At 43.0% G+C, this 72,089-nt stretch overlaps 1 pseudogene across 1 annotated transcript; it reads right to left on the reverse strand.

Moving 5' to 3' along the window:
• Positions 1-7,665: 7,665 nt before the first annotated feature.
• Positions 7,666-54,422, reverse strand: LOC147706494 (epidermal differentiation-specific protein pseudogene; annotated as a pseudogene). Its single transcript, XR_015297648.1, has 2 exons — positions 54,318-54,422; positions 7,666-8,915 (listed from the first exon to the last, which is right to left on the reverse strand). The product of XR_015297648.1 is annotated as an epidermal differentiation-specific protein pseudogene (transcript).
• Positions 54,423-72,089: the final 17,667 nt, after the last annotated feature.

Raw genomic sequence — 72,089 nt, forward strand, 5'->3', positions numbered from 1 at the left:
GGTACCTTCCTTCATGTTCTGTGGGAATGCCCGATGATTGCGGCCTTTTGGTCTAGAGTGCATGATGTTATGGGTAATGTCACCGGGATCCCCCTCCTTCCCGAAGCACGACGTTGCCTGCTCAATGTGTGGGAACCTTCGGATTGCAATGCTGCCCAGACGCTTTGGGTTACTCTGGGCAACATGGTCGCAAAGAGAGATATAGCGCAGCTCTGGGGCTCCCCTAGATTACCATTGCTCAGTGCCTGGAAGGAGAACATGGACTGGTGCATGTTCCGAGAAAAAACTGTATATGAGGCGCGGGGGCGTCCCAAGAAATGGTCCAGGGTCTGGGCTCAGTGGAATTCGTACCGCGGAGATATTTGCTCCCCTCCACTTGACTATGAGGTTCCTCTCCCCTCTTCTCCATGATTGACGCTCCGTTTCCAATTTTCAGTATAGCCTTTGCTTTCTCCCTCGTGCTCGCCCCCCCCTCGCCATATGTGCCCCTTTATTTATTAGCGTTCTTTCCCCCCTTCCCCCCCCTCCTGCGACCCTTGCCAGTATGATACCATGTGTTTGTGTGTTGTTGTTCTTTTCGACAAAATCATAAAATTAAACCTTTTTTATCCTATTTGATATGGTGCTATGTTCCATGTGACAATGTAGACTCGAGAGATTGCTTTAACAACGTACTGTCTCCAAATTTCCTTTTCAACCATCCGTTTATGTCATAGCGGCCGGCCTCGCGGGGTTGTAGGCAGACGCTGTGTATTGTGCTTTTATAAATAAAGGTTTTAAAAAAAAAAAAAAAAAAAAAACAAGGTAATTTATCCAATTTAAATACTCCTACCACCTGGAACATGTCCTTGATGGCATTTGTCCGGCCTTGACTAGGAAATTATTTTTACAGTGGAGGTATGGCACCCTTCCTCTCAGAGTATTTACAAGTACCTGGTCCCACTCTTCCTCCACCAAGCAATGCCCTGCATGTTCATTCCAGTTGGAAAATGAAATACATGTTTTATTTTTTTGTAGCGCCTATCAAAAATCCAGAAAGTATTGGCTTGTTCCTCTTGTTAAAAACTTAGGTTTCAGGCACTGCATTTCAGCCTATACAACACTTAAGACGGATTTATCACCTCCAACTGTGTTTGCGAAGCTAAAGTTTTAACTGCGATGTGGCATAAGCGCACTCGTTACACTTTGAATTCTGATACGGATTTGGTACAGGCTTCATAATAATTCAACGCACAGATTAGCCTAAATTGGAATGGACTATAATCGTTTTTACTAATTATTACATATGTGACTTTTTATAGTATGTAGTAGTCTGATTCGTGTCTTGCATCAGTACTTTGAACCTGTACAATAAGATAAAATTGTAATGATTTTCTTTTGATTCTTGTTTTATGAATATATATTATTCACGAGTGGTTTTTAATCTATGATGTACATCTTTTATGATCCAAGCGATCGAAATAAAGACAGAAAAGAAAGAAAGATTCTGTAAGGTAGGGTTCGATAGATATAATTGAGAGTAATGTTGAATGTCTCGCTCTAATTCTGTTTGCATTGCAACATTATTTTTCTTGATAAGAGCAGCATCGTGCATTAGCTGCCCTCTAATAGTAACTTTAGCTGCTACCCAAACTGTTCTCTTGGAAGAGTCCTCATTAATAGTGAGATAGTCTTGGAGATGAGATTGTAAAAAAAGCTTACCCCCAGGTGTCTTATACTTCTGTAAACTCATTCTCCATGGCTTTCGTCCTGGCCTAGATAAACGTAAATCAAGAGATAGAAGAACAGGAGAATGGTCGAATATAGCAGCTTCCAAAATTTTAAAATCTGTGACCAATTGGACCGCTTTATGTGATAAAAGAAAATAATCCAAACGGGAAAATGTGCCATGTAAAGAAGAAAATGATGTATACTCTTTATCCTGTGGATGGCTGAGCCACCAATGGTCAACCAAACCATTATCAGAAAGTATATCTTGCAAGATGGGTCTATCTGCAGCATTAACGCTGTCAAATCGTCCTGTCTTGTCGAGGATAGGGTCTTGAAGCATATACCAGTCTCCTCCAATGAGATATTGAGAAGCATTGATGTCTGTAACAAGACGATTTAATTAGAGAAAAAAATGTTTACCAGTTGGAGCATAGATGAATCCAAGACAAATGGAAGAATTCGCAATTCGTAGTTTAGCGAAAACATAGCAACCATCCGGGTCAGATCATGTCTTGGAAATCGTGAAGGGAAGCAATATTCGGATAAGAATGGCCCCTCCACACTTACGTACAGGATTAGGGTTGGTGGGGTCATTTTTGCAAATGCTGCTATGGATAACTGCTGCTGTGGAGCAGTGTGGCTCAATGGTTAGAGTGGCAGATTTTGATGCAGAGGTCTGGCCCGGGACCAGGGTTTAATTCCCGCCTCAGCGGGTCTTGAGCTCAATTTCACGGACCTAATAACTCTCGCCTCTGTGCCTATTCTAATCATGGGTCCCACTCTGCAACTCTGGGCAATAGCTTGCTTAATCTCCACAATGGCCCCAGCAGCGCTGGGATGCCTGGCTTCACCTTGGGGGTGCCCAGGAGTGGGCATTTCACAGGGAAATGCCAGGAAGGGTTCCACAGCGGTATGCGTACAGGGCCAAGACACCTCAGGGTATAAGTGTGCTATACAAGTATAAATTCATTTCATTTCATAACCTTCCCAACCCAGTCTCTACTGAGTTTGTTAAATTTAAATTCATCTAAGTGTGTTTCCTGCAATAATATGTCCACATGCTTGGATTGCAAATATGAAAGAACTTTCTTTCTTTTAATGTAATGGGTGAGACCATGTACATTCCATGTAACAACAGAAAAAGGATGGGTATGAGTTATATTGGAAAATGTTCAAAGAAAGAATAGAGGAAAGGAAGAGGGGGAGGGGCACAGAGCAGGATAGAGGAGGGTGTTACTCTGGTTAGTAAGGGATAAAAGGAATGATATTACAAGAAACTGATGGAATAGAAATACAAAGGAAAAAAGGAAGCATAAAGAATAGAGATATGTGAGTAGTGTAGGAAGAACGAGGCAAGTGTTACGTATGTGAAAGAATAAATATAAATAGAAAAAAATATATAGGGTAGGGAAATTAGAAGAAGTGGATGGGTGAATAAGATAGGGAGAAAGTTAGGAAACCTAGACTGTGAACCGCGGGCCTGGGCGCAATAAAGCAGCGCCATGGGATAGGACTCCATCTAGGAGAGGAAAAAGTATGGATCTTAAGAGTAGATAACAGTGTAGAGTAGAGAGCCCAGAAAAATTAATTAACAAAGAGATACAGATACATTGGAGTATGATAGAGAAATAAGAAAAACAATGTAGGAATGTCATAAGTAACAAATAATCAGTCCAATATTATGATGACTATATTAAATCATACTCTGCAGCATTGTATTACAGCTTATCAATGAAATAGTAACTGACAGAACTTCAATGTGATAAAGCAATAATAAAATAGTAAGAGAGCAATGCAACAAGTGATGACAAAATAACTAGGGATTGAAAAAACAGCAGTACGTAACAAAGAGGAATGATCAAGAAAATGAACACCTATAAGTAAAAGAAGGCAAGAGGCATGGAACATATTAGTACTTGAAATTTAAGCTAAAACTAAAGACGTATATATTAAATAAAATACTACAATGAAATATGACATGTTGCAGAATAAAATAAGGGGGAGGGAGGGGGGGAACATGCATAATAATTGAATTTGGATATATAAAGAAAGGGAATAACAATACTAACCATAATCCATTGAACAACGTAAAGTGATAAAAAAATGCAGAAAAGGTGATGTAATGCTAATATCTCGTAAAGGGACTAATGATAAGGAGAAAACATGCAAATTACTATGAACTATGGCCAAGCATATAACAAACAATTTAATAATATGTAAATATACGTCTTAAAGTTTAAAAATAATACTGATTATAAATTATCTAATAACATAAAAGCATATATATTAATATAAGAAAAACTGATTAATACTAGGAAAATATTGCTGGAGAGAAAAATGAATTAAATAGAAGATATGTCAAAAGTACAACAAAACACAGAAGCAAACAATCGAATAATAAAAGATTATTCAGTCAGCATCTGAAGGAGTTTTAAGAGGCGATCTAGATTTGGCCCTCTGCGGTTCCTTTGTAAGAGTAGAGAAGAATGCAAAGCTGAGGCCTTATCTTCCTGAGAACGATTGAGCCTATTCAAGTCTCTACCTCTGTGCCTGGAGTTACTAGTAGCTTGTGAATTTTGCACCGAAATATATGAGGAGGAGTAAGAAGACGGTTGGGACTGCTCACGATGAGAAGACTGCGTTTCCATGCGTTGAGATTGGATGTCATCCAAGAATTTTTTTAGAAGTGCAGGGTCATAGAACTCCTTAGATTCTCCATTTCTGGTGATACGGAATTGTGCAGGTTCAAACAGTCCATATTTAATGTCTAATTGACGTAGTTGAGGCAGCATGGAGAGAAATGCCTACCATTGTTCATTCGTCTTTTTAGAAAAATCTGCTGCTACGTGAATATTATGACCCTGAGAAAAAAAAGAGCCTCGCGAGCGAGCCGCAGTCCAAATTTTTTGAGTTTGCTCATGCCTGAGAAAACAAGCAATAATTGGCCTCGGACACTCAGTAGGATCTGGGCGTGTAGAGCCAATTCTGTGAGCTCGTTGAATTTCAAGAGGTGGAACAAAGGAGATACTAGTCATTAGTAGAAGAGTTTCACAGAGGAACATTTTCATATTATGTCCTTCAATATTTTCCGGAAACCCAAAGAAGCGGACATTGTCTCTTCGACTGCGGTCTTCTAAGTCAATGATTTTGCTGTGGAGAAAGAGAAGATCTTGATCTGAGCTTTGAACTGAATCCAGACGACTCTCCACGGCCAGTATTTTAGAATCAAGACTATCAATTCTTGTATGAAAAGTTGTAAGGTCTGCTCTAATTGATTTAGTTTCTTTAGCCAAAGATGTGATTGTGATATCCATCCCTTCTAATCGACGATTTACCCCAGAGAGCTCCTGCAATATTCTTTGCATGGTGTCCCTTAGTGTCTGGTCACCGTGAGAGGGCAAAACTTGGGATATATTCGTTGAAGAGGACGCGTTCCCTTTTGTTGGCATGGCAGTAGATTGTTTCAGAACCTCAGTGAAGAGTGGTTGTTTAGGTATTTTACTACCATTCCTATTGGTAGACATTGGTACGTTGCGTTTCACAGACGCTCTACAGAAACAAATTGAAGTGGTAATGTGGTAGGAAGCCATGATGAGGACAAAGTCACAATGGTTAGCAATAAGTAAAGAGAGCAATACAACATATAGCGCAATGTCTCAAGCTGAACTTTGTATATGTCATATATGAAGGCAATAATGAGGTTCTTCACAAGAAATATATGTTGAGGAAGATAATGCACTACCAAAAAGGTTAACAACAGTTGCTGAACTCCTCAACAAACAAACTTATAGAGACTTCAGTTCAATGAAGAAAAGCCTATGGTAGTGGAAAATAGGTAGCCAACAGGATGCATACATGATGATGGAGATATGGGCTGAACAGCAACTAGGCTTATGCAAAATAAATTACAACATGTAAGAGATTTATTATCCATGCAAAGGTATTAAACGCAATGGCTGACTGAAAAGGCTGTTAAAAGCGCTCTAATAACATCACAGGAAGAGCTGGCCTTGTCAAGATTATAAGCATATTCCAGTAATGTAAGTCATTCTGGGCCATAAACACCATGAGGAGACTCTGCTGGATTTAAGGCATATGGAGATAACAGCATTTTCAGCAAAGATATTTTCCACAAGTGACCATGTAGTGTATCAACAAGTTGAACTCAATTGAGGCGAAAGACTGGCCTACTCAAGGATACAGGCACACTCCCAGCAATGTAACTTATTGCGCCATCAACACCATGAGGAGGCTCTCCTGAACAATAGTCGTGAGGGGAGAACAGTACATGCACTAAAGGTTTATTCCTCATATGACCATGCTGTGCAGCAACAAGCCAAATTCAATTGAGATGAAAACACATTACAGGAAGAACTGGCCCTGTCAAAGATATAGATAGGCACACTCCCAGTAATGTAATTCATTGCTCGACGTCAACACCATGAGGAGACTGCCCTTGACAAAATGTGTGAGAGAACAGCATATATAATAACGTTTTCCTTCTCAAAAGACCATATTGTGCAGTGACAATTCGAACTTAATTGCAGTGAAAGACACAGCGAAATATGCTAGTGAGGCAAGGAGTGAAGGAAAGCTGTGAGGCTCCGTTATAAATATAAAAGCGCTGTGTGGTAAAATGTCATGGAGCTTTGAAAAACATTGCCGGTGATTCAATAGATGAAATGCCTCCACAGCATCAGCAGGAGGCGCTGTGAAAGCTGGGGCGTGTGCAATGCCAGAGAATGCGGGGCCTCGTGAGGCGAGGAGGAGTGGCTTAAGGCAGCGCGCAGGCCCTGGAGCGTGTCGCAGAGCGGAGCCGAGCGGTCACCTCACCCGTAGTCAGAGCAGGAGAAACACCGCTGCTCCTCGACAAGAAAAACCACCGGGACCCTCCGCATGTCTTCCAACGACAGCGGGGCGCGAAGGAGAGACTCCGACAGCTCAGGTACGTGGGGAAATCCCATCAGGGGTCCATCCCACAGCGGAGCTCGTCCTTCAGACGGCCATCTTCCTGCGTGGCCAGACCACGCCCCTATACTGGTGAATCTTAATGCTACTATCTTGTGCCAAGTTCCAAGCAGGTTGTAAGTGTGTTTAAGTTTGTATCTATGAGTATAGACATTCGAAGGAATTCTTCTCGACAAGGAGGCAGGTTTATCTTCATCCTGATTGTCATGATATAAGAGTACAGTGTATGTTTGATAGGTATTCTTGGAGACAGGCATCCGATACCTTCCTTTAGGCCATGACTGTCTTTTTATTTTTACAATGAAAGCTAGCAAGAGATTGCCCTCCTCAAACCATCCTTGCTGACACATATCAGAGCTGTGGTGTTGACATTGACAGATTCCAAGGGGAATGAAATTAGGAGACAGGTGCAGGCTGGAACTGCTTATAACTGAAGTTTATTTAGCCATAAGGCCTAACAAAAATAATCATACAAGAAACCAAACCCCAATCATTCGCTTCTTTTGCATACGGAAAGGGAAGCACAGAGCCATAATTAATGCATAATTACTATATCAGTTAACCTTGTATCTTAATGGTAGGTTGATTCGGTGATTTCAGTTATTTGACCAGAATTCAAATGAGTTCATGGAAACTATACATGTATCAGGTTGAGCTGCAATGCAATGAAAGCAAATGTTTAAAAAGGGCACAAAGAAAAGGAAAATAAAATTCAGTTTTGGCTTTAGAGCTTCACATAAAAGATTACACATATACTGCCGCACATTCATGATGCTAACGAAGCCTGTCCCTTCAAGTCACTTATTGGAAAATTAAGGCACACACATGTGCATAGGAATTATTCAGTTAACTTGATTTAATTCGTATTTTTTACCCATCAAAAACATGTGAAACAAGTGAAAGTGTCAACGTTTGGCCATGCAGTGTCCCCTAACAAAATATTGGCAGGTCTAGTACCTTATCCCTTGCAATGTCACCAAGGTAGAAAGGTAGAAATCCTAATTGTTGGGTCACAGGATGACTGCCTGCTGCCTAAGGATGATTTTTTAAGTAAATTCTGGGGAAATGGCAGCTATAAAGGAAGGAGTTTTCTAAGATTTCTCAGATTTTAGCAAAACACCAAAGAATAGCGAATATATGTTAAGTTATGGCCACTGAAGAGAAGATGTTGTGACTGCCACTAGGATCAACATATGGGAAGGGACTTAACGTCAATGTATGTTTCTGTGCCAGACTCACATCGGTATGTTCCAGTTTCGATGTCGGTTCTACTGCCCCGGTTGATTTTCAGCTCCACCGGCACCGAGATTGTGACCTCTTTGCACATGAAATGGACGGTCACTTTTGAGTGTGGAGGAGCCTTCACCGGCATGCTCAACTCTGCCTTTTTCTTCATGGTGGATGACTCAGTCTGCCCTTTCGTCACTGTGAAGGTGTTGGACACCTCTGCCGAAATATTGACCACTCCTAGCAAAGTAAAGGAGGCACCTACGTTGATTGACGTTGAATTACTGAATTCAAAGCTATGGGAGACATATTTTTCAAACTCTTTGGTGGAAGTGGCGGTGAACTGCTGCTCAATGCCCGTGTCGTTGTTGTAAATATACTGATCTATCTGAACGTTTCTTTCACTTTCTACCTTTTTCTTGTCCCACAGAATCGTGGCTGTCACAAAACATGTTCCACCGCGCAGAGGATACACATGGGAGACTTGATCATTGAAATCAATATCACCGTAAGTTGCTAAATATTCACCAGCCCTGGCTACAATGCACCTCCCACCTCTGTTAAAATCCTCACACAGAACCCAAGCTCCACTCTGGACTCTGTGGGAGGATATCTTATCATGCATGCCTCCAAACTCGAGATTGGACTCCTCAGTCAGCACTAGCGCCCTACCCTCTCCATTGATATGCTCATAGACTGTGATCTGTGGATTGCTCAGGTCATCAGTGATCAGCTTAAGAGAGGATGCCCCATCATTCATGCTAATCTGTTCATGTTCTCCCTCCTCAAGGGGTACGCATTGTCCCTGATAGTTAATATTCTGGTAAAGGACCCAGGGCTGGCCGACGACCTTCACAGATGAGATGCACTTATCGAAGCTTTCATTTAATAAATTTGGAACATCTGAAGTAAATGTCTTATGGAGTCCTTTGAAGTAGCAATCTTCATAGACAGTGATTGTGTTCATTGTCCCCAACTTTGTAGGTTTCAATGTGGTCCCTTATTTGACCCTGTAAGACAAAACAAAAGCCACTCAGTGAAGCTATATAAAGCAGAGCTTTGTCCTAATTTACAACACTGTTGTTTACTTCTCAAGCAAAGCTTGTGTCACTAAGAAAAATGCATTTTGCTGATTGTTTTGGAAAATGGATTTTAAGAATAGATGCTTAAGTTCCCAATAATTGTTCGGCACCAAGGATAAAGCAATTTGCTACTGCATTGCTTCAGGGTGCATTACGTGTGAATTTCGGGAGTAGTAATAGAAGCGTGAGAAAGTGACTAGAGGTGTGAGAATGCTTTTGCTGTTCCACTATAACAAGATAGATGCTGCCACCTACTCACAGCAAAATTTCAGTATGTGTCAATAAAACCTTTTCTCTGCGGTAAATGTAATCCTACAATTACATAAAACAAAATTAGTGCAACTAATCATAATTATTTTCTGTTTTCTTCTCTCTGACTCAGCACCGGAGTAAATGTGAAGTGAGTTTGGAGAACCATTGTAGTCTATTGTGTGTTTCTTAATAAAAAAAAACAGCATGAGATGGAAGTAGAATAAATATTTCATTTTAAAGCACAGTAACTCAGTCTCTGTTTGGCAAAAAAGAATATGACAAGAATGGAAGGAAAACAGGCAGCAGATCAAAGATATTTTGAATATAATATAATAAAAGCAAGGATGTTAGTCAGATGTTTCCTGATGTTCAGTCTAACCAAAATGATGCTTTCTAAACTCCATAGATCCCAAACATCAGTGCCACATACATTTCCCTGAAGATGTGCAGGGTCAGATGTCACTGGTGGGGTACCAATGTGACATTCTTCTGACCACACATGTTTTCCTGCTCAGGACACCAGTGACCAGTGTTCGCTACAATGTGCAATCATTATATTTTAGTGTCTTGTTCCCAGCAAAATACTGAAATACATGAGAAAGTGTAGCTGACAGCAGCTGACTTCTTTCATGGTGTTCTTGCTTTTTCCCTGTAACCCTAGTGAGAAGGATGCGTATTGGCTCTGCTAGTAGATCTGTGAATTTTGTCATCATGCAAACTTATCTCAGAGTGTTAGACGTATGTGTCCAGTGTTGGTGTGTGAAAATTGATGGACTGGATGCCACATACCAGGATTCCCCATATCTAATCTTGGTACAATCAATCAACAGCATTTGTAAAGCACACACTGTCACCCCTAGGAGTATCTGGGCACTGGGTCTCCGTTGAAGAGCCAGGTCTTGAGTCTCTTTCTGAAGTCTGCCAGCAACGGGATACATGGAGATGGAAGGGAAGGTCATTTCAGGTTTTGGCCGCAATGTAGGAAAAGGAGCGGTCACCACTGTGGCTGAGGTGGACGCTGGGTGTGTGCGCAAGTGAGGTGGAGGGCAGATGTCTAGAGGGTTGGTTGAAGTTCAGTTGATGTTTGATGTAGACAGGCCCTAGGTTTTGTAGGGCTTTGTGGGTGTGTGTGAGGATCTTGAACTTGCATCTCTTCTGGTGGTTTGCTTTTGGGCCAGTTGGAGCCCATATATCCCTCATCACCTGCATCTACCCTGCATGTGTCTGAGTTGCTCACTCTTTTGCCATTTCCCCACACATCCCACTGTATCGTGTTGCACTTTGTCTGGTTTGAATCAACAAATGCTGAAATGAAGAAGTGAGAAACTTTTTGTTTACCCCATTAGTTTCACTAAGGTTCTGTAGGACAGCCTAATTCATGAAAGAAGCAATAATTGGACCAATGAAGATTCCAAGACCTCAGACACTTGGACTGGGGAAAAAAGATATGATCTGCATTCAGCCCCCCATCCTGTGGTAATTTCAGAAATGTATGCATGCCCCAGGCTGACAGGCTGACACATGTTTGGGATGAATTCACAAATCTTACTGTTGTATAAATGCCACTACAGGCCTCTAAGATGTATTTCCCCAATAGCACCATCATTGGTCTGCTTGCATTATGATTGAGGTTTCTGTCACTCTGCCTGGATCAGTGTAAAAAAACGTTTTGCTGCATCGCAAGCCCATCAACCTCCTAGTTCCAGGCTGCATCCTTATCTCCCCACCAGTTCGCATGACTAGTTTGCCCTTGGGCCTCTTTCCCCCAGCATGAACTTTTGCTGGAGTGAAGGAAAGAGAAAGACAGGGTATCCCTTGAATCGCATTCAGAGTACACAGCCCAGCCTGACCTTGAGAAGTACACAAACCTGAACCTATAACCCACATTCCCCTCATGTGCTATTGCCATTTTTTATCATGCTACCACACTTTGGTGGCAAACTGTGGCTACTAATGCAGCACAATGGTAAGATATTTACCTAAAATTATACTTTTCTATTGGCTGAAGTGGTTTGCAGCTAGCAACCTGCCTTTACAACACATGCTTTGAAGTTTGTTGGAGCTACATCCCTACTGGTGGACCCCATACATTTTTAATTTGTGTTTTGGGGATGATGCACCTTTCAATGCGTTACACCTATATACATCTGGGTGGACTTCACTGTCGCTTAATTACAAGCAGTTTGGTAGAGTTGTGACTTCTAGTGTGTTGTAGTTAAATGCCACTGAACAGACCCTACCTGCTCTTTTTGAGAAACTACTCCTTCTAGGGGGTTTGACCGTAATCATTTCTGGATCACAACATCAACTCTTACCACTGGTTTTGGGAGAATGTGCCTATCAAGTGGTAGTGCTGTCTCCCTTCACCTTTCTACCACAAGTATCCATAACTACAATATCACTCAGCAGGTAAGATTATCCATTATTTTCAAAACACTGCTGCATGCTAGATCAGTTTTCAGAGAGGTCATTTCTTGAGACACAAATTCATTTTTCGATGTCCCCTTCTGTTGTCTCTAGTACTACTCATCTCATGTCAATTTTTTCACTGTCTCTTTCCCACCCAATTTAAAAGTCCTCCTTCACCACCCTTCTTCTCATAATAATAACCCCATTGCTGCCTCGTGACTCTCCCTCCTTCCCTCCCTAATTCCCCTTTTCTCATCAGCCCAGCCTTTCTATCCACTTGACCAGCTCATGATCATCCTCTAATGCACTCCCTCTAGTTGGCTACCCCTCTTGAACCACCTCCTCCTCCCATACTCTCAGAGCATTGACTCACTTCTTTCAACTCCATCTTTAAATCTTTCAAACTATTCCTGCATCCCTCCTCCCTCATCTCCTCAGCCCTGACCCCACCAAACCCTTTGCCAAGAGAAGCAGATTATTCTCTCCTTCACATCCATTCTCTAGAACTGCCATTTCTTGAACCTCGCATATTTTTTTCCTCCCATTTCATCGATAACTAAAGCACAGACTTCCTCTTCATCACTTAAAAATGTATTGCCAATTACACATTCCTGATGGTCATGAGATTGACCCTCCAGGTTAATCAATCGTCATATAAAATGCACCTACTACAAAGCCTAGCATCAAAGTAACTGACATTCTTAAGAACTTCTCATCCATCTCATTAGAATATTTTACCAACAGAAGGCAAAGCTTTACTAATCAGCTATTCACCTTCTCCAAACTACACCTCTTGATTTCTATTAACATTTTAATTTAATAAGCTGGGCTGCAAACCGGTGAGCTATTCAAAGGTAGTTGGAGAGCTACAGTAGCTACAGTAGCTTACGAGTTACATTCATTCTGAACAATCCAGCCGTCATTGGGCCCATTACAGACATCACTATATTTTCAACTGGGTGATCAGAACTTTTGGTTTGAAAAAGCCTTCCAGTCTCACACCAGATTCTGTCTGTGAACCTAACTTGGATGTCAGCCATCTCATCTTATCGGTCCCACATATAAAGCTGTATACATCCATCTCGCAACCTTCACATCACCTGGACAAATCACCATTATAGCAAATCAGCCAGCCAACTGGATCAACAACCACTTCACTTTCAAACTCCCTCCCACTTCTATCACACCACTAACAATGGTTGACTGAGCCTTACCTCTCTTCTGTCATAGCCAATGAATTTGATGAACTCCATAGGTCTTTGGTGAGCCAGAGTCACTTGAAGATTATCCTTCTCTCTGCCTCTACTGCGTTCCCTACCAAAGTCATTGTTAGAAATGGGGGTCTCTAGTTGGCAGAGATAGGTACCTTTTGTCCAAAAAGGGGCACACTCGTCTAGTCAGGGTAAGGAGGATAGACTCCTAAAATACCTCCTGCTCACCCCCTTGGTAGCTTGACACGGGCAGACAGGCTTATCTCAAAGGTAGTGTGTAGAACATTTGGGAACACATACAGTAATACGGTGAAAATTACAAATGGACACCACACCAGTTTAGAAAAATAAGTAATCTTTATCTAAATAGGTCCAAACGACAAAAATCTACGATACAGTATTCAAAATATCCTTAAAAATAGGTTATTCACTTAAATCAAGCTTGTTGCAACAAATAATTCCACTTGGAGTTATAACAGCGTTGAGACTAGTGGAAATCCCAAAGTACTGGGCCAACCGCGAGGTGCAAGGCTTCGGGCCCGGAGACAAGCAGACTCCCAAAGAACAGTACCTGGGAATTTATGAAAATGAGATAGTCACGGCATCGGGGATGGTGCAGCTTCATAGGCGATGCGCGGCATCAGTTCCTTACGACCCCAGGGGAGGTGAAACCTCTATTCCTTACTGCAGCGCAGCGGAGGCGAGACGACTGTTCCTTACTGCGTCTGGGAGGTGACATCACGAAGACGCTGAAACCACTGTTCATTACGATGCAGCGATGTCGATGGATTTGGGGTCACCCACATCGAGGATCGGCTCCACGATAATGAAGTCTGCTTCGGAGTCGATGCGGCGCAGCAGGTGTCGGGCCCATGTCGCAAGTTGGAGCAGCGCTCACGGCTTCGGTGAAGATTACGGCGTTGAACGCCAGAATCGGTATTGCAATTTCCTTGTGTAGCAGCTAAATCAGCAGTTCTAGATGCAGGCTAACAGAAGGGGTGAAGTTTTTGTGTTCCTGAGACTTCAGAACAGGAAGCAAGCTCAGTTTCAAGCCCTTGGAGATCTTTTCTTCAAGCAGGTGACAAAGCAAAATAGCAAAGTCCTTTTTTTCTTTTTCTTGGCAGCAAGCAGCCACTGCAGGCCAACCCTAGACAGCAAACAGCACGGGCAGTATTCCTCCTCAGCTTCTCCGGCTCTTCTCCTTGGCAAAGGTTCCTCTTGATTGTCCAGAAGTGATATAAAAGTCTGGGGTCTGGCCCCCTCTTTTTATTCACATAAATCCTTTGTTCTCTGAAGGAAGAGAGTGCCTGGCCAAAACCAGTTCTGTCCTCACTGGTGCAGCATCCTGGCAGGAGGTGGAGACAGCATTGTTGAAAGCAGACCTGGCCCAGGCAGGTGAAAGATAATCTCCTCCCCCTACTCTAAATTCAATCCAGGTCCATTCTGCCCAGCCCTGACTCATCAGACCTCTGGAGTCACAGCACTCTCCAGCCCCCTGACATCCAAAAGTCAGACATGCAATACACAAACCTAGCAGAGGCACACTGGATGGATAGGCAAGAAAATACCCACTTTCTAAAAGTGGTATTTTCAAACACAGAATGTAAAAATCACCCTCACTAACAAATGCACTTTAACATTCTGAGTTCAGCCATACTAAACTTTATTTTCCTATCTTGTTCCTAGGGTCAGTTATGTTTATAAGATGTTATAACCAAACTGCCCATTCTGACCTATGTGAACAGATAGCCTTGCAATAGTAAACAACTAAATTGGCAGTATTTCACTATCAGGACATGGCACACACATCAGGGAAGGGCCTACCTTTTACATATAATGCACCCTGCCCATAGGGACCTTGGGCCTACCTTAGGGATGACTAGTATGTAGAAAAAGTAAGGTTTAGGGACTGGCAAGTGTGTGCACTTGCTAAATTGACATGGCAGTCCCAGACCGCACACAGGCTCTGCAATGGCAGGCCAGAGTTACATTTTGCAAGCTGTTTCTTTGGGTGGCACAATCAGTGCTGCAAGCCCATCAGCAGCATTTGATTTACAAGCCCTCGGCACACATGGTGCACAGTACTAGGGTCTGACAAGTAATTCAAATAGCTAATCATGAGAACACTTATCCATAACACAATTTACAAAAGAGAGCATATGCACTTTAATACTGATCAGCAGTGGTAAAGTGCCCAGAGTCATAAAACCCCCAACAACAGGCAGAAACAATACAAGAGGAAGACAAAAAGTTCAGGGATGACCCTGCCAAATGGGCCAAGGCCAACACACATCATTATGGAACCCTTCTGGCATGATCTCCAGTGATCATGATGCCTACTCGATTAAATTGCCCATAACAAAACTAAACCGTACCCTAGCAGGGCTGTCATTTTCTGAGCTTTCTCAAATGGATCTTTCTTTGGTATAGTTGTTGAAGTGTCCCCCTTCACCAAGATCTCTGTTGTCCCAATTGTACCAGTACCAATCTCTGTCTGACATAAAGCAACATAAATACGAATCGAGTCACACTGTTTCTGATTCTGGTCTTCTCTTCATTGAATCTGTAATCAAAATTGCCTTGTGCATCAAGTGAACTTCATGCTACAACTTCACTCACATGGCTCATGCCACCATAACCTTGGTCCTGCCACACTGAGGTTAGGCCAGCATACTGCACCCTGAGCCCAGCTCTATCTATTGCAAAATCCCTAGGGAATCTACAAAGTAGCCTCCAGGAAGCATCTTTATCCACATGTCTCCAGCTGTGTTAGCTACACATTGACTGCAAATGGCCAAAAATTGCTTTTTAATGGCTCAGTGTTTTACTGGACCCACATTTATCCTATTAGAATAATAGCAATATTCTCAAAGAAGGATGCTTCATTCCTTATAGTCAGTGCTGCTTACTTTTCTGACCAGAAAACTAAGCTGTGGAACACATTCCTGGCAAGAATAAAACTCATTAATGAGAACATTCCTTTCAAGACAGTGTCACCAGATCCCAGGACAGAGAAACACATCTGCAAATGGCTAAAAAGAAGATGGCACACCAGCAAAGATCCCAAAGACTGAGCCACCTGCAAATGTACCCTCAACAAATACCACCAATGTCTAAAAGATACGAAAAGAGACTCCCTAGCAGACTGCATCACAGCCAGCAACAACCACATTAAGGAACTCTTCAGCATAATCAGAGAGTTCTCTTGCCCATCAGCCACCAAGAATACCATCCTGCTTCCCAGGAACTCTGCGACACCCTGGCACACTATTTCCACAAGATATGCACCTTATACAGAAAACTTCTAACCCAATCCCACTGACCACCATAACCTTCACACTCCAGCTGACGCCTCCCAAAACCAACTGCCCACCACATGGGAACAGCTCACCACACAGAGCACCACAGCTATCATGAACTCCATCCACTTTAGTACATCCAAGGACCCCTACCCCACCTCTTCTTCAACATCTGGAGCAAGGAAATCAGCTGCAAACTTATCTTCATTCTCAATGCATCCATCACCACAGCCGCCTTTATCAATGGATAAAAACATGCAGAGGTCAGACCCCTCATCAAGAAACCCTCCACCAACTCACGCCAAACTCAAGAACTACCCCACCATCTCGCTGCTATCCTTCGCCGCCAAAGTCCTTGAGAAGGACGTAAACCACCAACTCACCAAACACCTGGAGAGAAACAACCGGCTGGACACCTCCCAATCCGGCTTCTACACCAACCACAGACCCGAGACTGCTTCGATCACTGCTACTTAAGACATCAGAGCTGTCCTTGACCAGGGAGAAATAGCGGTCCTGATCCTCCTCGAACTCTCAGCAGTGTTTGATATAGTATCCCATCACACTCTCATCAAGAGACTCCACCACATTGGGATCCAGGGAGATGCCCTCAAATGAATCGCACAACTCCTCACAGGACAAACCCAATGTATCAGCCTACCAACCTTCACTTCGGAACCCAAAAGCATTATCTGCGGTTTCCCGCAAAGTTCATCCTTCAGCCCCACCCTTTTCAACATGTATATGACGCCTCTGGCCAACATCGTCAGAACCCATGGCCTCAACATCATATCTTATGCCGACAACACCCAGTTCATCCTCTCACTCTCAGACGACCCATCCATTACAAGGTCAAACTGGGAAATATCCTTTACAACGTGGTGATTACACTGCGATGCATTTAGAACACTACCATTACAATGCAAGCATTACATCGACTTGCACTGGAGGGCGCTATAACCTAAGGAATAGCAAGATTTACTATTCCAACACCTTCCCTACTGTACGTAGACTGGTGTTGGAATAGTAAATCTTACTACTCTTAAGTCCAGCGCTCTCCAGCGCAAGTCTTTGTAACAAATTCCGTTGTAAAAACTGCAATGTAACATACCGCGATCATTATGATCGCGTTGTAACATCATATATTCGAACGAACTACCACAGCTGCATGAGGAGTGTTGCTAACTGGATGAAGACCAACTGCCTGAAACTCAACATGGACAAGACAGAAGTCCTGATTTTTGGGAACAACACCTCTCTGTGAAATGACACCTGGTGGCCCTCTAAACTCAGACCCACACCGACAGATCAAACCCTCTATCTTGACATCATCCAGAACAGGAAACCCACCATGAAATTCCCGATCAAAGCAGTCTCCTCTGCATGTTTACACACCTTCCACATGCTCTTAAAGATCTTCAGATGGCTCCCCGTCACCACCAGGAGACCCTTCATTCATGCCCTAGTCACCAGCCAGAAGGAATACATCAAAGAATCACCACCCAGTTCTGAAGAGACTCTAGATGATTCAGAACTCAGCTGCCAGACTCATCCTTGACCTCCCCTCGAGAACCCACATCACCCCACCTCAGGAACCTCTACATTACCCATACATAAAAGATAGCAATTCAAGATGCTGATATATACCTAAAAGGCCCTCCACGACCAGCTTACATCTACCACCACCTGAATTACAAACAACCCTCCAGTCACCTGGACTTCACCTTCCTCGCCCTTGTATACAATCCCCAAATCTGCTTAAGCTACAGTGGAGGACGCTCCTTTTCCGACCATGCCAATTACATGGAGTAGGCATATACTCTGAAAGCCAGCACAATAAAATTCTTGGCAAACAATGTGTTGTAGCTATGCTATCAATGTGTGCATTTTATCTACCTGCGTTAGGGCAGTATATCTGGTTTTGGTTTTAACTTGTACAACAGCACAGCAAAGTTCCTTGTTGTCTGTGAAAGCGTAGTTTGGAAAAATACGCTGTTATTCTACATCATAACTATATTTATTGTCTGCTATCAGGGCCAAAAACCATACTTATTCATTATATTTCATTTGATTATTTATAAACCACTTTATGCCACTGGATACTGTTCAAATAGCTGGATCAGAAGAAAACAGTGGGAGTCAAAACGCCTGGAAATTTCAGTTTCCCTGATTTTGTTTTGGTCGGAATGTGATATCAAATAGAGCAGGTAGAAAGTGGCCCTGTGGGCACAGTATGAAAGCCATTAAACTAAACTGCCCTTGGTCTTACCTGTGCCTTTAAATTTCAATTTGGGCAACAGTAGTAGAGATTTTATTCTCAGAGAACAAGTCAGTCTGTACTGGACACATTCTCTGTGAATGAAAATGGATGCTTTGCCACAGATGGACTTACAGAGAAGGAAAAGCAAGTTGGTCTGCACAGACATTGTCACTGAAGCCATATGTCATTGCTTAAAGAGGTATGCGGAATACTCCAACCTGTGAGTAGCCATTAAAAAGGCGAGCCACAGTATTTCGGACAGTGTAAACATTCCTTCTATTACTTAGGGAAGTTGAAGTTCCATAATCTAGTTCCAGATACAAGAAAGGCCTCATATTTTTTTTCTGGGGCCTTGGTTGTATGCAGCACTTCACAGGAATTTGGCAGACACAAAGAATTCCCTTTATGAGGACACTTTGGGCCTGATTCTGATGCGGGTTGGAAAGCTTCCCGATCAAATCGGGTTGAAAATGGTTTCCGACCCACTCGGACCGGGAGAGTCCGACCGACAGAGTACGTTGCATCCGGATGCTTCCAGATAAGATTTGGTTGGACTCCCACTGACTTCAATGGGAGCATATGTTCCTAACCACATCATAATTGGGCCCTGGGTCAGGAAGAGACGTTCCCGATCCAATTTGGAAGGAGCAAATGCCATTAGGAGGCCTTCTTAACAGCATCAGGATCAGGCTCTAGGTGGGAATGCTTTCCTAACCGGATCAGAATCAGGACCTTTATAGAAGCAGGCCTATGAGGGAATATACCCTTGACAATATAGGGATGCTAGGGCTCAGTCATTTAAGACCAGGCTAGTTCTGAGTTACTAAAAGGCATATTCCTCAATGACATCCTTGTAAAATGTAGTCTATAGGAGTAATGCATAAAGGATGGATAGGAGTCATTACAAACTTGAACAGCACATTCCTATGTAGATGGTAAATGGTTGGTCAAATTGTTTTGAAGAACTGTGGATGATCTCTCACCACCCTAGAACAGTGCAAGAGAGACAGTCAACAAATATCTTATTTGTTGACTGTCTCTCTTGCACTGTTCTAGGTTTTTAATTAGGAGATGTTGTTCGGCCATAGAATAAAGTTGTTAGTAGGAGGACACACCATCCTATTTAAAGGTAAAGGATACCTGTGGAGTGCGAGAACTGACCTTGCCTTATCGAGGACTGTGGATTGTTGCCCAAGGAGCCGCCAAGGAACTGCCTAGCGCCTCGCCGGACCCGCTTCGCGGGTCCCGCAGCGCTTGAAGGATACCCCCGGACTGCTGTGGAGTGCCGGTGACATCGCCGAGGGGAGCGCGGGGCAGGCAAGTGTTCAGCGGGGCTGCGAGCTTTCTGGCAGGGACTCCAGCGTCCAGGAGTCCCTGCGCGCCCAACTAGCAACACCTGGGCTGCTCTCCCCGCTGGACACGCCCCCCGCCAACGGAGGAAAAGCGGGCTCGGCCCATTGCACACGGGGATACCTGTGGAGTGCAAGAACTGACCTTGCCTTATCGAGGACTGTGGATTGTTGCCCAAGGAGCCGCCAAGGAACTGCCTAGCGCCTCGCCGGACCCGCTTCGCGGGTCCCGCAGCGCTTGAAGGATACCCCCGGACTGCTGTGGAGTGCCGGTGACATCGCTGAAGGGAGCGCGGGGCAGGCAAGTGTCTCAGCGGGGCTGCGAGCTTTCTGGCAGGGACTCCAGCGTCCAGGAGTCCCTGCGCGCCCAACTAGCAACACCTGGGCTGCTCTCCCCGCTGGACACGCCCCCCGCCTATCAGCCTACCACTGAATAGCATAGTGTATATAGGTTAACAGGGTAACCGCTACGCGGGAGAGCGCCGGGAGAAGCCCGGGACAAGGGCGGGACCGTCTAAGGCCGGTGCAGGCCGAAATAGGCCGGGCTGGGCCTACTCTCTTGGTCTGCTCAACCAAACTCTGGTTAAATCTACTGTCAGAGGCCCCTGCTGATTAATTCATCACTCACATTATGCCGTCCCCGGCAAGGGAGAGTACCCCACTGAAGCCGGGAGGAATTAAAAATAGGACTCTAGAGAACTATTTCTCCCGGGCAGTGGGGGAGGGGGACAAAGAGTGCAACCTGTCTCGGTTAAGGGCGGAACGGAGACGCTCAATAGATAACTTGAGAAACACCCCCCTGGGAGATCAACCCACCATGCCAAGGGAGGAGTTGTCTCTAATAGAGGATGTCCCACTCCTGTTGAGAGATTGTACAAACACCCCACCAGTTGCAGTCACGAGTATAGTCCCAGCTACCAGTCCAAGCCCTACTAGGGTGACCATTGACTTAGTCTCCCAACCCCCTCCAGCCCCTAAGGCCAGGAAAGCTAAATCCAAGCCAGCCACCACACAAGGAGTATTCGGGCCCCCCCCTAATAAACGTAGGAGGAAATCGAAGGTAGTACAGGGAAGGAGTAAACCCAAGATTTCTTATTCGGATTTTGGGAAATCTCCAAAACCCCCCGTATTAGCAGCGAAACCACTGGCTGAATCACACCCCAAACCTATTGCTCAGGTAGAATTAGCTCCCGCTCTGACAAAAGACATAGGAACTAGTATCGCCAACGTTCCCCTCTCGGTTGTCCCGCTTGGAAACTTGGAGTTCCTGTTAAGGTCTCTATTGCTTCCGATTAGCGAGAGCATAAAAAAGATTGAGATCAGACTGACCATTTTGGAGGCCACACTAGGCAGTCTGAAAACCCCGGCTGGTCATCAGGGAAGGCAACAAGAACACGCTCCCATTACAATAGCCCCTCAACTTTCTGCAAATAGTGCAGCAAACTCAGTCCCTCCACAAGCCGCTAATGCAGCGGTTTCGCAACATTTGCAAAGGCCTAAACCTGCACCAACTAAGTCTCTTAACCCCAATATGCCCATTCCTCCTTCAGGCCCCGCCCTACAGGCACAGCCAGTAGATAGAACCACACCATCTCCTCTAATGAACCTTCCCTCAAGACCACGAAGACCTAACCTACCCCCAGAGACTAATGATTTCACCGTAGTCATGGCGGGTGTCCCCCCACTCGAGAAAGGTGAAATTGAGGATTTTTGTGCCCTGAAAAGTAGGGTAATTAAGTGGCTGAACATAAATAGACCCCTCCCGACACACTTCAATAACGAAATTATAATGGTAAGAAGGGTGCCATGGGTGGGGAGAACACACAAATCCATTATAGGGGACTGCATACTGGTAAGTTTTAGGGACCCAGGTACGGTGGCTTACATATGCCAAGGGAAGAATAGATCCAGGGAATCCACCATCCAAACCCTCCGTGTGTCTTTCTTTTTTCCAATCACTCCAGTCCCATTGCAGCCGCCCCAAATTAATGATAACTGGGAGAGGGTTGGCAGGAGGGGGAGACGCCAGACCTTTAACCCTAGGCCATTACTTGGCCGCCCTGAACCACCCTTTTACACCTATAACCGGTTTAATTGCCTGAATGGCCTTGAGGGGGTGGATTGACAAACAGATAATGTCCCCCAGGGCTGCATGGAAAAGGGTGCCTGGGCAGAGGTGTTGGAGAACCAAAGCCATCAGGCTCAGCAAACCTTACCGAGTAGTGAGGGGAATCCCTTGGTAGTTGAGCCCGAGGCTATAACCATAGAATACACAGGAGGGGGGCATGGGCAGGCAGCGCAAGGGTCCACACAGCAGATACCAACAAGGCCCCCGGGGGGTTTAGAACAGAGGGGAGAGAGAGTGAGATTCATTTCCTGGAATGTAGCAGGCATAGCGGGCAAATTTAATAACAAGGAATGGGTTGATTTTGTCAAAAAATGTCATGTCATATGTCTACAGGAGACATGGGCCACGGTGAATAACTATCACCTACAAGGGTATAAGTGCTTTTTTGTTCCTGCCAGAAAATCCAGATCTGGAAGAGCAATGGGCGGTTTGTCCATCTACGTAGATTTGGACCTTCCAGGCACCTGGTCTTTCCCAGACTGGAACTCACACGGGATTCAGGTAGTTCGGTTTCTTGGAAAGGGGTTAAGATTTTCGGTCTTTAACATCTATAACACGGAGACAGTAAATAACCACATCCCGTTACTAGCTGAACTAGACCATAGACTGGGACAGGAAACAACATTCCAAAACAAGGGGCCATCTCACGGGCTGCTTCTAGTGGGAGACCTTAATTGCCACCTCTGCCCGACACTGGTTAAAGTAAACACAGACTGGTCACAATGCCCATTGGAGAAGGGGCCGCATTTCTCTCATACGCCTACTGGGTCGGCTCTTAGGTTGCTTCGGCTTAAGCACGACCTAGAGCATACCATTAACATGATTGACCCACAGTCGGATGGCACACTTCCACCAACTTTCAAAGGCAGGGGCTGCTCATCCATTATAGATTATATCCTGGCTCCAAGATCCTTGATAAACAAAATAATTAGTGTTGGGATAGATTGGAGTAGTTTTAGCGACCACAATCCTCTTATTTTGACGCTTTCATATAGGGGGGGTGTTGGAACCAGAGCCCAATGCACAACTGAGGAGAGGGTCACAGACCAAGGCAGGAGACCTAAATGGTCCAAAATAGATGGGGTAAAGTTTTATAAAACCTTGGGTGACAAGGGCCTTCCGGCCATTAATAACTGCTTAGACCTAGAAGTCCAGGGACCAAGGGTACTGGAGGCATTTGACCAGATCGCCAACCTGATCGATGGCCTACTTAGGACCAGTGCGCCAACACGCAATCTGGTAAATCCCCGGTGGTTCGACAAAGATTGTTCTAAGGCACTGAGGGAGTTGAAATGCTCCCTTAAGCATAAACCAAGGGACCCCCAAAAAATTAGGGGGTGCAGAGAAAAATACAAAAAAGAGACCAAAAGGAGGAAACTAGCTCTGCAGGCAGAAGCGTGGGCGGATCTAAGAGAGGCAGGGGAAAGAAAGGATCTAGCGGGTTTTTGGAGAATCATTAATAAACCGACCTTTCAAGAAAATGACTCTCCTGAGATAGGGGCTAACATCCTCCCGGAGCAGTGGGTCACACACTTTAGGGGTTTATACAACCATGAGCCCGGTATCCACGTAGAGCCTCCGGTAACTTCAGGTCAGGTCTCCCCGGTAGTATTCACTCTTAAGGAGATTACTGCAGGGATGGAGGGTCTGACCAAAAATAAAGCCCCGGGCCCGGATGGAATTCCCCCTGACCTGTTTCTTAGTAATATAGATTTATGGGCCCCTCTGATGACCAGGGTCATAAATACTGCTGCCACCTGTGGCCTGCCACCATCCTGGTCGAAAGCGATCATTGTGCCAATTTTCAAAAAGGGTAATAGGGACGACCCCAAATGCTATCAGCCTATTTCCCTGATTGACGTACCGGCTAAACTTTTGGGTAGGGCAATCCTTAACAGACTGTCCGAGTGGACCGAAGAGAATAACACCTTCTCGGACACTCAATATGGGTTTAGGACAAGGAGGTCCACCAGTGACCAATGCCTGAACCTTTACATGCTGACTGCCAAATACACACTGGCCAGTGACGAACCCATTTATATGGGATTCATGGACCTGGCAGCAGCTTTCGATCACGTCAATAGAGAAAAGCTGTGGGTTATGATGTCAAGCATGGGGATTGAGAGGGGTCTAATTACAATATTAAGGGAATTGCACAGTGACACCACGGCCAAGGTTCGATTTAATAGGGAGGGAGGACTGTCTGACTCTTTCCCATGTAAGAGCGGAGTCAGACAAGGTTGCATTCTTGCCCCTTTTCTGTTCTCCCTTTATATTAATAACCTGGAGCAGTTTCTTTTGGGTTTAATTGCAGATACACCAAGGGTTGGGCCGCGGCATATTCCCGTCTTTCTTTATGCAGACGACGCGGTCTTGCTAGCACGCACACCCCGAAGTTTACAAATCCTGATAGACGGGTTTGTCAGGTTCATGAGTACCCTGGATTTATCAGTCAATTTGGGTAAATCGTATGTGCTTCTGGCCGGCAAAAAACCTCTAAATTCACTTATACAATAGGCACTCATATTTTAGAGGAAGTTAAAACGTTCTCTTACCTTGGAGTAACCTTTGACGGTGCTCTGCAGTTTAACTCCCTGGTGGCGGAACGATGTAGTAAAATGATTGCCTCTAATGGGGCAATAGCTGGTTATGGCAGGAGGGTGGGTAGATGGAGTCTAGAACAGGTGATGACTCTGTATGGCTCCGTATCATGCTCCAAAGTAATTTATGGGGCAGAAGTATGGGGCTTTGTGAACACCAGTAAAATTCAACAAGAAGAAAACAAATATTTGAAATCTATCCTGAGGGCTCCACCTAGTACCGCTGGAATCATAGCTCATAGGGAGCTGGGGAGGCCGTACCTGGAGGACCTGTTAAAACTCAGGCCAATTGTGGCCTGGCTAAAAATATGGGTTAATCCAGACGCGCATCTAAGCAGAGAAATCTTACTGGACTGCTTAGATAGGACTCATTGGATGCGCATCCCCTGGCTGAAATATGTAAGAAATACTCTTGAAGATCTAGGCTTTGGAAACCTCTTCACGAATCCCACAACTATTTCAGCCCAGCACAAGAAACAAGTAGGGGAAATTTTCCTACAGCGGAAAACCCAATATAGAGCTGAGGCTGAAGGAGCTAAAAAGACTGTGAGGGCTCATAACCTAGTGAAGAGTGTGGAGGGTATGGAGCCCTATTTGTTTCTTATGCATAATGTACAGGATAGATTTCGTATGTGCCGTTTTAGACTGAACCTACTTCCTTTTTTGTTGGCCTTCCCAGCAGGCTTTACCACGTCACTTGAGCAGAAGGGACCCTGCGGCTGCGACAACAGGTCTCCGCAGGATTCCCTTCATTTTGTTTTGCTTTGTCCCTACTTCTCTATGCCCAGGCGGAGATTTCTTGTAAACATCCTTAAAAAAGCTCAACTGGTACACGCTAGGGATGCATTGGCCTTTCTGCAAAAAGCCTCTGACCCGCTAACCTTGTGCTGTGTTATGAATTTTATTAAGGTTGCGGTCAGATTAAGGATAACGAGGGGAGAGGAATGAAAGACTTTTGATTTTCTATTTTTAAATTTAATGGCTTAGTACATTGTCATCTATATTTGTACTTGTTCAAGGATCTTGTTTAAATGTTTAATGACTTTTTATCTATGTATATATACATGTGCTTTTATGGTGTTTTTTAATCACCGAATAAAGATTCTTGAATTGAATTGAAAGTCACTATTTTGTTTTTGTTGCACTATTATTCACTTAACCATCAAAGATCAGCCATCATTGACGGTTCATTTGTGTTGGTGGACCAAATCCTTTACCAGCAGCAAATGGTGTGGCGCCTGAGGTCCCAATGATCAGGGGACTAGCCTAACTCACACCTGGGTTTGGCCAGATGATAGGACTGATCACCAAGTCAATTTGATGGTAACCCATTGCTAAATGTTTTGGATTTTGTATACCATCTGTGAATGATCTGCACTGTTTCCTATTTACATAGTGTTCACCTTCTTTTGAAATATGCTGTTTCCATGTGATTCAAACACTCCGAGATTCTGATAATTCGGATTGGCAGCACAGCTACAAAACTAGGCTGTTAGACCCCCTGTGTTCTTGTGTTATATATGTAGAAGGAGCTGGGGATAATAACCAGGTACGGGTCTTTAAACTTTATACCCCTTGGACCCTCTCGTAATGGTTTGTTGTATGTGTATGCCCTCCTCATATATAATGTAAAACTATAATTAAAATATTCATTTTCATTTATATTATTATATTATTATTTTCTATTTTTCATATTTACTAATATAACACGTATATATAGGTTGCCTGCCTCGAAACGCGTCGACAAAAATACTTACCCAATGTGTAAGATGCTGGCTCTCTGTTTAATAAAACCTCGGTTTTACAACTGATGTCGAGTGAGCCTCTTAAACCCTCGGGACTTTGGACAACAAAATGAACAAACACGGCTGCCCGGCCGTGAGAGGCTGCACCACTCCAGTTCAATGCAGGGAAGGCTATGCGGTACAGGAACTACACCGCCACCGCGTGAAGCACATCAACTGCGAGTAAATAAACCAGCATGGCATCTGGGGGCCCACTGATGGGTTTACAAATTGCTCTCACTGTTAATGACTGCACGGGGCCCACTGGGGGCGACACTGTACTCCAATTAGGACTTTGTATCCAGCATGCATTGTACTACACAAAGGAACTAATCACAATCCACTGCGGGTTTTGCATGTTATTTAAGACGGATTGGAGCCGCCTGTGCTGTCATCTGAGCCGTCCATGAAGAAGAGGCTGCCTGCCTCAAAACGCGTCGACAAAAATACTTACCCCATGTGTAAGAGGCTGGCTCTCTGTTTAATAAAACCTCGGTTTTACAACTGATGTCGAGTGCGCCTCTTAAACCCTCTGGGCTTTGGACAACACTATATATATATATATATATATATATATATATATATATATATATATATATATATATATATATATATATATATACAGATGAAAAATAAAGATAAAAACTATAACAAATAAAAAGGAATACCTGTTAAAAATATTTTCAATTGAATTATAAATAAAAAGTATACAACAGAAAAAAATAGGTGTTACTAGAAATATCTTAAAAATACCATAAACTTGTAAATATAAAAAGGATAAAATTAAACACACAAACACATAATAGTAATATATGTTTAAACATTAGTGACAAAACTATTACGTTTCAGAAATTATAAAAATACTATTCCCTGTACGGTGCAACAGTGGAAAAAGTGTTAAACTGCGAAAGGGGTAAAATTTACTATTCCCACTCCAGTTGGTGCAACTATAGGAAAAGAGTTGGACTCAGGAGGGGCAAAATGTATTATTCCCACCTAAGTCATTGCAACAGTAGGTAAAGTGTTAGACTCAGGAGGGGTAAAATGTACTAATCCCACTCGAATCGGTCCAACGGTAGTGAAATTAAACACGCCTCATTATGGACTTCAACAACCAGAGTCAGAAAAATTGGAAAATCCTCCTGTTAGATGAAACTCTTAAGGAACATTTAGCACCTTATCCGAGTATCACCTATAGGAAAACAGCGTCCCTAAGAGACATCCTGACACAAAGTCATTTTGAGATCAAGCCGAAGGAAAAAACGTCTTGGCTGAATACACCAGGGTTCTGGAAGTGTGTAAAATGCAAAGCTTGCGAGCATGGACAGAACATCAAAGAATACACACTCCAGAGTGGAAACATTGAAAAGATCACAGATCACATTACCTGCGAATCAAAATTTGTAATTTACAGACTCAAATGCCCATGTGGAAGAAACTATATCAGAAGCACAATCAACAAACTGAAACTGCGGATCTTACAACACCTACGTGCGATTAAAAATAACGATCCGAGTTACCCTATGGCAAAACATTTCAACGAACAACATCAAGCAGACTGCAGAAAACTAATGTATTCAGGCTTGAAAATCGCCAAGGTATCTGAGAGAGGAGGGGATCGCACTTTAAAGTTAAGAAAAATGGAAAGCAGGATGATTCTCGGTATGGGAACGGAATTCCCTTATGGACATAATTTGGACGCAGAACTACATGTACATCTGGAAAAGTAACTGAATAATAGAGATCAATGATGAGCTTTGAAAATCCAACTTCACAGAAAGCATTGTATGGATATGAACTCATAACTAGTCATGAAACAGCAGAAATGTAATTTTGACAATGACAAAGCCCTAGGAGATATGCATACCCAAAGCAGAAAATGGTTGAACTTAAGGGAGCGAATTGTCTCTTTGAGTCAAGAAAGAGAGTATGCAAGGTCAGATAAAATAAGATGGAATGTAGTACACTGGATGTGATCAAGTCTTGTGCAGATGAAGACCCCCACAAATAAATTGAAAAGACAGTCATCTCTGAGGGAGGTTATAAATGACAATGCAATTACCCCTAAAATAAGAATATATGGTAACAACATAAAAATATTTCTCTGGTGAGAGAAAGAAGTCTCCATTTCCGGAAACTGTTATCTACTGTAGCACATAGAACCTAAAATGGAAAAAGAGGATATGAGAAATAGGGGAGGGCAGAAAAGAAAAATAACTGTAAAACTTGTATGTTTGCACATGATGTCTTGATCAATCACTGTAACTCCAAAACCTAGAACTAAGAATGAACTCTTGTTGCTCCTTAGCCACTTATGTAGTAAAAATGTACTTTACAGAAACTCTTTCACTAAGAGGCTCAATCAGGGATGTACGACATTACAACACATGCTTTTACATCGCATGCTTTTACAACACGGGTTTTACAACGCATACCATTACAACGCATAGTGCTTTGGGGCGCTGGATAGTGAATAGTTTAATTTAGTATTCCAACTCCAGTCCCCGTGGATAGTAGGGAAGGTGTTGGACTGTAAATTAAACCTATTCCCTATCCTAGAGCGCCCCCCAGCGCAATGCGTTGTAATGGTTTGCGTTGTAAAAGTTGCGTCGTAAAGGCACTGCGTTGTAAAAGTTGTGTTGTAAGTGATGTTTCCCCTCAATCAGTTTTTAAAATGAACTTTGGAACTTTGCACGTAATTTGCACCTCGTTTGATGAATAATATCATTGTGAATGTAAAAAATTTCCTTTCAGGTACTTTACATGATGCACGTTGCACTTTAGAATTACATTCTTAAAATAGTACTTTACTGTATACTATGAGGTACACAGAGATAAGGTGAAATAATGGCGTCCAAAATGTGCAGTGAAATCATACTCAGGACTGGTAGTCTAGTTGTTTTTAATGGTAAAGAAACTGATGAGGGTACTAAGCACGAAGCACAACATAAATTGTCTAGACACAAGGGACTCTATGGTCAAGTTGAAGACTAAGTAAAGTCGAAACGCGTAGGCCGTCCTGTTGCTAATGCACATGGTGTTTGTGGAAAAATAAAAGAAATTTGAACTCATCTGCTGCTGTGGTGCCGTGACTTCTGTGGAAACTACGTAAGCCCAGGGGATTCGAAGAGATATATATATATATATATATATATATATATATATATATATATATATATATTACCTACTGGCGGTCGCCAGTAGGTATATATAGTTAGGATTTTTTCTCTATGGGATTTTTGAAAATTCTATGTCTAATAACTTTGGCGTTTGTGGACGGAATTGGCTGAAATTTTCAGGAAAATGGAACATTTTGTTTCTGAGCAGCCCCTGACAATTTGGGGGGGTTTCATCAAGGGGGGGCCGAGAAAAAAGGGGGGTCCCAAAACGCGTTTTTCCCATGTTAATTTCCATAGGGCGGTTGGCCTCACTTTTAGCTCGAACGGCTGAATGGATTTGCACGAAACTTGGCAAAATTGTAGGGACTGTTAGCCCGATGTGCCTTTGCTAGGTCTCAATATATGTGCTCCAGTGGATTTTGAGTAATTTAGGTTCAAAAAAAGATATATATCTGGGCGGAGCCTAACCACACATCTGATCTGATTGGCTGTCAGCACTTCATCCAAGAAGTGTTGGCAGCCATCTTGGGACCAATATACATGATAGCACCTCATTAAAAAGCATTGTAGTTAATAGAGGGTTTTAGGACTTTTGTTACATTATAAATCATTTGTTGATGGTACCATACTCGTTTTAGGAATTGTGGTGGGTTCTAAGGTGATTTTACCATGTGAAAAAACCTTCTGCTGTGATATCATGAATATTGTTTGAAAGAAAACTAATATCTCATGATTTTCCCACAGTGGTTTGGAAGGGGATCTATAAGCTAAACTGAAAGCATATTTTCTGTAAATTCACATTATCTTTCTCAGTCATGTGAAAATGAAGTCTGACATTCTCAGTAAAACATGTACATCCAACAAGGACAGAGACTGTCAGTTGATTCCTTTGTGTTCTACTGCAGCCTCCTAGAGTGTTCTAAAGAACAACTAGAGCGCTAACAGTCCTACTTATTACAAAGGTATGGCACACCTGAAGCCATCTTGATTGGAATAAAGTGGTAACTCTTAAAACATTTAATTTAAAAAGAAACAACATGAGGGGGTATATTTTGCCATAGAAAGTATGATTAGTGCTGCAGAATGAAAAATGAGGGCACATTTTGAGTGACTTCTCAAATCCTTTTCTATTTCATTAAAACATTCTGACATGCAGTCTCCCAAAATGGCCACCAGAGACAAAAGAGCCCAAATGTAGCCCAAATATCACCCAGATGTAGCCCAAGTATAGCCCAATGACAGAATGTCCCAGAGTGTTCTAAAGAACAACTAGAGCGCTAACAGTCCTACTTATTACAAAGGTATAGCACACCTGGAGCCATCGTGATGGGAATAAAGTGGTAACTCTTAAAACATTTAATTTAAAAAGGAACAAAATGAGGGGGTATATTATGCAAAAGAAGGTATTATTAGTGCTGCAGAAAGAAAAATTAGGGCATATTTTGAGTGACTTTTCAAATCCTCTTCTATTTCATTAAAAAATTCTGACATGCAGTCTCCCAAAATGGCCACCAGAGACAAAAGAGCCCAAATGTAGCCCAAATATCACCCAGATGTAGCCCAAGTATAGCCCAATGACAGAATGTCCCAGAGTGTTCTAAAGAACAACTAGAGCGCTAACAGTCCTACTTATTACAAAGGTATGGCACACCTGAAGCCATCTTGATTGGAATAAAGTGGTAACTCTTAAAACAATTAATTTAAAAAGGAACAAAATGAGGGGGTATATTTTGCCATATGAATTATGATTAGTGCTGCAGAAAGAAAAATTAGGGCACATTTTGAGTGACTTCTCAAACCCTCTTCGATTTCATTAAAAAATTCTGACATACAGTCTCCCAAGATGGCCACCAGAGACAAAAGAGCCTAAATGTAGCCCAAATATCACCCAGATGTACCCCAAGTATAGCCCAATGACAGAATGTCCCAGAGTGTTCTAAAGAACAACTAGAGCGCTAACAGTCTTACTTATGACAAAAGTATGGCACACCAGAAGCCATCTTGATTGGAATGAAGTGGTAAGTCTGAAAACACTCAATTTAAAAAGGAACAACATGAGGGGGTTAATTTTGCCATAGAAAGTATGATTAGTGCTTCAGAAAGAAAAATTAGGGATCATTTTGAGTGACTTCTCAAATCCTCTTCTATTTCATTAAAAAAATTCTGACATGCAGACTGAAACATGCACTTTGAATACCAGCAGCAGACGTCCCTGGTGAGCAGTAGCTTTACTACAGTGATCTAATGTGCAACTAGAGTGCTAACATTCACAATTTATGGCAAATGTGTGACACATCTGAATGCCTTCTTGATGGAACCAAAGTAAACAAGCATTGAAAATGCAATAGATCTCGCCCTCGTTTAAGTTAAAGCCATTCTGTTTGTAATGAGGTGGCTTTTTAGCTTTGCTTTTATTAGTGTTTTTTCAACTTTCATGTAAATAACATGCATCTGTATGCATATAATTATATGTATGCATGCATTTATGTTTGTATTTATATAGATATACAGATGATATATGTTTATATATGTATGTATATATATATATTCACTGAAAAAACCATAGGCTATAGACCATATATAGTTAGGAATTAGCATTTACAAAACCTTGAAAATTCACTGAAAAAACCATAGGTTATAGACCATATATAGTTAGGAATTAGCATTTACAAAACTTTGAAAATTCACTGAAAAAACCATAGGTTATAGACCATATATAGTTAGGAATTCGCATTTACAAAACCTTATTTTACTCACACAAAACCATTGAAATTCCATATATAGTTAGTTGCACTAACTATATATCGCGCACCCGCAATCCACTGCTGATGATGTCACATATTACATCATTCATGACATGGTCAGTGACATCACTGATGACATCACTGATGACATCTCAAATGACATCACTGATGACAACATCCAGTGACTGTATGTTTCTGTAAAGTTAAAATATGTCTTACATATTGAAGAATGAGTGGATGTATAAGTGTCTGGATGAAGGATTTAGTAGGTGCATGACTGACTGTATGAGTGAGTGATTGAATGTGTCTCACTGAGTGCATGGGTTAGTGACTAAACTGTCTTAATTTGTGCATCATTATGTCTGTTGTTCTGTAAACTGTTGCATGTGTTGATAAGTAGCTATATGAGTAACTATATGGGTTATTGATTGGTTGCCCAAGTATTTGTATGGGAGACTGAGTGTGTGTGTGGGTGGCTGGAAGGTGTATGACTCTGTGCATAGATGTGTGAGCAGTTGATTCACTAGATCTATGGTTTCAAAAGTGCATGTGGAAACAGCTGTATGGGCGGTTGACTGTGTGCATGAGTGTATTGGTGAGTGAATGGATATCTCAGTGCTACATGTCAAAGTAAGTACATATGTAAAACACAGTACATGTGAGAGTTGACATATATAAATAACTGTGCATAAGAGCCAGTGAATGTGTGAGTGGCTGTATGGATCATTGTGAACTTGTATCAGGGATTGTATAAGAGAGTAAATATGTGTTAGTATATGTTTGAATAAGTAAAGTTTGTATAACTGTATAGTTGAGGAAATGGAGGTGTGATTGATTCTTTGCATGACTGACTAGGTGTGTGAGTAACTCCATGGATGAGTGACAGTCTGTGAGTGTCTGTTTACACTGATTGTATCTAAGGTTATATTAGAGTCTGAAGAGGTTCATCGTATTATCACATGAATGATATCATCAGTGATGTGATCAGTAATGTCAAATGAGATGTCATCAGTGATGTCATCAGTGATGTCATTTGAGATGTCATCAGTGAGTCACTGACCATGTCATGAATGATGTAATATGTGACATCATCAGCAGTGGATTGCGGGTGCGCGATATATAGTTAGTGCAACTAACTATATATGGAATTTCAATGGTTTTGTGTGAGTAAAATAAGGTTTTGTAAATGCGAATTCCTAACTATATATGGTCTATAACCTATGGTTTTTTCAGTGAATATATATATATATATATATATATATTCACTGAAAAAACCATAGGTTTCACACCAGTTATAGTTAGGAATTAGCATTTAAAAAACCTATCAAATTCACTGAAAAAACCATAGGTTTAACACCAGTTATAGTTAGCTGGAAATTTTACTGACATAAAACCATTGAAATTCCCACGTTATAGTTAGTTGGACTCACTATAACTTGCACGTGTAATGCACTGATGACACCATCCAGTGAATGTGTGTCTTTCAGATAAATAAATATGTTTTATATATGTATGTTAAGGTCGATGGAAGAATATTTGTTTAAATTATTGTCTTAATGGATGTTTTAAAAAAAAAAAAAAAATTGGATATCTGCCTTATTAAGTGTATCTTAGTGAATACATATATTAGCGAGTGAAAGTAGGTCAGTCTCTCTGTCATCAGTGATGTCATGAGTGATGTCACTGACCATGTCATGAGTGATGTAATATGTGATGTCATCAGCAGTGCATTACACGTGCAAGTTATAGTGAGTCCAACTAACTATAATGTGGGAATTTCAATGGTTTTATGTCAGTAAAATTTCCAGCTAACTATAACTGGTGTTAAACCTATGGTTTTTTCAGTGAATTTGATAGGTTTTTTAAATGCTAATTCCTAACTATAACTGGTGTGAAACCTATGGTTTTTTCAGTGAATTTCATAGGTTTTTTAAATGCTAATTCCTTTCTATATCGAGTTTCTAACCTTTTTTTTGTTTACAATTTGCTGTTTTTTTTTAAGTATTCATTTTTTTAATATAATTTTTTTCTTTTGCGCTCTGGGTGCGCGCTCCGGGAAGCTTTCAGCTAAGCTCTCCGGTAAGCTTTTCGGTGAGCTCACCTGAAAGCGCACCCAGAGCGCTACTGTCGTTCGTGAAAAAAAATATGAATGAAAAGTTAAAAATAATGCAAAACATTTCGTACCATACAAATAAAATCAGTTTTTTTTTATAAGGAAAATGATTATGCATTTCTGTAAAAGTTTGATGACGTCACTTCGGCGCGCAACGTAAGTGCCCTCGGATTCGCCTACGTTCGCGCCGCGTAAACGCACGCAGAAGCACCTACGATCGCGCCACGTTTGCGCCCCGGAAGCGCCTACGATCGCGCCGCGTAAACGCACCCGGAAGTGCTTCGGAGCGCGCAGCGTAAGCGCGTCGGGTCATGTGACCCTAAAATAACACTTTTCATTGGTTGCTAACAGTTTTTTTTACAAAGAATGAAATCCCCACCCATTTCCTTCACTATTGCTTTGTACTTGGAGAGAGCAAGAGCTGTTCTGTGTACTATCTTCATCTCCTACTTTCCTGATCTACAGCAATGGCTGCAAGAGAATCATCCAGCAGTGATTCAGAGGCATTTTTAGATGAGGACCCTCCTAGGCAGAAGAAAAAAATCCATTTCATCTGGAAATTTTATAACATCCCTGAAGGAGAAAAAAAAGTCAACGCTCCAAAAGTAACCTGCAAAATATGTGGTAGTACTTTATCCAGAGGCAATCCTCTGAAAAAATATAGTTTTGGAAATGCCAATTTAATCAGGCATGTCAAAAGAAGACACCCAAACAACTTTGCGAGGGAGAGTGTCAGAGACCTGGCACGGAAATTACCCACAGATGGCGGCAGCACCTCCACTGGTGGAGCAACACCTTCGGGACCATCCCGTAGAAGAATGGTCCCTAACATACAGCCAGAGTTTGCAGGCATCAAATTTCTGTGCACGGAGTGTGACGAACTGCTCTGCTATGGGGAGCAGAGTGTTGAACTCATTGCCCTAAAGAAACAGCAACACCGCTGCCCTGACAGTCCCTAAATTTTCACATTTTTTTGCTCCTGTTGAGCCGTTTTGGAATCCCTGTTTTTTGTTTTTCCCTTGACAAAAATCCAAAAAAATTATAAAATTGTTTTAAAAAGTCTAAAAAAAATATATAAAACAACAAAATCAAAAAAAAAGTTCTTTTCAGAACTACCTCTAATTTATAAAAAAATGCATTTTTTTTTGTGACAAAAAATCTGTCATTTTTTATCTCCATGGTACGCTCCCCAGTAAGCTCTCCGGTACGCGTACCGGGTGCGCCCCCTGCGGAAATCGATTTTTTTAAAAAAATTTTTTTTACCCGCGGGACCCTTTTATGGCCCCCACATCAAAACTAGGGGGTCAGAGGGGGTCTACTCTTCCCCCTTATGGTCATTTGCCCCTTTTTTTTTAAACCCCTTGTGTCTCGATTTTACCGAGACACAAGATGGCGGCCGCTCCAGACTGTTTAGAATGTTTACAGACACCCAAGAGCCAATCAGCTTTCTGAGCGCAAGTCGCGTGTCGCGCCTGGAGCGCTCTCCGGTGCGCGCACCGGAGAGCGCCTATAGATATATATATTTTTTTGAACCTAAATTACTCAAAATCCACTGGAGCACATATCTTGAGACATAGCAAAGGCACATCGGGCTACCAGTCCCTACAATTTTGCCAAGTTTGCTGTATATCCATTCAGCCGTTCGAGCTAAAAGTGAAATCGACCGCCCTATGGAAATTAACATGGGGAAAACGCGTTTTGGGACCCCCCTTTTATCTCGGCCCCCGCTTGACGTATCCCCCCCAAACTTTCAAGGAAGAACCGGAGCTCGACGAGGCCATTTTCAGGAAATTTTCAGGCAGATTCGTCAACCGGTACCAAAGTTATTCCAAATAGAATTTTGAGATTTAACATTGAAAAAATCCTAACTATAACTACCTACTGGCGACCGCCAGTAGGATATATATATATATATATATATATATATATATATATATATACAGATGAAAAATAAAGATAAAAACTATAACAAATAAAGAGGAATACCTGCTAAAAATATTTTCAATTTAATTATAAATAAAAAGTATACAACAGAAAAAAATAGGTATTACTAGAAATATCTTAAAAATACCATAAACTTGTAAATATAAAAAAAGATAAAATTAAACACACAAACACATAATAGTAATATATGTTTAAACATTAGTAACAAAACTATTACGTTTCAGAAATTATAAAAATACTATTCCCTGTACGGTGCAACAGTGGAAAAAGTGTTAAACTGCGAAGGGGTAAAATTTACTATTCCCACTCCAGTTGGTGCAACTATAGGAAAAGAGTTGGACTCAGGAGGGGCAAAATGTATTATTCTCACCTAAGTCATTGCAACAGTATGTAAAGTGTTAGACTCAGGAGGGGTAAAATGTACTAATCCCACTCCAGTCAGTCCAACGGTAGTGTAAGCATTGGATTCAGGAGGGGTAACATTTACTATTCCCACTCCAGTCAGTGCAACGGTAGGGAAAGCATTGGACTTAGGAGAAGAAACATTTACTATTTCCAATTCAGTCTGTGAAACAGTAGGGAAAGTGTTGGACTGCTCAAGGGTAAAATGTATTATTCCTACTCCAGTCAGTGCAACAGTAGGGAAAGTACTTCACCTGAAACATATGCCATTTTTAAATACATTTATTAATTGAACACAAATATAAGCTATTAATATAAAATGCATATATTTATATTAAAAAAAGAAGAAGAGGAGAACTCTGGGTAGATTCCAAGTTTAGGTGGAGAGCAGCTCTTGTATAGAACACCCTACAACACCAGCAACACACAATATACATTTTAGAAACAATCAAACAATTTACATAATCATAAAAACACTTTAATAATTATCAAATAAAAAATGCTATTATTTGATTATGTAATGTATTTCCCACTTTACAATCCCACATACCTAGCAGCCCAAATTTAAAATAAAAAAATAAATATGACACAATTAACATATTAAGTAATGAATAAAATAAATAATAATACATCAATAATATTAATTACTATTACATTATTAATTTCCCACCCTATCTCCTAAAAACACAACACACGCATAATAAATAACATCAAAGTATATGCATTACATATTTACATTAATTATAAATGAAATCATTACTATTGTAATATACATTTTTTAATTATCACTTCATTAATTTCCTATCCTATATCACTACAAACCCAACCACGCACACCTAAAATATAAATATAAAATATATAATAAACACACAATTTGCATAAGAAATTATGAATTTACTGATTAATAAAAAAATATATATCAATGAATTATTACATAAACACCTTCCCGCCATACACCCCTATAAACCCAACAACCTGCATCTAAAATATAACTAAACAAATAGTTACACTATTTACATGATTAATTATCAAATGAACAATTAATAATTGATCAATAATGTAATTATTAATCAATGACTTTATTACCTACCCACCACATACCGATGCAAACCCAACAGGTAACACTTAATTTTAACTTAAAAATATATTTACACAATTTGAATAATTAATTGTCAATTAAATAAATAAAATGTATTACAAATTAATTATTAAATAATTGTACTTAATTAACTTCTCACGCTGTACCCCTATAAACCTCGCAACCCACTATAAATTACTAATAACAATCAAATTAAAATGATCAAATAACTTACAATTACAAACTGTTTAAAAAAAATTAACAACAATTATACAAAAAATATATAACATATACAATTACAATATTTTTAAAACACATAAATATAATTAAAAAACTATATTTTTACAGCTATATTATTATAAACGATATTAACAACAGCGATATTCTTGAAAACAATATTGCTTACCTTAAAAAATCTATATTTTTTTAACGATATTCCTGCATCACAATATTTCTGTATTACGATATTAAAAACTCGGTAGTAGTGTCACTCGATATTTATGACTCAATCTTTTCTCCAAATTCAACAAAGCCATGTCAGAATCCATTAGGATCGCCAGAAAGAAACAGACGAGCAAGTAGGATGCGACAAACCTTGGAAAGAGCCCTCCAAGGGATTACTAAAGGCTTTCCAAATGGCGTATGAGAAATCTGATTCGGATTCTCTTACGACCGACCCAATCAAAATGGGTAGGTCTGAAAGTAATCCAAATGGCCGATTACGATGTGGTCTGAACGGCTCCAACTAATGGTCGGAACCAATTCAGCCCGCATTGTAATCAGGCCATTAGATGATGTTCACGCGGTCTGCCTTGAATCGAGCCACACACAGATACTTGCATTTAGAAACATCAGTTCGGCCTGGTCCAATGACTGGTGACCATCTAATCTAACCCCTCCTCATAGCATCAGTCCCAAAGCCTGCAATTTGGGAGTGACTTGTAATACTTTCATATTTATCAATCAATCAATCAATCAGTGACACTTGTAGAGCGCGCTACATACCCGTAGGGTCTCAAGGCGCTGGGGAGGGGGGGTGCCGCTACTGCTCGAACAGCCAGGTCTTCAGCTTCTTCCTGAAGGAGAGGTGGTCTTGGGTCAGGCGCAGGTCGGACGGGAGGGAGTTCCAGGTTATCATTGTTTTGTGTTGTACTTGTGCCACTCAAAGTGATGCAGTGGTGACGCAAAACCTCAAATGATATTTACCAAGCCATGCAAGGTCACCTTGCATGGTCTTGCCTAGCTTGGTAAATGTGCAATAACGCAAGACAGTGCAAGTCGCTGCCTTGCGTTACTCTGCCCCATGGAGGAGTTACGTGGGTAGAGTGTGGATGTTTCCACGCATGTATTTTGGCTTTTTCTCAGATTCACCATTAGTGGTAGACATGGGAATGTGTCAGAATGTTACGCCTCCCCGGGAAGGCATAACAAGGAGAAATATGAATATTTCTCCTTGTTCTTCCCTCTTTCTACTTGTATTGTGTTCTGCAGCACACATAGAAAGAGAAAAATGCCTCTGAGTATCGTTTTTGTGCAGGAAGGTGTTCATTCCTGCATAAAAACAATCCTGGCTACAATGCAGGCACCCTTGCACCATGATGAAAGGGTGCCTGCATTGCCACTAGAAAGCAGTTCGTGCGCCAGCACAGACGAGAGCAGGTATGCTCAGCTTAATGTTAGATATGGTGCATTCCCGCCCTCTCCCTTTCGTGTCTTGCTGCACTGCATAACAATTTGATAAATATGCCCCTCAACCACTTGACGGTAAGAAGAAACTCAAGCCACACGTATTTCTCTTAATCATAGGGATTTTCTAAATGTTGATCTTCTGCTTAGTCCTCTCTGTCAGAGTTTGTTTAGTTAAGCACCTGAAACTGAGTTCCAGGACAGCTGTAGCACTATATAAATGTGATACATAAACCTTACTTTCTGATCTTTATAAGGCAATAACTTTGTTCAGGGATCAAGGTCCTAGGATTAAATGGGGAAGATTATTCCAGAGGATCTCAATGCTTGTATGGTTCGGACCTGCCAGGAGATTTTAAGACATGCCTTGATGAGGATTCCACAGATATCCAGATCCTTAGCACTATTGATCGCATTGGTGAATATATTAGTCGTGCCCTGACCAATACAAGGTGCAGTGGGATCCCTTATCGCCTTAACAGCGGCGGCAATTTCGCCGGGGTGCAGGACGTTCCATTAGGGGGGCGGGGCAGCGTCAGCCAACGGACGTGCGCAGCACTACAGAGGTAGTGCTCATGACGGCCGTTGGCCGACGGGCGCACTTAAAGGGTTAAACCGTGCAGATGTTTTGATACCCACTGTGTTAGGACCAAGAGGGTCCTGCGGTTAACATTAAAAAGTGTACTGCATGATATGGACGCAATGAAAAGGTCCAGATCGGCTTATAAAGCAGCTCTTACTTACCGAAAGCTCCAGTTAAAGAACGATCAGTGGATTGGTTTGGTGATGGCCAGTAAACTGAAGGACAGTACCAAGTTCTGGCGGGTTTTGAATCACCCTTTTTTTTAAAGATATTAGATAACCAGATGGCAGATCAGGCAGCCACTGTCCACGCTCAGGCCTGGGTGAACCATTTTTCAGCCTTGAATGAGTGTAAGGAGATGGAAACCAGATCCAGTCCTATCCCTGTAGCTGATATGTTTTTAGTATAGTGGGAGGGGGTAAGAGATGTTAACCTTGCTCTGCCTCATAGTAAGGCTCTAAAGGTGATCTTTGTTATTACTTTACATATCAATGAGCTTTCCATCCAGTACGTGAAAGCATTCTGTCATAGTTCCTATTTATAAAAAAGGAGATTGAATCGATCCTGCCTGTCACAGGCCCATCTTGTTGGTAGATGTAGGTGTAAAGATCATAGGGAAGGTAATCTAGGAGAATCTCACTACATAGGCAGATGAGGGGAGCCTTTTTTCTGATGTTCAGGACGGGTTTATGCCTGGCAGGCAAACAGTGGAGCAAAATTGAAATCTTTTTTTTTATAATCTTTATTCATTTTGTGCACAACATGACATACAGCTTTAAATACATCATGGTAGAGCAATGGATATCATACATCTCTTTTTGCATTAGTGTGCCCACTGGGTGGGGGGAACAAATCACCATACTCCACAGTGTTATACATCAGTGGCAGGATTATTACACTCCAAAAATTAACAACAGATGTTTCGTTACAAAGCTGTGACTAAAACCATAACCTATAAGAAAGAAAAATATCAAACTCCATACTGCCTAACTAGTGTGCCTGTCCAATGTGTGGCAAGAATATGTGACCACTAAACGTGCGTCTTGTGTAGAGTGCAAACCATCAGGTTCCTGCTGCATTGGATGCTTATGGGAGCGAGATAGGGGCAGGAGTGAGCAGAAATCTATGCATGGGAGTGCGGTCTCTTCGATACGGAATTATGCGACAGTTATGCATCTGATTGTATGCCCAGCTATGTGTGACCTGTCTCTCCTCCTGTGTATATACCCTGGCATGGCTATGTGGGACAATGCAGTAAAGCTAGTCATGTGCTGCGTCGGTGTTATACTCTCGTCGCCCACCGTCCTGTGCACCCCGGAGTGTAGATTCTATGGTAGTGACGTAGTGTTGTCAGTTGACTGGATTTACCCGTAGGGTGCAACAGTCAAATCTGCAGTGATTAGGGGTCAGCAGCTATGATGGTGGAGAGGGCGGCTCTCATTGTGTTGGACTATACCTGTACTGTCTAGGTGCGACATTTGGTATGGTTCTTGTTGTTGTCTGGATCAACACAACATTTTTCTGCTGGCAGGCACGCAGGTTATAATGGTACAATGTTCTCTAATTGTAATGTCATAATAAGATGCCCACCTGTTAATTTGTCAAACGTATTTCCTGCAATAGGTTTTTCTGATGAGATCCATTCTCTTAGAAACAGATGAGACCCTGAGTAAGTTGGTGTTGAGATTGTAGAAAACGGCACCACGCCAAGATTAGACACTACTAGTAAAGACTGACTATGAGTGGTACAATGATGGTTTCTCCAGCAGACGGATAGACACAAATTATAGAGCAGGGTATGCTATAGCAATAGCTGAAGAGCAGCTCTGCCACTTGAAACATCTACCCATTTGCAACGCTACCTCCCCAGTGCTGCCATCGGCCATTGGCCGACAGCATTCAACCCGCGCAGGAAAACGCCCGCACTGCGGCGGAATTACCGCCGCGGTTAACGGGTTAAAATAATCTGTATGGTGTAACAAAAGCATGAATACTAGTCAAGGGTAAAACTGTTAACATTTACACAAACTCACATTATGCTTTGCTGTTCTTATTTTTGGCTAGCTGTGGAAATATCACGGAAGATCCTTACTAAAGGACCATTAAAAATGGTCCTTTAGTAAGGATCTTATTTACAGCAATACTATTATACACCAGGATAGCGGTAATAAAATGTGAAGCCTACACAGAAGCTAATACTAAGTTAGCCAAAGGTGATGCCATCGCTGACACAGCATTAAATGAAAGCATGTTACAGCCAGTGCAGATGGGACTAATGAACAAAGCATTCTAAAAATACAGCTCATTCAGAGACAATTGTTGCAAGCTAATGTAAAGGAAGCACAATGGTCTGCAACACCAGAGGAGCATAGAGGGAGGATTGATGATGGATGTAAGCCGAATAATGAAGAGAGTATGGGCCTACCAGGATGAGATGCCTGTGTCCCCATGCAGTATGTTCCTTTCAGGGACCATCTGATATTGCACAAGGGAGAAAGATGCGCAGATGCATGTTGCTTCCCAGTGAATGGATTTAAATATTTGCTGGTGTGTGTGGATATGTTTTCAAAATGAATGGACGTGTCTCTAACAGGAAAGAATCATGTAGCAACTGGGGCGCAGCACTTCAGTAAAGCCATCTCTCCTAGGTTAGGACCCACCACTGCATAAAAAAAAGCGATAAAGGAGATCACTTAGTGACTACATTTAAGCTAAAGAGGTTGTTTTTGGGAATAAAGTATAACATGCATTCCCCATACCACCCTCCAACTTGAGGCCAGGAGGAGTAAATGAGCTCCAAAATAAATTTAAAAAAATAGATTGTTAGTAAAGGCAACTGATGGAACAAGCCTGAAATGGCCTGATGCTCTGACTTTAGTATTGCCTGCTATGGGGCAAAGACTTCTAAAGCAATTATGGAGACATGGTAATCGCGAGAAAAATAAAGCTGTTTCTTTTAGCTCTAGGTGGACTGGACCACAGATGGTGAACCAACGCTATGAATGGATTGAGGGGAGAAGATGCAAAGCAGCACCCCAACGCCTGAGAGGATGGTACCAGAAAGTGATGACCATCTGTCACCAGAGGACCTGCCTAACACAGCAGTCAAGAAGAGGACAGACCAGACTATTTCTACGATCCCTGGGGGCCCATCATAAAATGCCAGAGGGACGTGACATCAACTGATGCTGTTGAGTGAAGTACACAACGCAGTCTCAAAGAAAGGTGATGATCTGCACCTGCAGGAAAATAGACTGAAGAGGACAATGCAGGGCAGGTCTGTGAAACCGCCCCTGAACAAGACGACTGCAAACTAGGAGGAGAAGGAGATGACCACTTACTGCGTGACACTTGCAGAAAATGCCCGGGAACTGAGTGACTAAGTGACACTGTAGCCTTATGCATTGCATAGGGCAAACATATATTCATGTAATATTGATCTCATCAAGATGTATCATTGTGACAATATATGCATTTTATGCAAACACTGTGTAATGCCATCCAAAGATATGTAACTAATGTTTCCATCATATATACATCTATACTAATATAATAAAGAGAGAGCCCAAACCTTTGAGGCGGGTAATCTCAGGAACCACTTCACCAATCACAACACCCAATACAGCGTTGGAAAGGGCAGTTGCAGCAGAAGGACATAGGCTATGCAGACGCCCGCCATATACATTTAAAAGGTAAAAGAACCATGCCAGCAAAGTAGTCCTTGTGGGCGTGTCTGCGTTGTGCTGTGGGCGTGTGCTGTGGGCGTGACAAACACTGGGGGCATGTGGTACGTTCTGCCCTTCATGCCATGTCTCATATTGTGTGCTCTGGGCGTGTGCTGGGGGTGTGGGCGTGTGCGGGCGCGGGATTATGTAAAAAAAAAGCGAGCGTTGGGTTGTATGACGTTTCAACGCATGCTTTTACCACGCATGCCTTTACAACGCAGGTATTACAACGCAAGCCGTTACAACGACTTGCGTTTGGGGGCGCTGGATAGTGGAATAGTTTAATTTTCTATTCAAACTCTAGTCCCCGTGGATAGTAGGGAAGGTGTGGGATTGAAAATTAAACTATTCCCTATCCAACAGCGCACTCCAGCGAAAGTCGTTGTAATGACTTTCGTTGTAATTCCTGCGTTGTAATGGTAGTGCGTGGTAAAGGTTTTGTTGTAAACTATGTTCCCCGAGCGTTGTGCCCAATATTTCATTGTTTTTTCTTCCCAGGTTCTGTACATTCCAGCTTTGGGTGTGCTTGCCCCATGCTCCCAGTGACGTGCACCTTCTTTACTGTATGGAGGTCAGGCATGGCGCTATTCCCAAGGGCCGGAGGGAGCGCAAACACGGGCCATTGTGCAGGAAATGTAATCTCGCCTTAACTTGCACACTGGAGATTTTTCCACTTCTGTTGCACACAGGCCCCGCGCCACGCACATCCGGATACAAGGCCCGCCTCCACGGAAATAGCAAGAAAGGGACTATCCCACCCCCGGGAATATGTGATGATATTCCACAAACCAACAGCCCGCATACCATCACTCCGCAATTTTTATAACGCAGGACTATTACTCCGCAAAGACATCATTTCTAAAACTTTTACAACGCATATGACTTTATCACGCATGCCATTATAACGGAAATGCACGTGTGGTAAAGTAATTTATATTGTAAAAGTACATTGTTAAAACATCAAATATATGTTTGTATATATGTGTATTTTTATATATATATAAATATATATATATATAGATATATATATATACACACATTTTTTTAATTTAATTAAAACATTTTTTCTTTTAAATTGCATTATTTATATTATTTTTATTTTATTTTATTTTATTACCCTTTACACCCTAAAAACTAATCCCACCCTGCTCCCTTTAAATACCCCTGCACCCCATAATCATAACCGACCCTTACTCCTTAAAATACCCCAACACCCTTAAACACGAACCCATCTTAACCCTATAAATATACCCGGTACCCCAAAACCCAAACCTATCCCTACACCCTAAATATACCCTGTACCCCAAAACCCAAACCTATCCCTAAACCCTAAAAATACCCCTGTACCCCAAAACCCAAACCTAGCCCTGAACCCCATAAATACCCCTGTAATTCAAAACCCAAACCTACCCCTGAACCCTAAAAATACCCCTGTACCCCAAAACCCAAACCTACCCCTGAACCCTAAAGTACCCCTGTACCCCAAAACCCAAACCTAGCCTGAACCCTTAAAATACCCCTGTATCCCAAAACCCAAACCTACCCCTGAACCCTAAAAATACACCTGTACCCCAAACCAAGCCCTGAACCCTAAAAATAACCCTGTACCCCAAAACCCAAACCTACCCCTGAACCCTAAAATACCCCTGTACCCCAAAACCCAAACCTAGCCCTGAACCCTAAAAATACCCCTGTACCCCAAAACCCAAACCTAGCCCAGAACCCTTAAAAAACCCCTGTACCCCAAACCTACCCCTGAACCCTAAAAATACCCCTATTCCCCAAAACCCAAACCTAGCCCTGAACCCTAAAAATACCCCTGTACCCCCAAACCCATACCTTTCCCTAAATCCCAAAAACTACCCCTGTACCCCATAACCCAAAACTATATCTGAACCCTTAAAATACCCAAACACCCCAAAACATATACATCAGTACCCCAAAACATATACTCCTATACCCATACTTACCTTATCCAAACATTTTAAAAAAACTTGCTTTTACCATTCATGCATTTACAACGAATTTCGTTGTAAATGTATGCGTGGTAAAAGCATATAAAATGTAATGCCATGCGTTATAATGGCATTGCGGAGTCGTGGTACTTTCGTAATGAAAGTATGCGGCGTGATGGTAGGCGGAAAGAAAGTTGCGGAATAATGGGTGTTTACCCCCCCCGCCCCCCGGTAAGTACAAATAGCAAGAAAGGGACTATCCCACCCCTGGGAATATGTGATGATATTCCACAAACCAACATCCCGCATACCATCACTCCGCAATTTTTATAACGCAGGACTATTACTCCGCAAAGACATGATTTCTAAAACTTTTACAACGCATATGACTTTATCACGCATGCCATTTTAACGGAAATGCACGTGTGGTAAAGTAATTTATATTGTAAAAGTACATTATTAAAACATCAAATATATGTTTGTATATATGTGTATTTATATATATATATCTATATATATATATATATAGATATATATATATACACACATTTTTTTAATTTAATTAAAACATTTTTTCTTCTAAATTGCATTATTTATATTATTTTTATTTATTATTTTATTTTATTACCCTTTACACCCTAAAAACTAATCCCACCCTGCTCCCTTTAAATACCCCTGCACCCCATAATCATAACCGACCCTTACTCCGTAAAATACCCCAACACCCTTAAACACTAACCCATCTTAACCCTATAAATATACCCGGTACCCCAAAACCCAAACCTATCCCTAAACCCTAAATATACCCTGTACCCCAAACCCCAAACCTATCCCTAAACCCTAAAAATACCCCTGTACCCCAAAACCCAAACCTAGCCCTGAACCCTATAAATACCCCTGTAATTCAAAACCCAAACCTACCCCTGAACCCTAAAAATACCCATGTACCCCAAAACCCAAACCTACCCCTGAACCCTAAAGTACCCCTGTACCCCAAAACCCAAACCAAGCCCTGAACCCTAAAAATAACCCTGTACCCCAAAACCCAAACCTACCCCTGAACCCTAAAATACCCCTGTACCCCAAAACCCAAACCTAGCCCTGAACCCTAAAAATACCCCTGTACCCCAAAACTCAAACCTAGCCCAGAACCCTTAAAAACCCCTGTACCCCAAACCTACCCCTGAACCCTAAAAATACCCCTATTCCCCAAAACCCAAACCTAGCCCTGAACCCTAAAAATACCCCTGTACCCCCAAACCCATACCTTTCCCTAAACCCTAAAACTACCCCTGTACCCCATAACCCAAAACTATATCTGAACACTTAAAATACCCAAACACCCCAAAACATATACATCAGTACCCCAAAACATATACCCCTATACCCATACTTACCTTATCCAAACATTTTAAAAAAACATGCTTTTACCATTCATGCATTTACAACGAATTTCGTTGTAAATGTATGCGTGGTAAAAGCATATAAAATGTAATGCCATGTGTTATAATGGCATTGCGGAGTCATGGTACTTTCGTAATGAAAGTATGCGGCGTGATGGTAGGCGGAAAGAAAGTTGCGGAATAATGGGTGTTTACCCTCGCCCGGTAAGTACATTGGTGGCACGGCGGCCCACATCTCCAGCAACATACTCATATTTTTTCACCACCCATTTGAAAAATGCACAGGTCTCTCTCATTGATGGCCAGCACCGACATACACTTTTAGACACACCTCCCGCCACAAGTTCTAGAATTGCAAACTTTAGAGCTGGGGACCTACGTTCAAATCTCGGCATCAGCTCAACATCCTGTGATTCCAGACAAATCGCTTTGTCTCCCCATGCCTACCACAAATGAATCTGTTCTTCTGTAAAGTAAATTGTGCTCATGCCATGTTGTCGCCCACTCTTAAGTGCATCAGCAGTGCACTGTGAATCGGAGCATTTCACAGGCCTGTCACAGATAAGAAATGCTATCAAAACGAAATCCTACAAAACAATATAATACTGGCCGGCAGCAATTCATACCCGGACAACGTTGGGACGGGCTGCTAGTATATATATATTTTGGTTTTACACTAATGTTGGATAGGCCTATCCAAAAGGGAGAATTGTTGCAAAATATATATGAATATCCATATAAGTTCATGTGTATGCACTTCAAAAGATATCATGCTTAGATAGATCACATTAACATGAGGCCTGGAGCTCCAAAGGGTTTCCTATCTGACCTTGGCAGGTCAAGCTTCAACAAGCTATTCTGTACCCCCTTAGAGGTCACTGTGCCTGTCCTGACTACATGATATTTCTTATTCTGGTTGTGCAAGTATCTTACACAGTGCCGTGCCAGCCTTTCTGGTCTGCCCTTACATGGCTGTTTATAATTTGCATGGTGCAGACATTGCGCATCCATGTCAGCCATTTTTGGCTTGGTGCCTTATTCTGGTTCAGCTGACATGGCATTTCAACTGTATATAACACCTAAAAACTTGTCACTCTGAGAAGAACCAATCTGAGAGCCCCTAAGGTGGCAGATCTGACTTCTTCCTTGCTAATTAGCAATGCTGCATGCTTTTGGTACCAATAAATAAATGTCACTCTGTTTCTGAGCAAACCTGCTGTGTCTGGTGTGTTTCATTAATTTGCTCCTGGGAGGGTGCCAGTATTTCCCCCATCAGTCCCAATTTACTTTTATTATGTATATGAACTCTCTGGAAGGTATTTTAAAAAATACTGGCACTTATGTCCCCACGGGGAACAACGTGTACAAAGCAACTTTTACAACGCACTACCATTACAACGAAACTTTGACAACGCAACATCCATTACAACGCATGCCATTACAACACAACCATTACAACGCATGACACTACAATGCATACCACCAAATCGCATGTCATTACAACGCAGTCATTACAATGCATACCATTACAACGCGTACACATAGTACCCTTACACTATCCATCCAACACTTACCCTACTGTTGCACCCCCTGGAGTTAGAATAGTAATTTTTACCCCTACACTATCCAACACTTACCCTACTGTTGCACCCCCTGGTGTTAGAATAGTAATTTTTACCCCTACACTATCCAACAATTACCCCGCTGTTGCACCCCCCTGGAGTTAGAATAGTAAATGTTACCCCTACACTATCCAATACTTACCATGCATGCAATGTAATGGTATGCATTGTAATGGTATGCGTTGTAAAGGCAGTATGCGTTGTAGTGGAATGCGTTGTAAAGGTAGTTTTTAGAGATGCGTTGTAATGGCATGCGTTGTAATGGAATGCGTTGTAATGGATGTTGTATTGTAAAAATGCGTTGTAAAGGTATGCGTTGTAAAAGTATGCGTTGTAACGACATACATCCGTCCCTACAGTCGGTGGAGGACCGATAGTGGTTCTTCTTTACGACAATGATGCTGGGAGTGTGCAATGTCTTTTGAATTGTTTTATTGTTTCTATGAATAGTTTGGATCTTTCTACTAATTTTAAAATGTCTTTCTATGGTGGCAGGTCATAAGAATACAAAATATTGCAGCATTTCCGCACAGGGCCACGTTTTAACAAGGGCGGAGAAATTTCTATACTTGGCTAGGGAACCTCTTCCGCTTGAGTGGAAGAGAGTCACCCCACTCGTTAAAATACCCCTCCATGCCCCAGGATTGAAAAATAGAATGGTGATAGAGTTGGTTTATTACCATTTTATTTTTCAATATAACCCCATCCTGACACTTGCATCAGGATGGGGGCAGGGCCACTGCTGAGTGACACCAGCTTCTGCCTCAGCACTTTTCAAAGCGTGCATGTTGTTTGGGACGGTCGTCTTGCTACAGCCAACAAGGCATGCTCACTTTGAAACCTCTAACCCAGCTGTCTTAAGACAGCTGGGTTAGAGTAAGTGCAGGGCCGCAGTGTCCTTGGAAGAGGCAAGTGAGGCCGCTCTCTCCAATTGGGGCGCTGCTCTAACAGCATGAGATCAGTGCCAGGATTGGTTAAGGCACTTCTCAAGGGGTCACGTTGCAGGAGGAGCACATGTAGTGAGGAAGGGGTCGGAATTGTCGCAGGTAAGTGTTTTTAGGTCGAGCACTCGGGACCTGTTGTAACGACTCTTGTGGGCTTAAAGCCATCGCCCTGCTTTTGATTTGTTTGTTTCAATGTCCTTCACAAATCCTTGCTAGCTAGTGGTCAGTCCTGCCTCTTTGTCCATCTCCCATGCAGTAGGGACCAAGTACTGTCTCATTACGCTATGGTTCCTCATCTGATCTTTGGGAGACTATTTTTTTCTTGGTTTGCTGCTCTGTTACTGTTTGCCTGTGTTTAGCTTTGGTGCCATATCTGCTTAGATCTAACCATAGAATTTCTCCCTCCCACATCCTTTTAATGCTTCCTCCCACGCCATGCCTCCCCCTCCCTTATGTTCTTTTTTTAGTCTTTCTGCAATTTCCAATGTCGACCATCAGTTGAGCTTTTTTGTTTGGTAGGCTAGAACGTTGGGGCTTTTTTACGATGGCGGTGAAACGTGAAGCCGCCATCATAAAGCACTATTCCGCCCACCAAATTACATATGCGAGCATTGTGCTGGCGGACGCAAAGTCCGCTCGCCACGGGTCTGCCACAGGCATTTGTTACAATTGCCGGCAGACCCACGCTGCATCACCAATATGGTGACAGTGCTTAGCATGTACCGTCTGCCCTACTACTATGCTGCCTCCCCACCAGCCAGTGTATGGTGGTGAAATCTCCATTCCTAGACTGGCAGGGATTGCAATTGGGGGCCTGTAGCGGGCCCCCTCTTGTGTTGGGAGAGGGTGGTATGCACCTACATTTCCCTGCACCAGGTGGGAGGCACAGCATGGTGCCTGCCACGTAGTGCAGAGAAATGCAAACAAGGTATTTCTGACATTGAGGTGGGTGCTGCTGCCAGTGGCACCCGCTGCAATGTCAGGGATACATGATGTGACCACCACGGTAGTGGTCGCATCGTATTCTTGTGTTCGGGACCGCCTCAATCCAGGCGGACGGTCCCAAGCACCGGCACAATGGCAGACAAACGGAAATCAATTCGCCGTCGTAATGACCTCCTTTGTTTGGTCTTCTTTTTAAGGGGCATTGGTCTTGTTTTTCCTTTTCGTGGCTGCTCATGAAAAGTTCAATATCCAGCACTGGCCGTCGCCAAAATTAATTAAGACAGTATTAATTAGTAGCTCTCTTAAAAAGGTGCAGCAATCTTAGTGTTCTTCTGAAGATGGTGCTGTCCTGCTTTGCTAAGGGTTGCAGGAACAGGTACAACAAGGAGAAGCTCATCTTTTTCCACAAGTAGGAAAACCTTTTTGGCATGCACTCTTCGAGGCACTGTTTACTTTTAATTAGGGTTGATGATTAATAAGATGTGTCTGCGGTGTCATGTCTCAATTTGTTTTCTGCTATGTTGCTGCATTTATCAGGCCCATGTGCTTTTTCCCAGGTGACGTTTTACCACTCCAACTCGGCCGCCCATGTTCATGATCTTCCATTTTCCTTATTTTGCTGTTTTTATCCTACACTTTGCACGTCTGCGCTGCTTTTAATTCACCCGATTCCGTCTTTCACCCTATACTAATAGTCTCCATCGGATTTCCTCTACTGACTGCAGCAACAGAATCCGTCCTCCTCTGCTGTCCCCACCCGCTTCAATTTCCTGCTATAGCGAGGGGCAGCTGTCTAGGAATGTTTCTCCAAGGGTTTCCCTTTTCTTACTCTTCAACTAAAGGTGCTGTTGCCCGGGGCCCCTAGTAGGACAAGGTATTCATTAGTCAGCAGCTCCGCGGAGTGTTAAGTAAATAATATTGTCATATGTACATTACAGCACAAGTCCTGTTTGAAGAACAATAAAAAAAGTATATATGCCTAGATGCATCAAACTGAATTGCATTCGCAAACGGTGCGAATCGCATTTTTCGGCCGTTTGCAAATGCAATTCTTTAATTTGGAATGCATCATGCATTTCGCAATTTTAGGAATCGCAACCATGTTGCGATTTCTAAAATTGCGATTGCATTTAAGAAATCGCAATTTGAGATTTCTTAAATGCTATGCATGAATATTTTAAAATTGCGAATTCGCAATTTGGAATGGGTAAAATAGCATGAAGTTGAAATTCATGCTAAATTACTGAAAACTTTCAAATATGCACATATTGCATTTTTGAAAGTTTAAATTTACACACACACATGCCCCAAGGGCATGTGTGTGTGTAAATGGATCTTAAAGTTAAGTTTCAGGGGTGCAGGGAGGGGTTCTTTGGACCCCCCCCCCTGCACCCTTGAAATTGCATTCACATTTTGCGATTCGCAAAATGGAATTCGCAAAATGTGATTGCCTTCCCATTCATTCCTATGGGCCTTTTTGGCCCATAGGAATCAATGGGAAGGGTTTCCTTAATTGCGATTCGCAAATTGTGAGTCGCAATTAAGGATTAATGCATTGCCATTTGCGATTTCTAAATTAGGATTCCTTAATTTTCGCAATTTAGAAATCGCAAATGGAAATAATGCGACATCTACCCAATAGTGTGTTATTTTAACCGGGGATTGAACCTTTTTTGCTAATGAAAAAAAAGTATGTATTGACACCAATTTAGCGATCAGACTAGTACTTTCTGTGCGAACAAAAAATTGTCATGTCACTTTTCCACAGTTTCCTTTCCAAACATGTGGTTGCTCTGATTGCAGAGGGAACTTAACTTTCTTTACTAACCCTGAGCGAAGCAGTAGGCTACGCTCGCGTAGTTTTAGACGTTTGTGCGACTTTGCACTACGCAAATTGCACGTAGCACAGTGCAAACACTTGTAGCAATGCGTAGCGTCGCGGTCATTTTTAGCTTGCTCGCGATCCTCAACGTCAAGTTGCCGACCGCGAGCAAGCAAAATGACATCCCGGCGAGACTTTTTCCTCATTCGCGATCATCAACATCAAGTTGCCGATTGCGAGCGTGGAAAATAAACCTCCCAGCGAGATTCTCAACGCGGGGAGGTCAGGTTTTTCATTGCGAGTGATTGCATATGCTCGCAATTGAGAAACTACCGGTCCGCGTTGAGAAAGCTGCCACTCGAGTAGAAATCTACTCGAGCAGCACAAAATGACCGCTTGCCCTGTGCAAGATGCGGTTTGCACTGATTGCACAGTGGTGACAAGCTTCCAGCACTGTGCAATCAGTGCGAACTGCATTTTGCACAGTGCACTACGCAGTTCGCGTAGCTAAGCGTAGCTCACGAAGTGCGCTTTGCGTAGCTACCCGTAGCGCTACTACGAGAACTACGCCCAGGGTTACTCTTTACACATCTTCATATAAAAGTGTTTCACATTCTGAATAAATGATGTTTTTGTTTTAACCTGAGTGCCAAAACACATCATTATAGCTTTACAGACAGCTGCCAATTCAGTCATTAAAGGACTTCTCCTGAGTTTATATATTTATTACTTTACTCTCACTATAGATTTTACATTTACTTTCCCCTCTCAAATAACCCTTTCTAGACTCTTCTCTTTATCCCTCCTTTGACTCATCCCAAACGTCATTTTACTCCTATAATCTCCCAAATAACCCTTTCTAGATTCTCCCCTCCTCTATCCCTCCTGTAACTCACCCTAAACCTCATTTTACTCCTGTAATCTCCCAACTAACCCTTTATAAGCTCTTCCCTCCTCTGTCCCTACTATTCAATCTTACTAATAGACTCACATGCCCATTGCTCCAACTAACAACTTACATTTTCCTATACTAATCCACCAATATTCCACCTTGGGTTACGGAGTAGCGTGCAACTTGCCCAAATTGCTTCGACACCTCATCAGATGTAGTAAGCGCTATATAAATAAAATTACAACTAATCACCTTGCCCCATTTGATCCATTCTCAGGTTGGTGAGTTTATCTTCTTGAGCCGCCCTGACTGGCTACTCGGACAACTTGTTTCCTCCACTCCATTTTATGTAGGTTTAAGTCTTTCCACGTATTTAATTCTCACCCACTACACTCGGCTATAGTTTAAGGTTCACACCATTTCCCCACACAGATGGTAATATCCCTTAACGCAACTTTGAGGGCACCAGCCCTTACTTGAAATTCAACTTCCCTTGCAGTGTACCTTCTTCTAAGAGCTCTAGCTTACACAAATGCGAGACCTATTCATTGCAAATGCTTGTTTAGTACACGGCAGTTCCACCAGTGCCCTGAGTCGCAGCCTAGAAAATGGGGTGGAGTCAGGTTTCACCTAATCCAGTGCCATCTGATTACAGTAGTGCTGGGAACCAAGCCTAGCATGCATACATGTAGCCAACACTATGTTGTTAGCACAAAGTCCATTTCTAATGGCGAGTTAATACTGTGAAGAGAAACAATGCACTTGACAATCTGCCAAAACATACAACAGCTAACAGCAAAGCATGTCACTGGAGTATGAAAGCAACCATCCTGTGGCAATGTACTAAAAAAAGAGTGGCATCGCTGCAGTTTATCGATAACCTCTCAGTCGAGTCTGGTAGAATCTATTACACTTTCTCTCAAGTGTCACAAGAGGTGGTCCACTTGTGAGACTTAGGCAGTTGACATGGAAACCAGGGCCCTTTTAGCCTCACGCCTCCCTGAGCATTTGCTTCCTAATAAGAAACCTATGACACAGGACACTAAAGTTATCACACTTACCTCTCCACAAATTCGTTTGCCAAAGAGAATTTGTTGACTTCCGGCGGACTCCTGCTGGCTCTTGACAAGTCTCACAGCAGGCAGCTGACAATTATGGCTGGATCTGCAAAGAAAAGAGAAACAATACAGACAATGTAAAATGTTAATGTAAACTTATTGAAGTTGAATACACACATTCAACAGCCTCACAGAAGAAGTCCTGCTGCCTGCTCTGGAATGTTCAAGAGGAAACCAATACAGTATATCTACTAGATTCAGACCAGTCTAACTGGACGTATGTGCTTCAGAACTAACTGCGTCACATTGGTTTGGCTCAACATTTCAAAACAGTGAGACATTACAAATTTGTTGCGACCCTCAGAAGGTGCTGATGACTTATGTCAAGATCAGACCTCGCCTTTGTCTCCTATACACACTGTGCCCAGGCATGGCTGCACATTCCATTAAAGGGGCAGAGCCCTTGAGTACCGGTTCAGAGCCAGGAACCGAGTGAACCGGACATACCTAGTAGGCACATAAGGGCAGATTTACAAGCCCCTCACAACACTTTTACACCGCCGTTGTGTCACTTTTGTGAAGCAGCAGCAGCGTAAATTATGCGCCACGTTGCGCCGTCTAGGGAGATGCGTCACATTGTAAAGCCCCACGCGCTATGAAACCTGCGTCAGGTTTCATGTTGGCATTCCGGCGCCGGATTGCCACGTAAAAGTGACACTGTGAAATCTACAAGATTTCACTGAGTCACTTTTACGGCCATGTTGCGTCAAAACCCTCCGCCTGCTTGAAGCAAGCGTAAGGAGTGACTAGCATGTTGTGGATAGGCCAGGTTGGAACAGTGCTGGAGTTGCGTCACACCTGCGATACAACTCCAGCACTGCGCCAACCTTACGCTGGCAGATGCGACACGCATCTGTTGATCCATGCGCCATGATGTGTGGTGGTGCAAGGGTAAACTTGCGTCACGCATCTTTCCTGGGGCATCCCTGCTGATTTGCAGCAGGGATGCGCCAGGAAACGTAAATCTGCCCCATTGTGAGATTGATGAGAGGGTCACAGTCACTTTCTGTGCAATATCGGATTAGAAATGAGATCCCACACGAGAATCACACAGAAGAACCTTCTACGTTGTCGCAAATAGGGAATGAAGAGGCCATGACTGGCATAAAGATGATAAGAATCATGCGCACTCCACCTCATGCCTGTAGTGTCCTGCTGAACACGTTCTAGTCTTTCAGAATTTGTAACGTACACTATACACCCACCCACCACCGGCGTCACGAATCAGGTGACCCGGTCAATAAAGGGGGCCGAGCGCACGTGCTTGAGGCCCATTAACTAGCTCACTATTCTGGTGTCCGTGTCTCCTTGATTAGCATAATGCGGGCCTAGGGTCCAACATTACATTGGCGACGAGGTGGGTCTTTTCCGCGTGTGCAACCACTGCTCATCGGTGGAAGAAGGGGGGAGAGAGCTGCCCTTGCAGAGGGCACTCCCTGTGAACGGCGCCGGCCGCCAGGAGGCCCGCGGGGCATGTGCCAAACCCATGGGCCTGCTTCGAGACACAAGGTGACCGGGAGCCTACCCAGCACCTCTCGTGCACGAGGTGCGCTGCCCTGCCGAGGGAGGGCCCCGGATAGAAGCGCCGACCGACCGGAGCCCACCCGCATCGGCCACAACCGGGCGGCGAATGACTGTCCCACCGTGAGGCGACCAGGAGCCTTCCCCGCGCCTCCTGTGCCCAGGGTGAGCCCCCCCCCCCTGTGTGGGGTGAAGTGTGAAGCCCTCGCGGAGCCCACCCGCATGGCTAGAGTGGGCTGGAGGCCGGAGGTGAGCCCGGTGCGCTGAGAAAGGCCTGGGGGCTGCGCAAGCCTAAAGCGACCCCCCCTTTGCATTGTACAGTAAAGCGGAGCCACCCGCAGCTAAGCAGAGCGGCGCCGACTCCCCCCCCCCCTGCGCAGCCTGGGGTGCAAAAGGTCTGCTGCGAGGGTCGGGACATATTCAAAGCAAATGGCTGGCCGCCGCGCTGAACGTGGAGGGACACTGACCCGTGTAAGGCCCCGCAGGACACTGAAAGCAGCTCTACCCACACCCCGTATGTGACCGGCAGTGAGACGCCCGCTCCTGACGCCAGCCCATGTCCAGCGACGGAGCAGAAGGCCACGCAACTGCTGTGGGCGTAGGCACGAGCGAAGCCCACCCGCAATTAAAAGTGCCCGAGAAATGTAGTTTGGCAGCAAGGCAGCCCCGGGAGTGACTCAGCCCTCCCCCACCCCGTGCAGTGAGTGAGGAGTGCGACCGGAGCGGTGGGGGTCGGGGAGAAGAATGGACGCCTGAGGGGAGAACCGTTTGGCCCCTGGACCTAGCTTCTGTTCGCCCCCCTCGCCCCCCATAGTCCAGTTGCAGAGAGGGAAGTGACTCACAAGGCACCAAGGACCCCTCTGGTGGTGCCCCACGGGTGCCATGCATCCCTCGACCTGCAGCCTTCGACCTGCAGCCCCAGCAAGGCAGTGCAGCACCAGGTTGGTCTGAGGCCCAAGACACCACGCAGCTCACAGCCAAGCACCGACAAAACAAAGGAAAAACAACACTGGAAGAAAGTCAAGCAGCAAAGGAAGCTGCAGCTGGGTTAAAGCCTAATCCTACACTGCCATCTAGTGGACACCAGGCGGTACTGCGCCTAAAGTAGTAAACAAGCCTGCGACCAGCCAAAGCAAAACAGACTCCCAGCAGAGGACAGGCTGTGAAGCGTCCTTTGAACAAGGCAAGTGCACAGCAGCACAGAGACTGTACAGCCTGCCACATCCAACAAAATACTGCCATGCCCGAATGGCGCCAAGTCGCCACCCAGCTTTTAAGGACGAAGAGGGACGGCGCACGAACGCACCAGAAACGCGAGGAACGCGCAAGGAGTGCAGGAACTCCACAAAGGACACTCAAGGGAGCGCGCAGCGAGTGCGTCCAAGAAAAGCAAGAAGCACAGCCATCAGCGCACGAAAAGAAAAGACCAGAAAAGGACAACGGAGCGGTGGCGTAACCCTCCGGACACAGTGAATCACCCGAAGAGCGCGGACAAAAGCGCGGCAATGCAAAAGCATCGCAACTGAAAAGAACAGTGATCACGCAAATCACCGGAATCATGAAGACTCACACTAGGAGAAGCCGACCACCCAGTCTGGTCACCAGGGAAAAGAAGCCAACTGCCCAGTCTGGTCGCAAGGAGGAGAAAGGCGGCCACCCAGTCTGGTCACATGGAGGAGAAAGCCGGCCGCCCAGTCTGGTCGCAAGGAGGAAAAAGCCGGCCACCCAGTCTGGTCACAAGGAGGAGAAAGTCGAACGCCCAGTCGGGTCGCAAAGAAGAGCAAGCAGACCACCCAGTCTGGTCGCAAAGGAAGATAGAGCCAGAAAATCACCTGTGAAGAAAAAAAGCATCTGACCAGCACGATGGTCGCCTGCGATGAGAGACCTGGCAGTAGGTCTGATCAGAGGGAAGTAGAAGTCCTTGGAGTGGATGTCCGGAAGAGGGCCCACAAGAGATCCACAAGGAGGACCAGAAGAAGTTGGACGCGACACCCGTCAAGAACCAGAAGTAAAACAGTCAAAGGAAGAAGGTCGCGGCGACTGGTCCAGTCACAGAGTGGAAAGAAGACAGTGTCCTAGAGCAAGGACAAGACCAGAAGGAAACGGACGGAGTGCACGCCGCTCAGAGAAGCCTGGTCAGGAGGACAAGAGCAGCAAGATGACCGGACAGCGTCGCGAGGAAGAAAAGAAAAGAAGAAAGGAATCAAAGGGCATAGTGCCACCAGAAACAACAACGTCTAGGAATATGGAAAACGAGTGGCACAACGCCTTGAAGAAGAAATGGAAAGAAGAAGAAAGGAGTCAGGTGGCATAACACCATCAGAAACAACAACATCCAAGAAGATGAGGAGATGTGTGGCATGTCAACCCACACACCAGAAGAGGAGGTGACACGTGCCACAACATCGAGCACAGTGACATACATGTCCAGGAGAACATTGGTGGCACGAGGAGAAGAACATCTAATTACAAGCCTTCTGACAACCTGTCGGCTGCAGGAATGGACAGGGTGGACCATTGACAACACCCACCTTTGGGATTGAGCGGATGGGGAGAGCGCCCAGATGTCCTGGCAGAAGGAGAACTGACAAGAGAGATGGATCCATCGCCGTCTACCCTGCACATCCCGGGAAGAAGAGGAAACTTGTGCGCAAAGGCAGGAGTCAAACAACCACCCTCCAGGTGGAGCTACGGACTTTGTGTTGACACTCTCATCGTCTCCTCTATTCACACGCAGACTGTGGAGTTGGAGCAACGCTGCGGAGAACACCCGGCCCAGTGGAAACCTGTTGAAGAGGGCCTCTGGAATATCTTGTGGCAGAATAATACCCGCGAGAGGGGCGTCCTAGTGAGAGGGATGTCTTTGAGCTAATTCCTCCTTTGCAAAGAGAAGCTACGCTGCCTAAACTAAAGAAACCAAGACTGAATGGTAGAAAACAACATCCATCAAATATACCATCTTGTCATCTGTTTGTCGCCACCACAAGAGTGAAGCTGAAAGTCCAGAAGGGCACATCCATGGAGCACCAGGACGTCATGCCCATGTGAACTAGTAGCTCCAGCTGCAAGTTTCCACCGTCGTCATACGTCAAGCAGCTGAAGGGACTTTTGTAAAATTGTGACAACAGTATATTGTGTGTTTATTTCCTCCCACAGGTTCGGACTTTGTTCCTTTAATTTTTATTAAAGTTTGGGAGGAATGTAGTGTCCTGCTGGACACGTGCTAGTCTTTCAGAATTTGTAACCTACAGTATACACCCACCCACCACCGGCGTCACGCGTCAGGTGACCCGGTCAATAAAGGGGGCCGAGCGCACCTGCTCGAGGCCCATTAACCAGCTCACTATCCTGGTGTCCGTGTCTCCTTGATTAGCATAATGCGGGCCTAGATCCCAACATTACAATGCCCACTGCCCCTATTCAGTGAGTTAGCCTCCCCCACCACTTCTGCCTCCTGCAGGAAGGTGTGAATATTTAACTTAAAGCCCCCTCGGAAACAGATAGAGCAGTAAAGAAATCCTTTCTGGTCCAATACACCAGAGAAGAAGTTTACACACTCCTTCAAAACTTATCTCAAGCATGAAAAACACAAGAGACATCCTATCCAATGTCATCAGCACACTTCATGTGGCACTGCATAGAGAGAAGCTGAGTTGGTGGAACCCTTCTAAGCACCATTCTGCTGAGCTTATTTGTTTTATTTTATTTTATTTTAAACGTTTTATATAGCACAGGCTAGACCCGGAGGAATCAGAGTGCTTTACATGAGTTACAGAGAGTTGCAGGTTACATAGTTACCTCACTTAAATCAAAGAGTCACAGGGGTAGGAGGAGGGGGCGGGAGCGAACACACAACGGGAAAAACTAGGAAAATAATGTCAGATGTCCGGCTGGGTAGTTTGAGATAGACAGGTCAGCACGCGTAGCAGACAGAGTCATACCCTGAATTTGTCTTCTGAACAGCTGCACTGGCTCAGCGGAGAACCACACATATGTTTATTTTTTTGTGTTTTTTTACAGTTGAGATGTCTAAAGTACACACATATGTAACCCTGAAATAACTAGACAAACTTCATGCAGCACGAGGCAGAAACTGAGAGACCCTACCCCTGCTACCCCTGCTCACTGATTCTGACTTGTGCTATCCTCATGTCATGCAGTAATTATGACTTACATGTCTTACCTTTAGACACTTCAAATGCAAAAAAGCATTGATAAAGCCAAAAGGTCTGGTCTTGGCAGGCTTATGGGATAGTTTTTTTTTATTCCAACCAAATGTAAAAAATATAAACAGAAATAACATATGCAGTCGCCTAAACCGGGCAGCCATATGTTTGCAATATGAACATTAAAATAAAATAAAAATATTCACTTATGGGATTGTGTTACTAGTGATGATTTTTTTGGTATACAGTCAAAATATCGAGTTTTTACTATCAATTTGCATTAATATCGATTAAAAAATATAGAATGGACACAATATCGACTGGACAGAATATAGACTACAAAAATATCGAATAGGATAGCATTAATATATTGAATTCAAAAATATAGAATGGACATAATATTGAATGGAGAGAATATAGACTACAAAAATATAGAATGGACAGAATATAGACTACAAAAATATAGAGTGGACAGAATATAGACTACAAAAATATCGAATTCGAGGTAAGTAAGTTAACATCAATTTTTAAAGTGTTTTTTATAATAGTATATGTTTGAAAAGTGTATATTTATTTTAATATTTATATTAATTAATTATTTTTATGGTATTTAATTTTTGCGTAATATAATTCTGTAGCGGGTTGTGGGTTTATACGGGAATAGGGTGGGAAGTAATTAAATTATAATTAATTAAATATGTTAATTTATTTATTGGTATTTTTTTAATTAATTGTTAATTAATTACTAATTGGCAATTAATTGAAATATAATTGGTAATTATTTTTAATTAATTGATTAATTGATAATTATGTTAATTTTTGTAATTTATTTTCAGTAGCGGGTTGTGGATTTATAGGGGAATAGGGTGGGAAGTAATGTAATTATAATTATTTAAATATGTTAATTTATTTATTGGTATTTATTTTGAATTAATATTAATTAATTATTAATTGGTATTTAATTTAAACATAATTGGTAATTATATTTTAATTTAAATTCATAGATTAATTGATAATTATGGTAATTTTAGTACTCTATTTTCTGTAGCGGGTTGTGGGTTTATAGGGAAATGAGGTGGGAAGTTATTTAATTTATTTATTTGTATTTATTGTGAAATATTTGTTCATTATTAATTGATAATTAATTAAAATATAATGGGTAATTAATTTTAATTAATTTATTAATTGATAATTATGTTAATTATATTAATTTCGTTTCTGTAGTGGGTTGTGGGTTTATAGGGGAATAGGGTGGGGAGTAATTTAATTGTTAGTAATTCTATTTTATTTTTTTTAATCTAATTTTTAATTATTTTCTAATTGTTAATTAATTTATTGTTAATTGGTAAATAATTTGTATTAGCAGGTAATTATTTTTATTAATTATTTTTATTTGTATTTTTAATTGATTAATTAATATATTATATAAAAGTGTTAAGTATTTTAATTAATTTGTAATTGGTATTATTTATTTTATTTTTATTTATATATGAAGTATATCCACCATATACATTTAAAAGGTAAAAGAACGATGCCAGCAAAGTAGTCCCTTGTGGGTGTGCCTGCGTTGTGCTGTGGGCGTGTGCTGGGGGCGTGACAAACACTGTCCGCCCTTCATGCCATGTCTCATATCGTGTGCTAATCCCACCCTGCTCCCTTTAAATACACCTGCGCCCCATTATTATAACCCACCATTACTCCTTAAAATACCCCAACACCCTTAAACACTAACCCATCTTAACCCTATAAATATACCCTGTACCCCAAAACCTATCCCTAAACCCTAAAAATACCCCTTTACCCCAAAACCCAAAATTAGCCCTGAACCCTATAAATACCCCTGTAATTCAAAACCCAAACCTACACCTGAACCCTAAAAATACCCCTGTACCCCAAACCCCAAACCTACCCCTGAACCGTAAAATACCCCTGTACCCCAAAACCCAAACCTACCCCTGACCCCTTAAAATACCCCTGTACCACAAAACCCAAACCTACCCCTGAACCCTAAAAATACCCCTGTACCCCAAAACCCAAACCTAGCCCTGAACCCTAAAAATAACCCTGTACCCCAAAACCCAAACCTACCCCTAAACCCTAAAATACCCCTGTACCCCAAAACCCAAACCTAGCCCTGAACCCTAAAAATACCCCTGTACCCCAAAACCCAAACCTAGACCTGAACCCTTAAAATACCCCATACCCCAAAACCCAAACCTACCCCTGAACCCTAAAAATACCCCTATACCCCAAAACCCAAACCTAGCCTTGAACCCTAAAAATACCCCTGTACCCCAAAACCCATACCTATCCCTAAACCCTAAAACTACCCCTGTACTCCATAATCCAAAACTATATCTGAACCCTTAAAATACCCAAACACCCCAAAACATATACCTCAGTACCCCAAAATATATACCCCTATACCCATACTTACCTTATCCAAACATGCTTTTACCATTCATGCATTTACAACGAATTTCATTGTAAATGTAAGCGTGGTAAAAGCATATAAAATGTAATGCCATGCGGTATAATGGCATTGCGGAGTCATGGTACTTTCGTAAGGAAAGTATGCAGAGTGATGGTATGCGGAAAAAAAGTTGCGGAATAATGGGTGTTTACCCTCCCCCAGTAAGTACATTGGTGGCACGGCGGCCCACAACTCCAGCAACATACTCATATTTGTTCACCACCCATTTGAAAAATGCACAGGTCTCTCTCATTGATTGCCAGCACCGACATACACTTTTAGACACACCTCCCAAGTTCTAGAATTGCGAACTTTAGAGCTGGGGAGCTACGTTCGAATCTCGTCATCAGCTCAACATCCTTTGATTCCAGGCAAATTGCTTTGTCTCCCCGTGCCTACCACAAATGAATGTGTTCTTCTGTAATGTAAATTGTGCTCATGCCATGTTGTCGAGTTCGCGCTATATAATATTGCAAGGAAAAATAAAGTAGGGAAACTCGAGTTCACACACTATTGAACGCGCACTCTTAAGTGCATCAGCAGTGCACTGTGAATCGGAGCGTTTCACAGGCCTGTCACAGATAAGAAATGCTATCAAAACAAAATGTTACAAAACAATATACTACTGCCTGGCAGCAATTCATACCCGGACAACGTCGGTACGGGCTGCGAGTGTATATATATATATGTATATATATATATATATATAATATGTGTGTGATCAAGGCCTCCGTGAAGGCCGAAACGTTATGCTGGTGGCGATATTTTTTGATTAAATAAAACATTTCATCACCTGAGCCTGGGTCGACTTTCGTTTCTGGACCGGTGTGCCTTTTCAACCTCGGAGGTGCGCTGGTTCGTGTGGGGCCGAGTGCGAGCAATATATATATATATATATATATATATATATATATATATATATATATATATATATATATATAATGTTTTTTGGACAGAGAATAGTCTGGTTAGACTGCTAAAACTTTCTTGAAGACCAGACCTAAAAACAGCCGCTCAGCTCTGCTCTGAGTGAGCAAAGTTCATCATGACACTGCCCTAGATGTATCTGCTACAGAGTGCTGCGGAACACGGTAAGTGAGCGTTTTCTGTTTTCCTTCCGCAAATCTGGAATAATTTACCTGAGCACCTGTGCAGGGAACCGGTTCTCCTTACCATTAGGAAACATTAAAAAACGTTCCTATTTAGAGAGGTGTTAACTACTGTGTAACTTCTGCCACCGCTGCTGCCTTTCCATCTGCCCTAGTGACTTGCTCAATTTTTTCTATAAGTGCTTAGAGACCGGAAGGTGATTTGCGCTATATAAAAGGCATATAACATAACATAACATAACATAACATAACACTCAAAAAGAGGGAGGGGCACAGCAGAAGATTAAAGATTTATGCAAACACCTGGCCTGTCACCAGCTCTCACCTTCTGATGCAGAAGTAGACAGTAAGAAGTTGAAACGCATAAGAAAAAATGTGTCCCTCACAGTCTCACCTTAAATTTGTAAAACAGTACGTGCTGGGTCCCAAAGATTTTCTCAGAAACCAGGTGCCAAATGTTGGGCTGCTAAATACAAAGGCTGTGTAGAATTGATTCCACTTCATACCTCTTCCATCCACCACCAAACACTGCCCGCCCACTGATCTCACTCTTGCAGTTTATTTTTCATTCCCCTGTTTTCCCATTTTTCGCTTCCTCCTTCTTTATCGCTTATTTGCTTTTCTCTTTCTCCTGGATAAAAGTTTGCTGATGACAAATAAGCTCATATACACAAAAATGAGTGCTGTGGACTTCACCTGCAGACACCAGCCCACATTGAAACTGAAACAAAATGCAGCTAACGTTACATAAAAGTCAGTTGTTGAAGTGCCAACCCAATTTCACACTCTCTGGATCATTGTCTTGTGGGCGGAACCACAATGTAACTGAGACACAGAGCGCCCTACGTCAAAGAGAAAGGGCATGAATGCACTGTATTTATCCAATATGGTGGATTCCTGTCTTTCCCCCAGCGCTGGCACTGTTTGGAAAGCCCAACGCTAATGAAGGCAGTCACCCTAGCACAATCTTCCAAGGGTGCTTGTGTTGTCAGAAGGAATTTTTTTGTGCAAGAAGGGGCACGCTCCAGAACAAAAACAATCCTGAGAGGCATTTTCTACTTCCTATGTGTGCTGCAGAATGCAACACACAAGGAAAGAGGAAAAAACAAAGACGAATACAGCTCAGGTGCATCCCTAGGTTTACTCCTCCTGAGCACAGAGTAAGTTAACTCAGCAATTTGCGCTTCCTTGCCTTACTCCAAATCCATGAGGCCATTCAAAACCATGCAAAGTGGTTTTGCATGGCCGCATAGATATGATTTTGTACTTTACGCCACCACAACATCACAAAAAGTGATGCTTCTGCAGCGCAAGGGGCTCATAAATATGCCCCAATGGCGGTATTAAAGAATATCATGGAGTAATTTTTGAGGGAACTATTTTCTGGCTAAACAGTAGTATAACGGACCTAACAAAGAGACTTGGTTATGTTCTGAAACAAGCGAGGACCAATCAAATTAAAAAGATAAGCATCAGAACCCCAAGCACCTATGATGTCTAGATTTTTGTTTTTTTGGCACATCTATACAATAAGCCAAAGTATTTGGCAAACATATGAAAAAGTATAAAAATAAAGTAGAGACCCAGCAGCCCATGCACACCAATGCTCTTCTTTTCAGGCTGCGGGGCACGTGATCAGGAAAATGCCGTCGTCATTCACAGTGCGAGACAGCCAATGAGTAAAGGCGGTGGACCCACTGCCCCTTGCTGTGGTAGGTGGAAGCAAAATGTGAATTATACATGAGCAGACCAAAGGATAAGGGCACCATGGGACTGCCAGCAGCATACATCCCACTAGGGCAGGGGTCTCCAATAGTTTCTTTAACCCCTTGCATGCGGGGCTCATCCCCCCGCTGTGCTGGGGGGAGGGGGGGCGCGCACAGCGCCCCGGTGCTCATGACAAGCTCAGCTCGTCATGAGCCATAATGCTCGTGTGCTCATGACGAGCTGAGCTCGTCATGACCACACCCGTTTGTGTAGAACGTTTGCACAGCAGGGGAATTGGCCCAGCGTGCGAGTGTTCCAACGGTCATGATGAGCTCAGCTCGTCTTGAGCACACGAGCACCATGGCTCATGACGAGCTGAGCTCATCATGAGCGTTGAAGGGGTTAATAAGAGATGTCAATGTTCAATGAAAATCATCCTCAGCTACTAATAATATTAGAATTGGTTTAGTGACTACAGACAACATACAAGGTTACATTTGTGGCCACCACATACAAGATTTCCTGCAGTAATCACCTCAGTGCAGGGTTACTATCAGTAATGTAAAAAAAGATCAGTCAATGTGGAACGCTGCTGCATGGGCAACACATAGAAGCCATAGTTGCGGTGATCTGGTGCAAAGAATAGAAAATCATTAACATGTTTCCAACACAGCATAATTTATCACTCTAATATCAGCTTCAAATATATTTTAAAAATATAAAAATTTTCTCCAAACATCAGTTGATTGGTTTTCAAAATACCCACATTTTCGTCTCGAATACACGCTTTTCAATTTACTTATTCATATATTCATTCACCAAGCAGTAGCTCCTAAGTTGGTAGGCTGGGTTGCACACAGGAGAGCTACTTACAAGTAGGTGAAGAGCTACCAGGAGATCCCAGCTACTCCATAGGGAAGCCCACACTAGAGCTGCCAGGGCTCAAAGATACCCCTGCTGATCCTCATGTCAAAGACATAGACATAGAGGAAGGACACATGCAAGGCCTGAGAAGAGACACCATCCTGAACGTCAGGGCGCGGTAGATATTGATGGCAATTTGATTTGTCATTGGAATTTTTGCTGATCATAGAGAATGACTGGAGCCTTAGTACAGTCGTAAGACGGTAGCCAAAACAGCTAGCCTTGAATCTGCATCACATCCAACTCATCTCTTACCATCTCAGTGGGGTTTTTGGAAGTGACGCTTCACACTAAGGTGTTTTAAATATTGTACAAGCACACAGGCTACACAAGACACATGACCACAGCGGACGTCCCAAGAGCAAATGAGCACTCAGTGGCACATAGTGATAAATTTGGGAGAATGCTGGGGTGTGGCTGCAGAGAGCCAAGGACCTTTACTTTGACCTCTTACAGATGACGTTGGATGAGTTTTACCTCGATCTCCGCCTCAGGGACTCATTGCAATCAGAATTTAATGACTGGTGTTTGCCTAAGGTGTATGGGGCGATTCACAGAACTAACTTAAGACAAAATCCTAAACTTACTACTTTTGGTATTCACAGAAGTTAGGATTTTGTCTTAAGACAGACTTAAGACAAACATAAGACAAAATCCTAACTTAAGTCTGTCTTAAGTCTGTCTTAAGACAAACTTAAGACAAAATCCTAACTTCTGTGAATACCAATAGTAGTAAGTTTAGGATTTTGTCTTAAGTTAGTTCTGTGAATCAGGCCCTATGTGTCTGATTTGTATGAATGTGCAGCGTGTGTCTGTGTGGCTGATGTGTGTGGATGTGTTTTGTGTGTGTGTTTGTGTGGATGTATGGATGTGTGTGCATGTGTGTTTGTGTGTGTGTTTTGGTGTTTGCCTAAGGTTTATGTATGTGATGTGTTTTGGATGTGATGTGTTTGTCTGTGTGTGCGTGCATATGTGTGTGTGTGTGGGGGGGGGGATGTAAAAGTGCCAGTGTACACAAAAAGTCTCTGCATCGTCACAATAACAACGAGTATCAATTTGAACAACTTCCCTAGCAAAATCTATTACTATCTGAGATATTAAAGCTAATTGCAGTCTCGCATGGAGAGTACTCACCAAGAGATGACACTCGGCTGTCTCACCTCGCACCTACACCAGACACCCTCTTCATATAAGACAGGACACTGGCCCCTCCCTGGTCTCCTACTCAATTCAGCGCCTCGTCAACTACCCCCTTCTCTCCCCCGCAACCCTTCATTTAAACCAGTTGAGTGACTGATTGTTGTCTGATTTAATTTAAGAGGCATTTTAAGTGCTTTGCAAGAGATATAATACAAACCTTTTGTAGCACACCCTCAGGAACCAGGTGCATACTGCATACCCTTGACTGATTTTGAAGGGGCCCAGAGGGCAAAGAGTGCTGTGTCTCGACAGAAGTTGCTCAGCAGGAAATACACAGATTCCAATGCTGATCTCTGATGCAAGGTGTTCCAAGTATACTGGTTTGTCTTTGGACATTAATAATCCTTTATGTTAGGGTAAAACCTCTGTGTTTTAAGTATGTCTTTAAACCTCCAATACGTGAATCTAGCTCCTTACAAAGGAACACTGTGCTGGGCGCTAGCTACAACAGGCAAACCTTAGGTATGGAAGTGAAGTCGGTAGTACATACTTAGGCTAAGAAGACACTTAAGGCTTGATAACAATGTCGGTCGGAAAGCCTTTGACCGCTTGTCAGGAGTGTAACTCAAGCCGTCAGAGGCTTTCTGACCGACTCGGTCAGTTAAGTTCTGACCGCCGAATTCCAATGTCAGCAGTCGGATTGTTAATCGATTGGACTTTCCGACAGTGTTCCGACAAGTTCCCACGTTCCGATGAGCAATCAGAACCGCTCCATAATCCCGTATGGACGTTGTTTTTGACGTCCAGATTACAAGGTAAGTTTCCAACAGCCTTTCTGACACAGATGGACTGTACGAAAGCGACTTCAGGGGCCCCTAGCAAGGACCCCTAGCTCCTTGGTCCTACGTTAGAGGAGGGGTACCTAAGGGACCCCCCTGTAAAACCGTGCACTGTGTGGCAGGCACCGTGGGGTACTTCTGACAGGGTGCAGGGTTTTAAACACACACCCTGTTTCGCCATAGGAGCCTGGTTAAAGCTGGTTCTCAGGCGTAACACAGCCTCCCATAGGAAACAATGGAAATCCGACCGAACAGTGTTCGGTTGCATCGTAATCCGTCAGTCGGAACCGTCAACCGCAAGTTTGTCAGATGAGAGTGCCAAAATATATTAAGGGGTGTGCGATTGTGTTGGTCGGAGCCTTCTGACCAACATCGTAATCAGCCCCATAAAGGTTAGAGTTTGGCAGAAGCACAGCATCCACCTCAAAGCATATATATATATATATATATATATATATATATATATATATACTAGCAGCCCGTCCCAACGTTGTCCAGGTATGAATTGCTGCCGGCCAGTAGTATATTGTTTTGTCGGATTTCGTTTTGATAGCATTTCTTATCTGTGACAGGCCTGTGAAACGCTCCGATTCACAGTGCACTGCTGATGCACTTAAGAGTGCGCGTTCAGTAGTGTGTGAACTCGAGTTTCCCTACTTTATTTTTCCTTGCAATATTATATAGCGCGAACTTGTGAACATGGCATGAGCACAATTTACATTACAGAAGAACACATTCATTTGTGGTAGGCACGGGGAGACAAAGCAATTTGCCTGGAATCACAGGATGTTTAGCTGATGCCGAGATTCAAACGTAACTCCCCAGCTCTAAAGTTCGCAATTCTAGAACTTGTGGCGGGAGGTGTGTCTAAAAGTGTATGTTGGTGCTGGCCATCAATGCGAGATACCTGTGCATTTCTCTAATGGGTGTTGAAAAAATATGAGTATGTTGCTGGAGATGTGGGCCGCCGTGCCACCAATGTACTTACCGGGAAGGGTAAACACCCATTATTCCGCAACTTTCTTTCCGCATACCATCACTCCGCATACTTTCATTACAAAAGTACCATGACTCCGCAATGCCATTATAACGCATGGCATTACATTTTATATGCTTTTACAACGCATACATTCACAACGAAATTCGTTGTAAATGCATGAATGGTAAAAGCATGTTTTTTTATGTTTGGATAAGGTAAGTTTTGGTATAGGGGTATATGTTTTGGGGTACTGAGGTATATGTTTTGGGGTGTTTGGGTATTTTAACGGTTCAGATATGTTTTTGGGTTATGGGGTACAGGGGTAATTTTAGGGTTTAGGGATAGGTATGGGTTTTGGGGTACAGGGATATTTTTAGGGTTCAGGGCTAGGTTTGGGTTTTGGGGTATAGGGGTATTTTTAGGGTTCAGGGGTAGGTTTGGGTTTTGAGTTACAGGGGTATTTTAAGGGTTCAGGGCTAGGTTTGGGTTTTGGGGTACAGGGGTATTTTTAGGGTTCAGGGCTAGGTTTGGGTTTTGGGGTACAGGGGTATTTTAGGGTTCAGGGGTAGGTTTGGGTTTTGGGGTACAGAGTTATTTTTATGGTTCAGGGCTAGGTTTGGGTTTTGGGGTACAGGGGTATTTTTAGGGTTCAGGGGTAGGTTTGGGATTTGGGGTAGAGGGGTATTTTAAGGGTTATGGGGTAGGTTTGGCTTTTGAGGGAAAGGGGTTATTTTAGGGTTCAGGGGTAGGTTTGGGTTTTGGGGTACAGTGATATTTTTAGGGTTCAGTGCTAGGTTTAGGTTTTGGGGTACAGGGGTATTTTTAGGGTTCAGGGGTAGGTTTGGGTTTTGAGGTACAAGGGAATTTATAGGGTTCAGGGCTAGGTTTGGGTTTTGGGGTACAGGGTATATTTATAGGGTTAAGATGGGTTAGTGTTTGAGGGTGTTGGGGTATTTTAAGGAGTAAGGGTGGGTTATGATTATGGGGTGCAGGGGTATTTAAAGGGAGCAGGGTGGGATTAGCACACAATATGAGACATGGCATGAAGGGCGGAACGTACCACACGCCCCTAGCGTTTGTCACGCCCCCAGTACACGCCCACAGCACAACGCAGACATGCCCACAAGGGACTACTTTGCTGGCACGGTTCTTTTACCTTTTAAATGTATATGGTGGGCATCTGCATAGCCTATGTCCTTGTGCTGCAACTGCCCTTTCCAACGCTCTATTGGGTGTTGTGATTGGTGCTGTGGTTCCTGAGATTACCCGCCTCAAAGGTTTGGGCTCTCTCTTTATTATATTAGTATGGATATATATATATATATATATATATATATATATATATATATATATATATATATATATATATATATATATATATAAATACTAGCAGCCCGCCCCGACGTTGTCCGGGGCAATGAGGCTTCAGGGCCAACTGCCCGCCCAGGGCCCCGCCCGCCCCGGCCCCCGCCCGCACTGGCCCACGCCCGCCCCGACATTGTCCGTGTCCCGGTGCCACCTCCCGCCCCCAGCCCCCTCCCCGGCATTTTACGTATCCCTTTGCCTTACCTGAGCCAGCGCTCCTGACTTCACCGCCGCTCCTCGCCGCTCGTCACCGCTCCTCCCCGCCCGCCCGACGTTGTCCGGGGGCAATAAGGCTTCAGGGCCAACCACCCGCCCAGGCCCCCGCCCACCCCGACATTGTCCCTGTCCCGGAGCCACCTCCCGCCCCCGGCCCCCTCCCGGCCTGACATTTTACGTGTCCCTTTGCCTTACCTGAGCTGTTGCTCCTGACTTCACCGCCGCTCCTCGCCGCTCGTCACTGCTCCTCCCCGCCTGTCCGCCGCTCCTCCCCGCCTGTCTGCCGTTCATGTCCGCCGCTTCCCCTCGTCATCATGCACGTCGCGGCCAGCGCTACGTCGTAGCCAGCGCTACGTCGCGGCCGGCGCTACTTCCAGGGGACTACTTTTTTTTTAGGTTAAATTTTTAAATTTACGTTTAATTTTTATTTTATATAGCCTATGTCCATCTGCCCACCCTGACATTTTCAACGATGTATCGGGTGTGTGGATTGGCGCTGTGGTTTCCGAGTTTACCCGGCTCAAAGGTTTGTGTTCTCTCTTTATAATAGTAGTATATAGATATAGATTGCGCCACACATAATTAATTTAAGGTGTAGTTCTTGAGAGTGTTCCTTTGTGTAAGGGTAGTTCCTGTTCTTAATTTTTGTTTCCCTTTAAATATTTTTTGTTTGCCTTTTTGTTGTTATTGTGCTTGTAACTACTGTCTGTGTTGTAGTGGTAAGGCAGACTTGAATTGCTATATTGCTGAAAGTGTATATATTTTTCGCTGTTTTTTTATCCCTTTAATAATGTTTGTTATTGTTTTTAGGATGGCTGTAAGTAGTGACTGAGGCGAAAAATCTCAAAATGTGACCTGTGCAATGAAAACAGTTTTTTTTTTAAGGCTCAGGAAGGCTGTTTTTATGTTTTCTATGCCTTCAATAAAGTGTCCGTTTCCTTTTCACAATTGTGTGTGCAAGCCCTGGCACTGTTGAATTGATTATGGTCGGTTGAGTTATTTGTGCAATTCTTATGTATTGTTTTGCTCGTTTTATGTTGTCTGCAAGATGCGAGGAAAGTGTTGTGTGTCTTGTTTAATGATTGTAAGGCTCTTTCCTTGTTTTCCTTTAATGATTTTTCCGTTAACTTTTCTCTATTCTGTGTGCAAGTCGTGTCCCTGTTCGTGTGATTAGGGGCAGTTTTTTTTTTGTATTATTCGTAGTTTTTTTTTTCAGCCTGGAGGAAAGTCTGGAGATTGTGTACTCAATCGCGTTTTTCTGGGAAGAAATGGAGAC

This window comes from Lissotriton vulgaris, chromosome 7, assembly GCF_964263255.1.
Source record: "Lissotriton vulgaris chromosome 7, aLisVul1.2, whole genome shotgun sequence".
NCBI classification, from domain to species: domain Eukaryota; kingdom Metazoa; phylum Chordata; class Amphibia; order Caudata; family Salamandridae; genus Lissotriton; species Lissotriton vulgaris.